We start from the raw sequence: 72,089 nt of genomic DNA, 5'->3' as shown, positions 1-72,089 counted from the left end.
ATATTTTTAGTAAAGATAATAATTGTTTGTGAACAACGTAACAGGTCGTTTTAACATTTTAAAAGTACTTATTTACGACTTAATGAAACATTTCTAAAATCTACGTTAATGCTAAGATGTATTCCGAGAAATAATCAAAAGTTATTTAAAACACGTATTTATAAATATCTAAATATGTATGAAATTACCTTTAAAGATTTCCGAAATGTTAACATAAAATTATTTAAGAAACGTGTAAGAATGTATCTTCCAGCTGATTAAATCATACCTATAGATTTACGATAAGTATAATTTAAATGTTTTGAAAACAATTATCAGCTAGTAAATTATAAAATAGTCAATTTATATCTCTATTATTACAAATTGTATTATTTAACTATTTATAATTCAAAGTAAATCACTATACATAATTATTGATATAGTCGTAATAATTCTAAGGTTTGAAAAATCATATTATGTGCTTAATAGAGTTTGTAGCATTGTTGTAAGTGTGAAAAACTATATAAAAATAATTTATAACAAAATATAGGTACTAAAAGAATAAAAATAAATATGTTTATTGGCTTTAATATTCAATTTAATTACGATGCTGTAGATTTTACGTCAACGCTATACTACGCATCTCTTAGAATATGATAGAAAGAATAGACTGTTAATGAATATATTAACCACAATATACCAAGAGTATAATTTTTTGAACTCTAACTAAAAATAAGATTTAGAACACTTTATTACGTATGAGTTTCCTCTGATAAAAGCAAACTGGTTTTACAAACCAATTAGATTTATACTATAGTACATTTTACAATACACACAATTATACTCAGCTCATATTATTTTAAAAAATAACTGAAATATTAATTTTAAATAATAAACTGTAGTAATAAATGGAAAAAATTGAAAAAATTATAAATGCTAACCTTTATGCAGAGTCAATTAGATATTCAGTCCAGCTCTTTAGTCCTTACCACTTAGTCAACACAATGGCTGTAACTTGAAGTAGTTATGACCGTAATTTGGAGGCCCGTTATAAACTGCAAGGGTTATCTTATAACTTATAGTGTTACACACTTAATTATGAAAATAAAAAGCTCATAAACATTGTAATTAAATGGTTATTTTTTTACTTTTTTCGTAATACGGTTATTATGTGGATATATTATTACGTAAAACACTAATTATATAAAATAAATTTCATTAAGTACTAAAGTACAAACATGTGAAAATAAGTGAAGTACATTGAGAAAACAGTATAATGTGTACTATATTTTAGAATACCTAAGCATTCTCATAAATATTTTTTAGTATTATTTTTTTATCCAAACAAAAACGTTATATAATTATACTTCTATAATATTATCAATTTATATTTAATAATTTATAAGTACAAATCATCTTTAACAACTATGAATCAAACTATATCCATACTATAAACATTGTAGTGTTGTTTAGATTATTAGATAATATAGATGGTAATTAATTTTAAAATATGAATAAATTGAAAATAATTACTAATAAACAAATAGTCATAATCGCAACCAATATTTCCTCTGAATATTACAGAATTATCGTTTTTAAAGTTTTAAACTACTTGGTGATTCACCAAGCATACTCGCCCTCACCCTATTTTTAATTTAATAATGAATTTATTAAAATGCTGACTGATAGAATTTTCAAATATACCAGGGCAATATTTTCAAAATCTGGAGGTTTTTCGTATTTACTTAGAGAGTAAAAAACTATTGTTTTTCAAATGAGAACCCCCTTTTTTACTGTAAGTTATTTAGCAGATACATTAAAAAAAATTCAAAAATCATATATTGAATGACTGAATTGTTGGGGGAAAAGGGTGAGTACGCTTGGTAAATAATTCTGTATAAGTGATACGTATATATCCGTTTTCACAAGAAAAACTTTTGAACTACCAGATAAAATTTTAATATTTGCATTGGAAGTTTTGTAAAGCAAACATATTTCTTGTCACTAAGTGCCGAGATTTTAAATGAATTATTTTAAGATCGATTCCTTATTGTTGTAAAGCATCTTATTATCATCAAAATATTGAACTATTTATATTTTATTAAAACCCACTTCCCTAAAAAAAGTACTTAGATAAACTACACTCCGTATAAAAAAAATTATTGATGATTTATTATGACGTTTGTCTGGTTAAACCTCAAGGAGACCATCAACATTTTCTCCATGATTTCTCAATACAATTTTTCCGTCAATAATTTGAAAATAATTTAAAATTATTGTTTCATTTGTCATTGATGGTGATGTGCCATCAGCTTTTGAAAAACGTATAACTATTATTATTTACGTAAAATATTTAACAATTATAATATAAAGTTTTTGCAATCTTGTGTAACACATCAATCCTACATACCTACTAAGAATTACATTTTTTATAATTAAAGTAAATAAAAATAACTACAGGCGTTAAAGCAAAAAAAATTAAAATATAATAGTTTAAACGTTTGCACGTATTAAATATAGTATGAAGATTTATTACAACTTAGTACAACATTCTCTTATTTGTTGAAATGTTTGATTATACGTTTTTTGATCTTATTAATCGTTTCAAAATTATTTGCATTTGGCATAAGCAGATTAGATCAATTGTTTGACCTCTTTGCACAAATGGATTCTACATGGCTATATATAGTTTATATATTATATTGTACAATACACACACTTGCACATTAATATATAAAGCGATGATATGATGTATAGGTAGGAGCTTTGAAGACAAATAGAAGGTCAGAACAATAGGGGCTGAGAGACAACCTTTTCCATCTACTTGACAGTCACGGAATTTCGAAGACGACTATCAATTACATAAGGAATTAAATTAAATACGAATAAATACTGAATTCAATCAATATTATTGATAATCCTTCTATATAAATTATATTAAGTATATTTTCAGTATGACGAACATGATTATATTTATTGTTGCAACTATAATTTGTAAAAATATTTTTAATGACTAAAAAAATAAGTATTATTTTATTCATAATACAATAATATTCGAATATAAACATATTTTAATAGTAAGACTACAGTGTACATTAATTAAAAGAATTAAAAATATTAAAGTTGAATATAATTGAAAACTTGGAAAAAACACAACAAACCTTACAATTTATAGAGGAACCTGTTAAATTTTCTTCCCAAACAATGTGATTTTTTCTTTGCGATAAATACGTTTTGAAATTACTTTAGTGTTATAATGAACTAATGAGTCTTTAAAGTACCATTTGTAACTAAACATATTTTTAAAAAAAATCACAGGATTCATAATATTATAGTAAGCAGTATAGTCGCACTATTCGTTATATTAAAAAATGTGGTAATTATCGATTTTAATTAGAGCTTGGTTATAACACTCTTACTGACATAATATCTTCAAATATTTTTTTGCAGATTTCGGTAGTTGTTCCTTAGTTTTTCCAACTGATTCCAAAAATTACCTCTTCTAGATTGTGTACAATATTAGTTCAACCTAGACTAGAATTTCAGTCAAAACAGAGGTCGCAGGAAACTAATTGTGTAGTATTTCTATTTAAAATAAAAAATTTTTTCAGAAAAACTTTTTTTCTCTAAGACTTTCTTGCGACTAATTATTATTGTTGGGAAAATATTGATGGTGCAACATATGCTCCGCCTGATACATCTGTATATACACTTACAATAAGTATTTTATTTAATAATAGATAAGTATAACAAACAACAATTAAAGTGATAAATCATGACATTTTACGTTTTTTTACTTAATTGCAGCATCACTAAACTATTGGATTATAGTATGGTTGAAATACTTGGAAGCAATTTCAAACACACTTCATTTTTTTTTTTTTTTATTGATCCTGAGCCCGGCAACTGTGGCCATTAGCTATTAGTAGGTATTGTAGGTTTGTATTGATGGTTTGTAGGTTTAGGTTTTTGGTAAGGTAGGGGGGAACACGTGTGTGTTTGTTTTGGCAGAATTTCGAATGGGGCACCCGTAGGTTTCTGCCATGCCCCGGGGGTGGGGGATGGCAGCACTTGTTCTCCGGTCACACACTTCATTTATTTACATTCATATCCATTTTTCCTTTGATAATAGTTATTTAAATTCTAGTTTTTGGGAATTTATAAGTATATACTTAATGATCTTATTTTCAAATATTGAAAATTGTCTACCATGATGAATTGAAAATCATCCTTTGTAATAATTATTATAGTTTAATAAGCACTAAATTAATATCTATAAGATCTGCTTTATAGGTTTATAAAACAATTTTGAAGGTTTATTTTTCTTAGTACATACATTTTATTAACTTAAAAGTCACTCGCTTAAATTATGATTTAGATACGCCACAATGTTTGACAAAATTATCTACAATTATTTACATAAAAAAGGTTCATGTGAAAAAATGAATTTCTTGAAATACAAATCATTGATGTAGTTTCCTCATTGAGTATACCGAAAAATTAAAAAAATCAGAATTTGAATAAATTCATTGTGAAAGAAAAAATGGGTGTGAATAAGCATCGTCTAGTATATTATTATTTTAGTATTTTAAACAGTTTAAAACTATATAATATTAATAAATATGTATTTTACCTGACTATCTTTCGTTTTACCGCTGCAGTTTAAAATGTGTATGAATAATAAATAATATGAGACGTTATACCTCTAATCAAGCCCCTTTGCAATCAAACGTGGCGGAAAAGTTGAACATCCTCAAAATAAACAAATTTAACTTATTTCTAAATTGGTATCCGTTTTTCGAGCAAACATATAATAACTGAACGCAGTACCCACATTATGCAGATTTAAAAATTAGTGCAAGACTTTCAGTAGATTAATCGGATTCCCTTGACTATAACTAATACTCTAGTACCTGCAGCTACCATAAGTTTAGTCAAAAAAACCATTCTACAAAATAAATTATGATTTATAATATTGGCATACTTACTATATCCCCCGAAGTGCCTTCACCGATTGGTTCTTCCCTCAAATCAATCAAGCCGCTACATTATAATATAATTAGGGGCGGGAAACATCTGTTATGCTTGTTGTATTTTTTTTGTTTAGATTGTACGAATTCTAAATCAAAAATTAAAAAATTAAAAAACTGTGCTATATAGTACTATATATTAATTAATGTAAACTATAATTTATAGTGTAAATAACTTAATAATAGTACCATAGTGTGGCGTGTGGCTGACCGCAGTCACGTAAAAGTGCTGAAGTCGAGCTGCACAAAGTGTCCATAGCTCCTGGATGGGTGACCACCCGGGATCTCAACGACAAAAGGCACACATTACAATATCCTATGTTACAAACCTACAAACTAAAAACCTACTAAAAATATATACAAAATAACCTCCTACCGTACCACTCCACACCCAATGGGGATGACCTGTTTGGGCGCAGTGTTAAAATTTACCTGGAAATTGTTAACGCGTTTGGAAACACTTTTGGGCCCAATACTGTAACTATCAAATGTCTTGTGTAATCAAATCTAATAAGTACTTCATTGTTTATATTGCAGTAGACCAGATTATCTTAATTAAATGAAAATACTGCATAAAATAAACCTAGCTATAGATATTTATCTACTAGGACGGATAATATATTCTATGTTCACCGTTTGATAGTTTATGATCGTAAAATAACTAATATATTTAAAAAAGAAACTGAAGAAAAACCAAAGTTTGAAAAAAAAGCTGGGAAACTTATGAAGTTGAAAAAAATATATTGAATTACATAAAAAAATTAAGACCACGTTTTGCGATAAAAAAATTAATTAATCGTATAAAATAAATAGAAAAGATCATAATAATATTAATAAATAATAAACTAAAAATTAACAAAAATTAAATTAGACCTTTTTAAATAAAAATTACATATTTAATTATTTTTGGAAGACTGTGGAGCCAACCTCCTATCGGTGTTTTCTGGGTAACCTTAATAGGCTCAGATTAAGTGCAATATGTTAATATATGCAAAGAAATAAATGCGCCCCAAACGTACTATTTCACGAAGGAAAATATTAAGCCCAAACTTTGTATGGACTTACGCCCTGAAGTGTTCTGTTTTGCGCTCAAACTTATTTCCCCCCACCCAATGACATAATATATTGCCGAGTTTCCCCTTAATAAAAAAATTTTAATAATAACTTAATGACAGTAAAAATATTAAAACTTGAGGATATTTTATGGAATTTAACATGAATTCCAATGACCACAGGTTTTATATTAAAATAATAAAATTAAATAACAAAAATTGAAAAAATAAAAACATAATATCACATTAGTGATCATCTTTGGTTTGGTCTTGTACCAATAATTTAAAAACAAAATAGTTTTTATGCTGGTGCATAAAAAAAAATATATTTATTTTAATTAGCTAACCAAAATGGATTGAACCTTTAAGTCTGTATCCAACAAACAGAATCTCTAATATTTCGTTCGTCATGGAAAATATTTAACAAATACCACGTAAAAGACACATGTCTAGCTGCGGGTAGCCTTATTTCATTGTATATACAATATACTAATGAGCGGTATTAAAAGATTTTTTTTTCAAAAGAGATTCTCGTAGAAATAATAAATTGTATTCACTAATAAATTACATTCTACTACATTTTATACATTGTTTACCGTCATCAGAGGGTTAAATATTAAAATATATAATTATCTATTTATATTTGAATATATCAGAAATTTACACAATATATAGGTAACTGCAGATAATCATGGATATTAAAATAACATCGACGCTAATAATTTGAAAATTCGAAACTAATTATGTTTGATGTTTTTGTTGCATTAAAATATTGAAATATCGATAGCGGGTGATAATGAGATAATGACATACCAACTTAAGTTTAGGTAAGTAAGTAGGCTTAAGTAATATTAATACTTTAGGAACCTAGTTCGGTATTTGAAAAGCATACAAATAATTTGTTTGGTAATCAACTTTGTAGAACATATTATAAGTTGTATATGTTGGGATTTGATGCCATTTGTACATGTTGTACACAAACACGATAATATGATATCATTTTTGCACATGGTAGTATGCATTTTTGGTTATTATTCAGCTCAAATTATCAGTGTAATTAATTCTACTGATTTACTCTCGGCTTGAGAGTATCTTAGAAAATAATAATAACACTATAGTAATATAGAATCACAATCGAGTAGGTATACTATACCTAGTAGTGGTACTACTAGGTACTACTCAGTATTCATATTTATAAATTTATTGGTCATATTAAATATGATCCCCCCGAAAAAAAAATTGATAATTGAAATTGGATTTATTATGGAATCTTAACTGTGTAGGTACCTTAATTTAATTTAACACTGAATTTACCGTGGTTCACAATTTATTTATTGATATCAGTACCCATGCATATTTTCGGACTACGGATATTGGAAACTTTATTTTGATTGAAACCAAATAATATATTCCCATATGAATACGTGTATCGAAAATGGCATGACTGCACGAGTTATCGTTCAAAACTTCAAAAGCCAACTACACGTTAGTGTACCGAAATTGCCTATACATCGCGCCGACCAACAGTCACAAAATATCAAGAATAACTTACTATACAACAGAGTACAGACTATCATCTTTTAATGGAAAACCTTACACTGTATTTGTGTATTTTAGACTCAGAACTAGTGGTGGATTTCCTTTTCGCTTTATTCATACCTACATTATACTTGTATTTTAATATCGTATATTATGTTATATTTACGACAAAAAAAAATCAATAATAATAAAGGTATTGAAATTATGATTTTTAAATTTAGACCTTTCAATAGACTAAACAATTTATTAATTAAAAGCAAATTTCATCACCAAATTTTAGGCAGGGATTACGCCTCACTCGTCAGTCAGTTGTCACAACCCCGAAACACATAATATTGGGTATATTATATTAATAAATCTAATGTGCGCTGCAGCGTAACATAATATAGTACATTACTGCCTATGTATTATAATAATGTATAGTAAGTTGTAGCTGGTTGTGTGACCGACCTATATTCACCGATGTTGATAACATATTATCGAAGAGTATTAATATCATCAGTGGCCACTCATTACTACGATCGAATGCTCGACAAACCAATTTAACTGAACCGTATACTGTAGTCGATGTCGATGTATATAATATATATTTATATATATATATGTGTGTGTGTGTGTGTGTGTGTGTGTGTGTGTGGTAAAGACACCGCATGTGTACCTACGTATAACGCATTAATTTTAGCATAATATAATAGTATACCACAGTCACCTTGCCGTATTATGAACGATTACTTTCGGTAGAGAACGTGGATCCTATTATGCGACACATACACCTCTATAAATGATTCTGGTATACGCGCAAGAGTCATATTATACTATTAAATATTTATCATGTTACAATTTAAACATTTTAATCTACTATTTACGTTGGTGGGTATATTATGTGTGGTGCATAATAAACGATCGTTGTGCTGCTGTAGTACTGCAGTAGTATAGAAAGTCTATAGAAGAATTAATTATTAATTAATATTTACTGCTACTGTACTTATTATAGTATATTGTATTACGATTATTTTTTCTTATGAGCTATCATATTCAATAATAAATTATGATGGATCAATCAAACTGAAAAGTTACCATAAATGAAAACAATGTGCTAAACTTTTGTACGAGTATTCACAATACAATGAAGGTTTGGGTTGGATGGAGAATTTCAGGTTTTTTTTTATAGTTTTAGCATTTCATCGGATTCGGAGTTAAAAAATTTTTTTTATTAAAATCTTAATGTCATTAACTTTTTTTAGTCATTAAAATTTTTCAAAACTTAATAGTTTGTATCAAACTGCCACAACTCAAGGAGTATAAATTGTACATTATAGCAGCGTTTCCCAAAGTGTGTTCAGCGGAACCTTAGGGTTCCGTGGGTCAATGTCAAGGGTTCCGCCAGATGTATGTGATTATTGAGAAAATTATGTTTATTTAATGTTTGTTATTTAAAAAAAAATGTTTTGATTGAAAATTTGTTTTTAAATTAAGTTTAATAATGAAAAGTCATTTCGTTAAAATATTATTTAGACTTGAGGATTTAGAGAATTGGTTTTCCTTTTTTTATTTAGAAAAATTGTATTTGAGTTGGATTAGACATTAAAGTTCCGCGAAACACAAACAATTTTTTAAGGGTATCGTGGTCTTAAAAGTTTGCAGGAAAACACTACATTATAGTATAATAAGTAAAAAAATTATTTCTATTTTTTATGAAAAGTTTAAGATTAGGTTTTCTATGATACTACGAAAAATTCTACATAATATCGTTTCAATTTGAAAAATACCAGTTTGGAATGCTATTTACCTCAATTTGTAGACACCGTGATCCGAGAGTAGGCCTAGTATTTATTATGCAACCCATCGCAGTGGTATATAATTGTAACTATCTATATTTCACTATTTAATAAAAATAAATAGTTATAAACTTATACATTTTAAAATACAATATACATGCAAACTACAGTAACTGATTCAGAAGTATTATAGAAGTGGACTATATGCACAAGTCAGTAAAAAAAAGTTAATACCAATTATTAAAAAAAAAAAAGATGCAATTATTGATTTACATTTTTAGATTTATAAAATTAATAGTAGGTACTCGTATATTACTTTTGAGACATGTTTTTCGTTACGGGACCAACTGACCGTGGTTATAATAAAATACCACCACGAAGAAACAAATAAACAGCAATTAGAATGCTGGTTACAACTATAATCCACTGTGACTTAGTGTACAATTCATTTTTTTTTTTTTTTATTTAAGCTTCGGCAACTGAGGCCATTAGCTGTAGGTTGTGTGGTACTGTAGGGTTTTGGGACTGTAGGGTGGTAACAGGGTGGTAGTTGGGAACACGTGTGTGTTTTTTGTTTTTGGCAAAATTTCTATTGGGCACCCGTAGGTTTCTGCCATGCCCGGTTGGGGGATGGCGGCACTTGTTCTCCGGTCACTGCGACTTGTCTGGAGAAAAATGCCGCCCGGTGGCCGAGGATCGAACCGCGATCGGCTGCGTCGCAGCGGACGCGTCAGACCACTCGGTCACCTGGTCCCCCGTTTTTTTTTTTTTTTTTAAATGATTGTTTATAGTCTATATTAAGTTCTTAAGAATACAGACTGTTCATAATTTTTTTTTTAATTTCTTTGCTTATTACTTCCCATTTCAAATACCAAGTATTGCAATATAAACAACCACAATAATATATTAAATCATTTGCTCCCATTTGATTTGTACACGATATTTTATTAACAGGTTACGTCGTTCACGAGTTTCGTGATATCAACTGATATAGTTTATCCAAATAAACTAAATTGATTTGCGTATAGTAAAATGTTTCACATGTTTCCCCTTACGCAGTACTACCTAGATACCTAATTGATTATTAATGTACATTCGACCAGTGGTAATTGAATTGTATTCCATGTAGTTATATTTTGGATGAAAAGCCGACTAAAACCCATATTTGTTTGATCATTAAAAGCAATATTATAATAAAATGTGCTTATAGTTTTAAAAAAGTTGGACATTTTCTTTTAAGGTGGAACAGGTCACTACATATATTTAATGCACCAGCTACATGCGACCATTCATGATTGACTGTCGACATTTATAAATAATGACTGCTATAGTGTTATAGTGTGTACTAAAATGTTGAAGTGTTTGTTATTAAATATTGTTTTCATTTAGGAACATTAATAACAGCATAGGTACATTTGCATCTGCATTTGCATTTATGGGTCCATCGTCCCATTTATCATAGCATACATATTTTATATTTTAGTCAACCATGATTTTATCTTTCTGTACAGGTAGCATAAAATATATTATTTTAATCCTGTTATGGTGTTTGTGAGGCCGAAGTAGTTACTCAGTTGACCACGATGCATAGTCATCTGTTCGATTCATGCAAAAAGTACAAAAATTTGCAGTCCCAGTGAAGTTCCAAGCAGCTCGTTCCGTGCAACTCGATTCTCTGAGCTGCCGTTAAATTACTCCACTCTGTTTCCAACTAGATCACACTCCACTGGGAGTGTATTCCACTTCTTCGTATCTCTTCTTGAATATAAGGGGGTATTGATAGATAAAAATAAAAACAAATTATTTACGCAGTTTTCTTTATAGATATTTTACGTTCACATTTGAACAAAACTAGATATTTAAACAAAAAAATATATATTTTAGTTATTTTGCAGTAATTTAAAACATACTTTAGTGGGTACTTAAAACTTTTAAAGTTTATTATTAAATTGTAACTCCGTGATATTTTCAAATGCAATTTTTTGTGGCAATAATTAATTCGACTATGTAATTTATTACGATTTTCTAATGCCTAATATCAAAATTAATTTTTTTAATAACAAAAATATCATAAAATATTCTTAGTAATATCTAATATTATAGGCTGACAGGTCGGATTCGATCAGATTTGGGTTTCGTATATAATGATTTTATGTCATTGAATTAAAATTTAACCATTCCGTTACAGTGACCACTCGTGCAGACAGCAGATTGGTACCCACTTTCTCGCTTTTTTTTATTGTATGCAAATATTTGTTTTAATCAAATAATTATTTATATTCAAGTTTCGAAAGACTTTATTGATGATATTTTATGTCTATATTTATCAACTAGACGATCAGACTTTTCTATACCCATGTTTAGTCAAATATTGTAAATTATCAATTTATAACTTCTAATTGATAACATCTAATTTAATACAATTTAAACTAATGATGTAAACTTCAACCATTATTTTCTTACTTAGGTTATTGGTGTGCCTCATTTTAGCTCATCGAATCATTCAGAAAGCATAAATGTTTAGATTATTTTATATAACTTCATATTATTCACTTATAGAGCAATCGAATAGCTTGAAACTAATTATTTCCTCGCAAATTATTTTTGAAATATCCTTTCCTTCATAATATTACTATAAAGTTTTATAAGTCCATGAGTTATTCCTATAGCACTATTAAACACGTACTATTTAAATTTTGTGAATCCAAATTTTACTACGTATAACGTCAAAGAAACGATAAAACAATTGTTCGCCGACTAGTGCATTTGGGAGGTGGTCAAGTAATAGACATATATTATTTATACAGCTATACGAGTGAACACAATGTGTGTGTGTGTGTGTGTGTGTGTGTGTGTGATAGACAAATATATATTAAGAGACGACGGCAGTGGTGTTGAGACCACTACATAATAGTATTATATTCGACGATTTCGGAGGTATAGTCGGACGGTGCAAGTCTAAGAGGATAGACCCGAGAAACGTGATGTACTCAATGATTAGAAACCGTAATTTATTCGTCGCTGCTACGTATAATATATTGGTAATGAAACAGTCGGATTTTGACAACGTAGTTGCACCCTTTTACACCACATACGCATCATGCTCTTTATGACTAACCCTAACCACTACAGCACTGTACTCTACTTCTCTCGTTTTCTCTCTCTCACTCTTGGCGTTTATGTCTCACTCACCCTCATACAACCATATTATTATAAGCGCTTGAATGTCTCCATCAGTTTAAGACTTCACACACGTATGTATAGGTACTGTATACGTGTGTGTATAATATACACAATATATGTGTGTACGATTTGAGGGCCAAATACTACGATAGATGAGATGAACCGTCAACGTCGAAACGAAGCACGATGACTAGCAATGAGCTGTCGTCTTGTCGTGAAAATCGTCTCGTTAACAAACTACTGTGTCTCACAAATAGCCTATGTCAAAAAGTCGACATAATATGAGACCTTTATATTTGTAACGTAATATATCACTATTAGGTATGTGTATACTCTTATTGTTATTATAAGTTATAGCACCATACGCTTATATTACACGCCAGTAATAAGGTACACGGGCAGACTGCAGTGTGAGTGTACTTATTTATAAAAAGCTGACTCCAGAAATCGTCGAGAAATGGTGGATAAATACGTGTTAGTTCCACAAAAATTCACTTACATTGTCAACATAGATATGTATTTGGGCTGGACAGCGATCGAAGTGGTGGGACTCTTTGGGATGCCATCTCTCCACTTTTTATAATTCACATTTTCCATCCCTCCGTTTATTTTCTACCACTTTTTAAGCTATACAGGAGAACTATATGAATTATGAAAGCCATTCTTCTACTTATTTTGAGCCACTTCGACCACTAGGTCCACTTCGTCCAACCAATATTTGCGAGACCGATTTTCGTAAAGATTCATTTATTTCTATAGAAACACAAATCAAAAGAACATCATATTAATGTACATCACGTCTTATAATAATATAATATATTAGATAACGATGTACAAATTATGAGTAATGCGAGCATTAAATGTTTTTGAGATTATTGTCTTGACTCTATCGCTTGCCTGTGAATCGCCTAACATGAGGACTTCCAGCTATACTTTTTATTTATTTATTTTTTTTATAATCGTTTGTAGGTAATAGTATTATATTAGTTAGTTATTTTGTACATTTGTATTGTTTTCTATATCGTATATTTTTGTTATGCTTTCGTTTCTTATTGATTGTATTTGAATACTGTTGAACACTATAGTCATAAATTAAATGAAAAACACCCGATCTAGGTGCGTACACCTATATACCTGTAAACTAAATTAATAATAAATAAGCGCTTTAAAACCGACTAGATGGACCATATTGCGCTCCAGTTTTCTAAGTGTATACGCTTCGAATGGACCTATTTTCCTTGTGGAATAAATTATCATTTATTATGAAGTGTGAGATGTTTTTTTTTTTTAAATATTTTAATAGCACACGCCTTCGGAATAATAATATAATCGTTGTACATTCTTGGTATAAGCCTCAAAAATGTACGAAAATTCTTGTACTACATTATCTAACCGTTATACATATTATATTGTAATATATAAGCTGATGTGTGTTGTTATATATATATATATATATATATATATTATTTATTATTATACATGCATACGGCAAAAACGACGTTTCCTCACGCACTACGATTGCTTTTATATTATCGACCATGAGCGTTTGGCACAACGCAGTCGCGCGCAGTGTGTATAACAACCGTCGGATAAACTTGCTTTACCCAACTTCAAGTTATATATATATATATATGTGTGTCATAGGTATATATACGGCGGGACAACAAAACGTGATTTTTCCATTTCGTGACAACCAGAAAACGCTCGGATGTTTTTTTTCGACGATTTCCGGGAATCCTCTTTTGTGAAGCACGCGATGATGAACGACGCGTAAACGTTTTTCGAAATTATTTCCGTGCCGGGTTGGTGGTAGGTATTTGCAGGTTTGTCAATCTCGCATCACCCTTATTTGTATAGAAATATATATAGGTTGACACGCCACAGCGGAAAACATAACTCTGTGGAAATCTCCGGAAAATTGTACGAGTCGCGTTTCGCAATTATACATAGACAATTTGTATTACACGTCGATACACAATAGAGTATGTCATTTACCTTATACAATATAATAGGTGCGTGTGAGTGTATTAATCTAGCGAAACGGGTAAGACTACGAACTTATGCGTGGGTTACCGCAGTGTGGAAGGAGCTGTATCCTTGATTTTTTTTTTTCGATCTTGTTTTTTACTTAAAATGTCTGGGATAGGTAGAAAAAACTTTAAATTCATACCCAATGACTTATAGAAATACTTCTAAAAGGTCGAAAAGCATCATACGATTTATAACACTTTTGACAACTTTTAAAGTTTTCGTTATTTTCGGTGTTATTTATTGAATGTGCGGAATTTGCTTACATATTTTATTTTACGACTAGAATCTCGTAATATTTTAGTTGCACATTATATTATTATTATTGCCTGCTACGCGTGTAAGCGCTTAAATATTATATTATGTGAATCAAGAAACCACGTTCCACGATGTACTTCTCTAGGACGGAAATAAAAAAAATATATACCTAATAATAAAAAAACGTGTACGTAGTATAATATATTAGGTTGATGCCTAATATCTCTGTGTATACCTGCTATTCAGTCCAAATCGTTTATTATTTATTTCATTCGTATCACCCAGTTGTAATCCATTTAAATTTTAAATACAAATCGTCCATAGATTATTGACCTAATCGTAACTACGTTCCATTATAATACTAGTGCACTGTTTGTGCCCTTGAATAATATATAGATACCAACCTAGATATAGAACGGTGTAGAGAATTTTTGTTCTCCCGAAACTATTGCGCGCAGTGAACGTTTTAATGGAAAAACTGTGTAAGTGTTATTATGTAGAAGCAAAAGGAGTTTTTTCGTCGAGTGAAATGCCAAAAGATTCGAGACGTGTTCGAAACTAAACTTATGCATGATTTAAAGTGTAAACACCGAGCCACATCGTAAAATGCCTCGGTAGGTGCTACGTGTATAATATAATATAATAATTCCACAAAGCGAGGAGGAGAAACGAAAACTAAACCTGATAGTTTTAGTTGTTCGCACATAGATACCTGTTACAACGATAATTTTGTCGCCGCATAATCCCTTGTGTTTAACATTAATTATTACCTCTATGTCTATATTTTAAACGATTACACGTCATTACAATATAATACAGCACAATTACGTTTCTTGTAGTTTGTACATGTACGTGAGGCAAATTAGTTTTGAAGTTTTTTCCGCACATACACATACGATTTTAGTTTACATGAATAAAATAATGCATATTGATGTTATTGAAATGTTCTGTATGATATTATTGTGTAGGTTGTCTAAATCTAAACCCACCAAACTAAACAATAACGATAATATTATGTTGAAATATTAAATTAGACCCAGGTTTTCAAAACTAATATTGAGGCGGTTTAAAACATTTATTTAAAGTAAGCGAAAGCAATTTTCGACGATTTGTTTTAAAATATTGTATTTTATTCATATCTGAGTCATTTTTATATTTTGAATCACATATTTTTCATTTCAGTGTAAATTTATGAGTGTAGCTTAAACGAAAATGTTTTGATATTATTTTATTTTTATAAAAAAATGTTCCACGTTATTATTTTGACTAAGTAAGTACCTACCTACATAATATTATTATTGTCATGTAATTAATCATACAACACACGCGTTTAATTTATTTTAAAACTTTTTAACGAACTTATTGTATACAAGTATACAAATTAGTTTTTTTACAATTTACAAGTACCTTGTAGTAACCAGTATTTACTAAAATTCAAAAATATGTTGAAGCTCATGTAACCTATACAACACACAACAGTTAAACCTGACAATTTTGAAATGTATGTATATTTTTAATATTATGTCTCACCAGTGGTTCAAAAACATATTCTAAAATAGTTTATTTAATCTTTATGATAATTATTGACCAAAACATAAATTAAAAATAATGTTTAAAAATGTATATATTTTTTTTGTTCTATCCGTATAGGTTTATTACAATATTATTAAGGTGGAACAACAAAATATATAGTTTAATAGTTTATTACAGTTAAAATGTTTACTTAATATATCTGATATACTCATTGCGCGTATAAAAGTTTATATTTTAGAGTCTATTTATAGTTATTTTATCATTTTTAATTCTTTCAGTCTATTTTCTGTTAAATTCGATGACAATATCTCTATTTATATTTAAGATTTTAAAATTGAATACAAGATTCGTCATAAGTTGTTATAATAGCAGTTGAAATACATTAAAGATACATAGCTACATTTTTTTTTATAAGCATTTAAGTCCAAATTTTGACTGAGAGGAACATTTAAGAGTCATTGCTTGAAAAGTTGGAAGATTTTTGAAAGTTTTTCCTCAGAAAATTGTTACTTTCCTCAGATAAGGGATTTTTCCAATCAGTTTTGAAGACTTTTTAAGGGTTTTGATCTTTATATTTTATAGTAAGTACTAAGACTATATAAATCAAATTTTGAGCAATTGCCTATTTTATGTGTCACACCGAAGTATTTTTCAAGTTTATATGAAAGGCATAGTTTACATAGTCAACATTAAAATATAGTTATATGTATTATGAGTGTTGATAGTTAAAAGTAATTAAAATACCCATTGTTTGATATAATGATTAAGGCTTTATTAATATACATGTAACCTGTCATGAGGGCAAGGAACAACCCATATAAAAATACTGTATTCATGTGTTCCTTACACCACCGTTATTACATTGTAATAAGTATTAACTCATTCACTGCACCGCAATTGTGACTCGGCAATAGTGTTTAAAATCCAATTCGTTTTGAACTCGAACGCACAAGTGATGTAATGTGAACAAATGTCTGGATAGCTTAACTCGGGAAACTACGATTCTCCATACGACGACTGTATATAAAATGGCACACGTATTTGTGTTTACACCACGATTTAAGATAGATAGATACTATCTTAAATCGTGGTTTACACCTATATATCTACCTAGTATCTTTCTTTATTTATATATTTCAACGGGCCGCGACATGCATGAACATACAATTAAATTAATTGACGAAATATAATACGATAACGGAAGATAATAGTAAATAAAAAGTAACAAAGTTAATAGGTTAAAATATGATATAGTCATCTACACGTCTATATGTTACATATAACATATGCTTGTAGCACGTTTGATTTACGGCGACGATAAACCGTTAAGCGAACTCAATAAATTTAGATAAAATTTCGTACATGGCGTGTGCGTGTGTGTGTGTGTGTGTGTGTGTGTGTGTGTGTGTGTGTGTGTGTGTGTCTAAATAATGGTTTGATTTGATTCGGTCATGACAAGTGTGCTTGAAGTAACGAAGTGGTTATCGTATATCATAATTAAACGTAAGTACCTATATTACACTCTAAACAACATGATATATTAAATGTAGTGCTGAGCACTAACTAGTTGGTTTTAATGCATATAATAACTACTTTGTAACTTGACGAGTTGAACATTTAATGTGTAAAATAATCTGATCTATAATGCAATATAATACAGGTACTTGACTATTTTTTTGTAGTTTTTTTTTAATTCCTAAAATCCAAATGTTCCGTATAACTTCCGAGTGCCGACTATAATATTAGTGTCTATACAGCCGTGATTATAACTTATTATTAAATAATTATGAATTTTGAGTACCACCTTTAATTTTTTTTAAAACATTTTTCTTGTCACATTATTTCTTTATAATATATTCTTATATTAGTTGCATATTTTATTGCAATACACGTTTACCACAGCGCCTGTGGTCTATAGCTTATTGCTTGGTAAGTACGAATAAAGAATCATACTGTTTGTATTTTTATTATTATTTCGTAAATTCTGTATTCTAATAACTGATATTCGTATTCCAATTTATTTCCAATAAATTAAGGTTGTTACTTATTTCCTAATACCAGTAACACCTAATAATTGTAGTACTTACTTGAAACTTTCGATCAAATTATCAGTTGCTCAATTTAATTTTTGTTTAGTCACTAATAATTGAAATCAGATAGGTACCCAACAATAAAATATGTACTTATGTAATTAATACTTTACTTGTTGTAATCAAACGGGTTTTAAAAATGCGTGTGTATTAAGCTATAAAAAAAACTAACTTCTAACTTAAGTTACTATTTTCATCAAACTAACTTCCAACTAAGTTAGAAATTTGGAAAGTTTCAAAAACCAATTTATATTATAACTTAGTTTTTTCAATACCTAAAGTAACCTAACTTAAACTCGTTGACTAAATGACCAACCTGGGCAAAATGTTGATTAAATACTCGTATTATGTATCACACGAGTGTCCAAAAAACGTGTATAGCTCATAAACACAGTACTATTTAAAATCGTAGGTAGTCTTTAAACGTGTTGTCCAATATTTCATAAAATAATTCGCATTAATTACTCAATGTCGCCCGTTAGTAACAAAAATGACGTGTCGCAATAGTATAAGCGCGGATGGAGTGAAACTTCTTTAGAGAGGGTATAAAAAAGTGTTATCGCCCATCACGGTCAAATATTAAGTTTGTATTGAAAAAATAAAAAAAAAAAATTTTCAATTTATTTATTACTATTATACAAAGATAAGACAAATGATTTATTATTATTTATTAGGTACCACAGAAACCTTAGTTTGGTATCTGCGCCAAGCCCGTAATGCGTTTTGGTCGCAACGGCTGAGCCCATGAATTCAACTCACACTACCACGCCTAAAGAAATTTCATTTAAAAAAACAAAAAAATGTAATTTATCAAATAATTTGAAATCATTGACTACCTATATCTTCCGATGGTGGTTCCTCTGCTCCACGATTTATGACATACCTACTACTTAACACGTCTTACACACCATTTTCTGAAAAACGTATTGGTACCTAGGTGCCTATATTATAAATGTACCTATGTACTATATGTACATTTTACTTATATTGTGTATGTTTATTATATACTAATACACTATGTATATAGGTAGGTACACAGTTTATAGATTCTATAGTATTGTGCAAACAATCTCCACCTTTAAGTTGTGTGTTGTATTTTGCGCATATTTCCCACTTGATATATTATAACTTACAAGACGTAAATATTGTACGTACATACCATATATTATATAACTGAATACATATATAGGTATAAATGTAATATAATATATATACGTGTGTGTGTGTCGTAATGTATGTAATATGTATATGTATGCAAATTTGGACACTTGACGCACAAACTTACTAAATCTATAGCAGTGATGAGGGAAAAACGTTTTGTTGATTTTGCCATAAATTAATTCTGCATTAACACTATGATAATACTGCTGCGGTCGAAGATTGTGAACATTTCCTGAAATAATTGCATGCGCTAATAAATCATTTTAGAATTGTAGATAAGTAATAATATTGTTGTTATTATAACTGCGATGCACCTGTGTACATTTGGAAATTTGTTTGCAAAATTTATTAGGATATCAGATATTAGAACATAGAATACTTGAGCAAAAGTGACGGCGCTACAATGTGATCGGTGGTGGAGGGGGAGTTGGGTGGTGAAGGGGGTCTAGAACTCTAGAAGAGCAACCTCTCCTTCCAAATTTTGGGAGGGTGGGTAATGGGTATTAATATTTAGCATACATATGTGGTACGTCTAGGGGGAAATAGGTAGGTCCCTAATAATTTGTAAAACCGTTACTGATACATTTTAAAAAGACCTATACAGAGGCCTGTGCCTATCTCTATTAACAGGCGGCGGACATGTTTTCAATAATAAACTACCATTATAATACTTTATAATACATACAGAGATATGAACTATTTTAATTCCCTACAAGTACCTAATGAAAGGTTAATCTATTGAACTGTTTGAATGTCAAGCCAAACGGAACCATTGATGTTCGATTCTGTTCAAAATTTGTTCTAGGTTATAGGGTACCTATCTAGGATATAAAAACATTGATTAACTCAGTTAAGTTAAGTTTATTCTCCTGTAGGCTATGATATTTGATATAAAAAAAAATTTGCCATTTGGATCATTTACGACTAGGTATAAGTTTTATTTAACACTGAAACATTGATCAATATTTAAAAACTAATTAGGGTATATTCCCGTAACTACATTCTCGGGAATTTGCACGTCACTAGACTGTCCGGCTAACAAATTCCGATTGCCCCATCGTTCTTTACACGTTGTAGTGCATAAGTTTCCAAAAAACATAAATATTTGTAACAGGCACAGTAAACTAGAATGATGCGCTAATGTGTAAACATCGCAAAATAGCAAACTTCATTAGAACCGATGTTCGACTGCCAAATTCTGACTTCACCATCGTTTTTCGTATTGTTAACTACATATACATATAAATAAAAAAGTGTCCGGTACAGTAACGAAATTCCGAAATTTTTAAGTTGCTATAAAATCAAAGGAAACTTTTATTACATTTTCAAGCTATTAAGATTTAAAATATTCCATTTGAAATAATTTGCAAAATTAACATGAATTGCTGAATTTTGATTTTAAGTGCTTATAAATAGGTATTAGATACCTATTTTTGATATTATTTATTTGACAATTTTATGGTATATAGAAAATAATAATAATTTAAGCACTTACAAAATAATTTGTAAATTTTCAATATTAATTGCTTTAGTAAGCAAGACTTAAGTTCTTACATAGTTACATTGTATTAAATATTTAAGCTTTTAACTATTCAATATATTTTCAATATAAATTGAAAAAAACTAATAAAAAAATTTATGTATATAAGTATTATAAAAGAACCAAATTATTTTGAAAATTGTATAATATTTAGACAATCAATATATAAATAATAAATATTTAATGGAAATTCAAATTTAGTATTACTAACTCTCAAATAACAACAAAAAAACAATTGATTTTTGTCAAAAACTATTTTTGCATAGAAATTAGGAACAGTTATTCTTGATTTTGTATTATTTTAATTTTGAACAACCAAAGTACCAACTAGGTCCAATTTATCATAAGGTTACTAGGAGCCACCATCAAAATTGAATATCCAAGCATTTTGTCTACAATAAAGTGTCCTCACAAACATTATTTTAAAAATAACACATTATTATATAACTAATAAATTGAATGGATTCGTTTTGATACATTTAAAATTTAAAACCACTAAAGCCTAAAGATGATTAAAAAAGGTTTAAATACCTTTATAAGACAGTACAACACAAATCAGGTTACATGTTTTCTTAATAAAAGCCTGCTCTAATTGAATTGTTATATGATAAATGATAATTATAAAAATTAACTTCAAAAAACTTGAAAAGAATATAAGTTTGGCATAATTTATGCAGTTTTAAAATTTGTACTCTGATTTGTACTATGAGATAGGAAAATTATTGGTTTTTTAATGCTTTAAAGTTTAAAGTATCACAATTATAAAATGTTATATCACAGGTTTCATGTTGCATCTTAGGTAATAGATAGCTAATTAGATTAGGAATGGCTAATATTAATGAGTTGGTCATATTCATATAACTTAGTCCGTATGAAAATCCAGTATAAAAATATTAAATTATCCGTTAACATTATAAACATAAGATTTGGTTCATATTTTTATTCTTGGGTTCCAATAAACAGATGATTATATAAACCAATGATCATATTCTGCTTAGAAACTCATTAAAGTTATTATAATATACCGTTGTTAAAATAATATAAAGACATAAACATTGTATAATTTTCAAATTATTTTAATATCAATAATGATAATATTGTTACATAGGTATTTTTCAATAGGTTGTTACCACAAGAAAATTGATAATTTTATGAGTAGGGAGGGAAAAGTAATAACTAGTGAGATTAAAGGTAATTATATTATAAGTTATTATTATTAGTATTAATACTTAAACAAAAAATAAATGATTTTGTTCAGCGGTTTCAATAAATGTTATAGTAATGCTATACATGTTCAACCATTTAGAATTTCAAAACCACAGCAGATTCACCAGCAAGACTCAATTGGTTGCTGCCAACTTTTGATCTAGAACAAAAAAAAAAATAACACGAAATGAAAAAAGATAGTTTTTTTATTTCAAAATCCGAACAATATAATATAATCTGATGTAATGGGCTATTTTATTAATGCTATTGAGTATCAATGAAACCAATTTAAATATTTAAAGTTATTTTATTTATCATGGTATTAATGTTTTTATTAGTAACAGATAATAAATAGAAATCAAAAATTAGATTTCAATGCATTTACAACTTATTTTAAGATTCTCCAAAACAATGTATTCCTAGACAGAAATATGCTTAAAGTGTGTACTTTTAACAGAAAATTGCTCCCAGGCACCAGTTGATTAAATTGGCACATAATATGTCAGCTAACAATATAATTAATTCAACACAGGTTAACTCATTTACTTTTATAAAATAATTATTACATAATAATTTAATTTTACTATAAAAGATTAAAAAATTGAATTATTTTAATTGCAGGGAATTTTTTTGAAGTTCAGAAACAAGTGCATTTTTTATTTCCCAAGGGACATTCAAATCAGAGACCTAATAAAAACATTATTATCTTTTAGTTTATTTCAACAATTTTAATAATAATTAATAAAAACACTTTTTTGTGTTGGTCAAACAATACAAAAATTATATGTTGATATTTCTAAATTTTCTAACTAATAAGCTAAGCACAAGATTTCATTATTATGAAATATATAATGATTAATCAGTCTATTATTGATGTAAATCAGCAACATTTTCACGGAATTAATTTCTCTAATTATTAGAATCAACTCTTATCAAAAATATAGTTTTAAATATTTCAATATAGCTTGTGTGAATTATCTTTTTAGATAATATTAGTATATAAGTACAAAGTTCATTGCAGAAGTATATAATATAATTATACAATGTAATTTGTAGTATAGAACATCAGTTCTACAAAAACAGATATCTTATATTTATTAAAACAGACCTTTCAGAATGAACCTAGATTTATCATAAAAACCACAAGTACATTTTTTTATAATAATTAAGATTGATAATTAATATATTCATAATCTTCTGAAGTGTAATCATATCCTACTTGTATGCCTAAATATTATTAAAACATATTTTCAAAATTATTTTTGATTTACAGGAAATCAACTTACATATATGATCAAATATGTAAAATAAATTAACTTAATTATAATTTAAAAATAAAATATAAGTATTATTAATTAAAATACTATACAAGAATACAAATAATTTATCTGTGACAACAAAGCATTTTAACAAGTAATATAGCAGTTAAAATCAGGCAAATCCAATTTTTTCAAATGTATAAACATGTTATGAAATTTAAAACAATTGTATTTGAAATATAAGTATACAAATATTGAGATAATCTAACAGTCGAATAAAATTTATAAAATAATAACTAATAATTGTCAATTCGGGCAATTTCGAGAAACAATCTGTTCATCTTATTAATTTTAGTTTTATTGGAAATAAGTCATTAAGATAAATATCTATTTCAACTAACTTTATTATATGAATATCTCAATTATTATATCTATAAATATAAAACAATGATAAAAACTTACTTAGGAGGAGGAAGCATGGAGCAAGCAGTCTCAGTACAAAGTGACAGAGTTAATTCTGTGGGAATTCCATCAAATGCATTTAGGTTTAGAACAGTGACATTTTTACTTAAATTCCAAGCAAACAAAAGGCTCTCTGAACCACTCATTACCCTAAAATCAAACATGTAATTTAAAAATAAATAAAGTATTGTGATGTATGTAATTTGTTTACCTATCAAAAGCGAATACTGTCTCATTATTCAAGAGTTTGGCGTTAAAGGAACCAAATTCAACTGTGGGCATTGACCGTAATTCTTTTAAATTACTTTGAATAAATGTAATATTTGGTATTTTGTTGTTTTCAAATAGTTTAGCGTCAGCATTAATGAGTGGTACACCCGGTAATAATGAACCAAGAATACTAAAGGCATCAATAGTTTCATTTTTCCAGCAATTTGATTTATCAGTACATACCCACTAAATCAATAATAAAATGCATTAATATTTAATTTTGAATATAAATTATTTTTAACTTACTTCCCAAGAAGACCATGAATTAGTTGCTTTAGGAATAATTGCATTAAATAATTGTTCTCCAGTGAAATCAGATGGCAACTTCACAGAACTATGAACCATATGTATTCCCTTAATATCATTAGAATCAAGGTCACTCACAATCAATACTCTGAAAATTGTATATAAAAAAACATTTAATTAACAATTAATTTATTAATGTAGTTTTCTTTGATACTAAATACCCAAATATTAAGATTTGGACTCACAATTCGTTCATAATTATAATTTTAAAACATATAAGTTTTTTATTTTACAAGATAAAAATAAAACATTTATTTTAAATGTATCCAAATTAAGGCATTAAAATACAATAATTTCTAACTTAATCATCTGAATTGTAACTACATTTTACTTTTTATTGGCTTTTTAACAATATAATTAAAAAGCTATGATACTATTTAACAACCATACAATATAAATAATTTTAAAAATATATATTATATATATAAACAAATAATTTAATAGAACTTATAATAAGTTAAAATTTGAATAGTGCATATGTTTTATGCAAACATTTGAATCATTTTATTTTTTAAGTAAATAGGCACATTTTAATAATATTGGGCAATATAACTTAACTCACCCAGAATTATTTCTTATTAAATTGCCCCAGTGTTATAATAACTCATTGGTTTCTGGAAGGTTAGATGTCGCTTTATGACTTAAAGAATCATACTTGTTGGTCACATTTGGCGCCATTGTAATAGTATCATTTTTTAAGTCTTTATCTTCAAACAAATATTGAACTTTATCCAAATACAATCCATCAACTCCTATATTCAACCAATGCTCAAACACTTTCTAGAAAAATTAACCATACAAAATTAAGAAATGTTTTTAAAAATACAAAAGTAAATTAAATACCTCAAAATAATATACAACATCTTTATTGCGAAAATTGAAGTCTGGATTTTCTAAAGAGAACTGGTGAAGATAAAACTCTTTTCGAATATCATTCCAACTCCAGGCAGATCCTCCAGTTACACTCAACTAATGCGGTTAACAAGAACAATTAATAGAATATTCAATAACAAACTAAAATACTAAAAATTACTAACCCAATTGTTAATGGGATAATGTTTTTCACCATCACTAATACCAGAATTCCAAATGTAAAAATCTTTGTATAAAGTTTCTTTTAGGACTGATCGCTCAAATATTAAGTTTAACCTTGAAGAATGATTAGGAACTAATTTTAACATCACTTTCATACCTAAAATAATGTTAGAGTAATTCATTTTTTATATCTATAATTTAGTAGATGAGATATAATTAATAATATACCTTTATTTTTTAAATTTTCAACAAGACTTTTCATTGAATTCTCATTTCCTAAAGAAATATTTACATTCATAAAATCTATGACTTCATCTCCATCAGCTTGAAACACAGATGTCAATACAACATTTTGTACACCCAATTGTTGCATATATTTAATTTTCTCATCAAGACCTTTACAAAAATTATATTATAATTACTAATATTACTAATTATTAAGTATAATATATTTAACATAAATTATAGTACAATGTGCAATATATGAAAACATACATTGTTTAAGCATACATTAAGCAAAGTTAAAATTTTTAATAATAGAACACTTAGTCTTATGAACTTGATAATAAATTTAAGGCTGGTGTTAAGGGGGGGGGATCAATAAAATAATCGTCTCTCTGATATGGACAACACCATTAAAGTCAAAATAATATTCAGCCGGATTGAACCTTCGGGAGATTGTGGAATTCCTAATGGGCCGCATCATAATTAGTTGATAGTTTCAAAACAAAAAAATAATTTAAGTTTTTAACATAAATACTTCATAAATTTTAAAGGAAATATAGGTACATTATTTCATGAACAAATAAAAAATAAAAATACGAAGTTACCTAAATCTGTTAACTTAACAGCAAGTATTAATGTCCTAAAAAATGTATTTCCTATGTACATATGCTTACCTATGGAAGTAAATAGAACCTTATGGTTAAAATTAATAGCTCAATACATAGATAGATAGGTTTATATAAATATCTGTTAATTTAATTAGAGTACAACTTCTACAAATATTTGTACTGTAATCTTTATTTATCAAAAAATGTATTGTATGAAACACTTAATATATAGACTCATTATATTAATTCAAATTATGAAAATAATGTACTGTATTTATTTTATGTTAGGTACATATAATCATTGACAATAGACAACTCACCATTTTGGCTGACAAGAGAAGCTGCGTTAATAATGTAGACTGGACTCTTCTGATACCATTCATACTTAGAAGTCGGAAAACACTTAGGAGTCAAGAATATTATGAACAGTGCACCAAACATCATGGCAAACCAAGAAAGCCAAAACGTTACAAACAGCAACCACCTGAGTCGCACCCAGAACGGACTGTTAGCATACTTCATGAGTTCTTCCTTACCCATGCCTGCGTATGCTGTTTCTGTATGATCCGATAATTCCATCTTGTTTAGCTCATCATATTTGTCACTTGTACTGTCCACCTTCTTTTTTCCCTCCTCCATAAGTTTTTCCACAGCTCCATCATCTTTTTCCACCGACATTGCTGCCTTCTGAAAAATTTTTAAAACAAATTATGAGATTTAAAAATGTAACTTTAAGAATCATTTGACGCGAATTTCATTGAAACAAAGGTACATCTAATTGTGACAACTAGTGACCTGTGCTTACTCGATTATTTGATTATTCAGACAGGGCCAAAGAATAAGTGATCACTTACCACGAGAAAAGAATCAGAAAAGATAGACCGTCTAGCAAGCAGCAACTTCAGCTGAGATCAGCAACTGAGTACTGAGCAACGTAATTACTAAAACTAAATAGTATATTACAAAATAATAGGTGTGTAATATTAATAAAATATTGATCGCAATTTGCAGAGAATTGTTCTTATCACAGCGAGAAGTCACGAACGAGGAGATAAGAGATGATAACGCTGGCGAGTAGTGAGCGGTAAACAACGGACGGACACGACTCTGCCCTCAGAGGCTCAGACAGTCTATTGAAATAAAGACTACGACAATATTAACACCTATAACCTATATTAACACATTAACTCAGGCCACAGCCGATCCCCCCGTACAAGGTTGTATTTGTTAAAAAATAATAATCAAACAATTATTTTATTTTATTGTACATGTATACATACTTAATAACTATTTGAACAATTTCGTGCTCAACTCGTTTTCGATTTCGGATAAATCATAAATCAAATGTTAAGAATATTTTACGGTCCTATTTTTTTTTTTTTATATATTTACTCACTTTTCGTGGATGGACGGAATATTGAAAGGTAATTTTTCAATTTTTCGATAGGTACCTACCTAGTTTTTCTAAGCTTACGAAATACTTTTTTAGCCGTTTAACAGCATAGAATAGGCATCCAAAACATGATAAGGAATTAAGATTTAAGAAATATAAGCAGTCTAATACTCTGTCCAGAGAGAGAACTCGCCGATTCTGCGCACCTCCTCTGCGTCACCACACTATATCGAAACCAGTTAGGGTGTCTAATGTCCATGGCAGGGATGCGCAGGAGAACCGATTTTGGATGTTCCCTCGCTGGTAATAGTGTTATAATCTCTTTACCGAGCTCTGCGGCTCTGTCAAAATAATTTTTTATGTAATTATTTATCGTTGCTCTTCAATTTATTAATTAGCTATGATTATACTGTTACCATAAGCCATAACTAGGTTTTGAGACTTAATATATGACTGCATGTACATAATATTTATATAGGTACTATTGAAATTTGAAATATAAAACTAGCATTTTTTTTAAAACATATAATATATAATCTTAATCTATTTAATTTCAATTTTTAACCACCAATGTCTTTAAGTTAATGATTTTAGTAACCTAATATCGCCTATCTGCACATACGTTAATTTCACAAGGTTCCTAGACAAAAAAAAATGTTATTTTCAAAATGCATTCATAGGTACTTTAAATAAAACATGAAAACCAAAAATATGTTCAAAATAACAATTGAATTGGCAAAATTTGATTTTAGCTTAAAAATTACAAAGTTTGCAAAAGTATGCAATATAGAAAAATATGTTGTACTCAAACATTATATTTTGTCATTACTTAGGCTAAACTCACATTTGACAAATTTATATAAACCATCAAGCTCGGCAATAGATGGGGGGGGGGGGGTTAATATTTAGACACTGTGGGTCGAAGTGGAAATTCACGGCACACCACTTCAGAACTCACTACTCAGTAAATAGCTGGTACTTCTCAATTTTTCATCTCTTTTTTAAAATTTTTTTAAAATTTAATCTGAAATAACCTAGATATACTGGTCTTTATCGCCCCGCTACAAGCAGTAGGTAAACATTTTATCACTGTGTCATATATGAGTATCGGATATCTACGATTCATACGTTTTCTCGTAAAAGATTACCTATTAATTATACAATTTAAAAATTTAAAAATTTCATCTATTTTTTATACTGCTATTGACCATGGAAATACTCCAATATTTTAAAGCATATAGGGAATTTGTTGATTTTTTATTATTACAATCTAAATAATGACACCTATAAAATAATTACTATAAAGCATAGAACGTTTTTTTAGGACTAAATTGGCATCGGTCAAATACATGTGTTTCCAAGAATGTACGACTTCTAGACAAAAAGATAATATAATTTTTTTTTTTAAATGCTTTCGAATTGTAGGTATACGTATACTGCTTATTATACCTTATCCCTGCCTACTAATTACTATAAATAAGTAACAATAATATCAATTATAATATCAATACCTGCATGTTATCACGACTAACAAGAATAAAATATGTCAATACATAATAGTTATTAGTTCCTTAATTACATAAAAAATATTGATATTATATTATTGATGTATGTAATACAATTCAAAAATATTTTTTAAAAACAATTATATCTCTTAATCTAGAAGCCGCATAGATATTCTTGGAAATACATTTATTCGATCGAGGACAATTCGGTCTGAAAAAAATGTGTTGTTATAATTATTCATAAGTTTCGCCATTTAAATAATAATAATAAAAAAATGGTTAAGTGGGTAACGCTCTGTTGTATATATTAAGGTGTCAATAATGATGTGTTAAATTTGAATTTAATTTTTTTTTTTAATATTGTACTTTCAACTACTTTTTACTACCTACTTAGGTGTAATTTTTGCTTGGTCTGATACACAATTATAAATTGATCTTATATTTTTATCTATTTCCTGGAACTCACACAGCCACCAACAAAACGTCAACAAATTAGAAAACAATGGCCGATGGGCATCAAAACGGCATCGTGGAGTGGGGGACAAAATACGAGTACATCAGACAATCTATTAATCTATCAACGGAGAATCACAGAATTTATAATAATAAGTAATAAGTAATATACTAATTCACATTCACAACTCAAAACTACAGAATCACAGAATTTATTTTCTTATGTTTTAGTAAATTCAAAATTGTCAGTGTTTCAAAGTTGTGACAAAGTAATGAGAAGTTGAGTACCAGTTGCGGATGTGACCTAAATAAATATTAAATACACAAATATTTCTATTCATCTTTTTCTCAGGACTCATGTCAAGATATAAATTTGAGTATTGCAGAAAGTTTATAGGTCAGGTTACAAATATTACTGTCTCGTGAAAAACAGTCTTAATCTTCATTCTTCGATACCTAATGAAAATATACCTAATTAATGAAGTATAAATTTTAAAAAAAATAAACTATAAGTAATAATACTATATTATTCAAATAATATTTAAAGTTTTGTGGCCAACATTTTTTCTTTCTATTAGAAGCACCATCGACAACACAATATATTCTTGTGTATTTTTATGTATGTTATACCACAGTAGCTTAAAAAAACCTATGCCTATGTCTGTAGGTATAATAAATATTAAATAATAATATTATAAAGAAGTCAATATACATAATATATACATATATACAATATGCATATATATATATAACTGCAATTCCAAAAGCGTCTCGCTATAGAATGTGTAATGTGGTCATGTGGATGTATCCAATTTAAAATAGTTTAGGTAATAATACTTAGGTATGAGTGTTAAGTTGTTTATAATATAATAAAACATAAATATAATACCTACTTAATCGGTATTAATATTAATAATTAATATTTATTATTTACATATTACATATCATATAAAATATAGTGTCATACACAGTACACACATCATACTAACATTCTTATGTACCGTAAAATTTAAAAATTATTATTATTATTTGACTTAGGTATACCTACATTTTATAAACCGAGAGTTTCCAGTTTCCTTTCCCCCATAACCCACTCAAGGTGGGAACTCAATGGAGTTAGGTCTGAGAATAGAGCCAATCCCATGTATTAAATAATATACATACATTATACATGTGTTTAATAATAATTATTATTATTAATTATTAGGATATCATACTTAACGCGGACTGCGATGACTTCAGTCGTTGGTTGTCGGTATCCGGTAAAAATTGGTGCTGTATAGGACGTGAGGATGAAACAAAGACAGCAAAATATGAAAAATTGAATGGACAATAGATTTTTTAGAACGAAATACTTACACGAATATTACACTCTGTCACTTGTAATGGTCGGTGGTCGTCGTCACAGACCTGGTTACCCGTATAACGTCACCAAGGCGAGTTGCTGCGTTTGCCACTGGTAACTGGTTCGTAGTTTCGTACAACCTACACGGTCAGGCTACAGTCATCTGATCGGTCCCACATCTCGTGATCAGGTGAGGTGGGAGAGTCCACCTAGTCACGTCGTCTGTGTCCTGAAGTGGCAGTTGATAGGAAATTAGGGACTACAAGCGTCTGCAGTAGTACACTGACTGTGCTCGTTGGTTTTTTACGATATGTTTATTTTTATAACAGAATTGTATGGGCATTTTTAAATATTATTATTTTACATTCTCATAATTCACTTGAAAATTAAATTATCGCAAAAAAACCAAAGAGAGAACACAGATAATGTCCATACATTTAAGTTTGGTAATATAAGTCAATTCATTATAATATTTAAGCTCAAAGTACAAAATTGGAACTGTTGGAAGTACATTTTGGCAAGGTCGGGCAAATTAACTATTTTCTTTTTAACTATAGTTAAGTGAAATGCCTAGTAAAAAATAAAACATGTAAATTAAGTTTCAAAGTTACTTTTCTTTGTTTTTTACTTGAAAAAGTTTCAATTTAACTAGAAACTATACCTTTTTTTAAAGCTATCGAATAAGTAATAATATAGTAATTTTTATTTATGTCTATTAGGTACAGTTTGAAATTAATATTTGTATTTAAATTACTTATTTAACAAGTACTCATTTACTAATAAATTAATTAGTATGAATAAAAAAAATGATAATAAAATAACGTCACAAAACATTGATTGAACCAACGTTTTTTCCGAAATTCCTTTCTACATCACTCTCGTGGAATATGTTGGGGAACACTGCATATTATGTCTATATAGCTAATAGGTTGATTTAAGGAAAAACAGAATTTGTTCTTTTATTGCTTGAATTTTCCCGATTGTATATAATGTTATAGTAGGTTTAGTATGTACCTATAACCTATTTGAATTTTACGACTTACCAACCTGGTTCTTCTTAATTTCGTCTTCCACAAAATAAAGTCGTAAATTTAGGTTCATCTGTTTTTGCGGGTCAGGCATTTATGACTTTTCAAAAAATGGTTGGATCACTGTACCTAGACGTTTAATAAAATATAGGTATATGTATTTTGAACGTAATATTAAGCAATAATGTTCTAACATTATAATATATGAATAATTAATATAATACTATGAACACATGATACAACAAATATATTGCAACAATAATAATAACTAATAAGTATAATCACATAAGACATAACACAAACCAGTACCTATAGACTATAGTACAATTATAATATAACAACGCAAAAATATAAAAAAGCAAAACTATTTATAGTTTTATGATGTAAAAATTAAAAAAATATTAAATATGAAAATAATTGAATACGTCAAAAAGTATGATATGTAAAAAATTTATTGATTATTTGTTATTTTCATGAATATAGAAAAATGCAAAAATATTAAACAAGATTTATATTTTAAAAAAAGATAAAAGGTCCGAAAATTTTAAAAATATATATGGAAAGCAAAAAAATGAGAGATTCATTATTTTTTTTTAACAAACACAAGGTGATAAAATAAATATTAAAATCACAATTTATAGGTATTTGCATTTTCAAAATTGATGTTTGATTTTTTGTGTAAATACCCACAAATAGTTTTGCTTTTCTTAAATATTTTTTAACTTTTTCGGACCTATTTTATTTTTTCAAATTATAAATTAATTTTTTGTAAACCTTTGTCTGAGTTTATACTTGGGATACGTTGTTTATGTGAATTGTGGACGTTTGCTATATTATATAACATTCGTAGATATTCGCATGAAAAACGCAAAACAATTTTATGAATTAATAGGTACCTAAACTAATTATTTGAAAGAAGTTTAAAATACAAAAACTGAGATAATAATAGGTTCGAAAAAGATAAAAAATATATAGTTATAAGTATACAAAAAAAAATAGATTAACATTATGAAAAGTTAGATGAAACATGAATAATAATATGTAGAAAAATGATAATTTATGTAAGTAGTTTAGGTTCCAATTACGCGCAATCTTCGCCAAGTAGACTGTGATAATATACGAGTGTTTAATCATGATAACTGCAACGGATACAGTCTTATCGCTGAACTTCAATTGTATATAATGATGTATCTAGATACTATTATTTTTATATTTTTTTTGCTACTGCAAGTCTGCAACAAAATTATATAGGGAAGTGCCGTCGAGTACCTATAGCTCCAAGCTCGTATTTTTCCGTAATCAATTTGAAGGTATAATAGTGCAATGTCCGAGTGTTTCATTTTAAAAATGACACTATGACAGGTATATGCTTAAATTCGAAAGTAGATGACTATAATATTGATATTTAATCCTTTGCACGTCGTTTCTCATGGTTTACCAGCAGCTCATCCTTGGAACAGGTGACGGGTATGTATCGCGTGGCCACTATATGGACGACATGCGTCTGTCGCAGCATTAGTATCTTGATTCTTGACTGCAGAAGCAGAGTACTGGCTGACCACCTCTCCTCCTGGGATCTGGCTGATCGATCGCGACTCCTGAGATAAGCCACCCAAATCTGCCGTCTCCTGGTTTTCCTGCATCTCCTGCAGTGGTAACAATAATTTTTGTTTTACTCGTGTAGTACATTTTTTATTCCAGGTTGGTTTGGCCTCCAGTGACGACGTTTGTGTGTCTTCCAGTGCGATCCACCGGGACAATGGATACTAAGGCTCGGGCGTAACACGATTGCGGACTTTTTACTTTTTAATATTTGAGAAAAAAACAACACTATTGAGCACCTTAAATATTTTTTCTTTGAGCAAACACAAATAACGATGACAATAATAATATTTAGTAATATAATTCGTATAGTAAAAAAAAATATATGTAGTATAAAACAACAAAATACTTGTTAAGCCTCGTAAAGAGCAAGAAGAGAATATTGCTTTTATAATAAACACTTGGGAAAAATATAAAAATAATGAAATATCTTTAAATCATTTTTTGCTGACATATTAGGACCACGTTTTTGTGCTAAAAAGTTATAAGAACTTGATTTTTTTTTGACGCGTAATAATAAGTTACTGTGATGTATATCCATTATCCATATATTTTTATTTACTATACGAATTATATTATTAATTAGTGTTGTTTTTTTCTCAAACATTAAAAGGTAAAAAGTCCGCAATCGTGTTGCACCGCTAGGGCTCGATCGTGGTGGTGAGCTTATCCTCGACCGCTTATTCGTTCGTTTCGAAGGTATAAATGACTTATTTTGCACCTACGCTGTATAGCCTATCCGCATCCCGGGGACGTGGACATGCTCACAGGAATGCATATCCGTAATCCGTTTATATTTTGTTTTTGTCTTTGCATTTTTTTTTTAGATCGAGTTTGATTAGATGTATTCATCTTAATGTTCGAAAAATCACAAACATTATTATTAAAATTATAAAATTGCTTTATATAATATAATATAAATAGCTGTTATATCAACTCAAGTCAATATATTGACGTACGGTAGGTTAGGATAGGTTCGTGATATAAGAGTAATTATCTTAAAACCAATCTAAATATATTGAAAATATGTCATTGCGTTTATAGACAAAAATAAATATGTAAGCAAATAATCTTAATGTTATTATTTTTTTCGTAAAATCTTGAATTTAAAAAGCTTATACTTAGGTACCTAAAAAAATATTATGTTAATTTTCAATATTTCTTATCTATTGTGTATACAACTCATAAGAACCTTATATTGAATTTTTAAATTTTTTTCTTTCTTTTTTAAATTGATTTTTCATAATTTCATATTTTTTTTACTGTATCTAAATGAAAACTTTTAAAATTCAAATGTTTGCTATTAACGTACAACAGGGAACATTTGTGTTTAGCAAAACTAACCAAGGGCAGTTCTATAGCACTCGAATTTCATAAAAAAAAGTAAAATATATTTACAAGTAAAGTATACCTAAAACCACAAATTTTCAAAAAATGATTATCTGTATGCCTGTATTTGTTTTTATGAAAACGATTTTGTTGACACATCGGTACGATTATTATACGTAATTTTAAAGTATATACACTGAACTATAATAAACAGGCATTATAGTATTATTATGAAAAATGAAACTCGTGTAAATAAATATAAGATTTTTTTAAAAATATTTTTAACCATACAATAATATGAAAGTGTGGGGAGTATACTTTTACTGATTGTTTTTCATGTAATATCAGACAGAAACTACAAGCTCCCTAACATTTTAGCCACTCTGCCCCTACGCTAGAACCGTCAGTGGAACTAATGTATAAACCAGTGATGGGATAAAATTGTATTTTTCAATATTTTTTTTTGTCTTGTATTGCATTGTATTATTTATGTTCAAGTATAAATAATTAATATATTTTTGTATACAACTAATTATATTTGCTATGTTAAATAAATAATATATTATTATTTTTATATGAGTATTATTATGCTAATATTAGTTAATTGTTTTGACTTTTCACCGGTTTTTGGGTGTTCGTAAAAACATGTTGTTGGTTCCTTCGTAAAAGGACGTAATATGAAAAAAAAATTTTAGACGTTTGTCTATAATGTTTGTCTAGGATCCATTTCTCGTAGATTTATAAAATATGATATTCAAATATAAAGAATAATTAACTCAGATAATGCAGATAGTCGATAGGTTCGAAAAACGTTGTACTCGTCGTCTGGGAAATATTTTGATTTTTGATTGTACAAAACGAATGAGTCCATCGAAGAAGTCCTGACCACCCTTTTGGGTGATATGATCGAAACTGTGTGTCGTGAAATGAAATTGGAGCAAATGGGCGGTGGTGATTGTAGCAGTCAAACGGTTACCCGGACAGGATGCAATATTGAATGTTGATGCTACACAACCGGCACCGGTTGAAGATGAACGAGAGATTAAGACGGAAGACAATCCGGTCGAGAAGGATGAAATAGAGGAGAGATAGGGTGAACTTTCCAGGGAGTGTGACCAGGAAGCGCCGCCATCAATAGCCTCCAGATCTCGGCGAATAATCGCCACCGCGTGGAAGGGTGTGGGACAGGTGGCCAATCTATTACTGTGCTGTTGCTTCCAAGAGGAATGAAAACCGGCAGTTCTCCCCTGCCCCTTCTCGGTCGAGTAGCACCAGACAAGAGAGCGGCAAAATAGGGGATTTGCACGTGAAAACTCATTACGTTTCAGGTTACGGCAGTGCGCGACTTCCGGCCGGCCACCGGACGCAGACTTGTCCGACGTGACTCCAGGGCGAAAATAACGGAATAGTATCACACACAGCAAATGAATGTCCATACTGACCATACTCCATAATATGTACTTTAATAGTCCTAGTAGGATGGTCAGGACTATCCTCAGGACTACCAGAGGATACTCATAGAATGTCCAGATATCCTTTTCTGTTTATCCTTTAGATGTCTTGCAATAAGGATGAATTGAGGATACATTTAACTTACAAAATTAAGAAACTTTTAGTATAAGTACCTTTATATTTTACATATTATAAAGTACATAGATTAAAATTCACAAAATTATTTTATTAAATAAATCAAATAATATATTAGTACATTCATAACTCAATATAGACAAAATAATCTGTGTAACTAAGAGTATATTATCAATTGTTTTTATTTTTCAATGTGTAAGTATATAGTTAATAAAAATGCTGCTGTGTGTGCGGTATCAGTAACGCAGCGCTATCCGCAGATTCTCTCCGGTTTTTGCCCAGTGGTGATCCCACAGGCCTCCGACAGGTCACTGTCGATTCCGTAGCCCCTATGGTTGTCTTCGCTCGCCCAGTGCTTCAGTCTCCATCGTCGCAACGACGCAACAACAGTCGTCTCTTCAGCTGCACCTGCCAATCGTCGACGCGTACAACATCGCGCACTAGCTGCCCGCCGCCAATCGTCCGGTTGCTCGGAGGGCCGTCGCGGTCGGGCCCTAGCCAGTCGTCACGATGATCGGCGGTCTCTGCGGGTAAACTCACCGGCAATTGCTTCTCGTCCGCCCGCAGGAACGTATGGATGTGACCACTTTTGCGTGTACGCATACACCCCGCCATCATGTGCCAGTCACCATACAGCTTTTTGTGTCTTGCTCTTGGATGATGATGTTTTTTTTCTGTTTTTATTATTACCTGCCAACAAGGCACTTTTTTGGAGTAATATTCTTTTCAATTTTTTTTTGTTAAATTTTTTTTCACATCTGCAGTATCTGTATTCTGTATACTATATAAAATAGAACTCCCTTTTTTGTATGTACGCGCGCATAACTCAAAAAGTACCTAACGGATTTTAGTACAGTTTTCATTAATCAATAGGTCTAGATTAGATTGGATTAGATGCAGGTAAGGTTTTACATTTTTAATGTATAATTTATTCGTATAACTTGATAAACAAAATTTCTATGACGCAATCAAATTTGTCGTACATAATATGTATATATTTAAATAGCATACAATTATAGCCCCGGTTTAAGATTCCTCTTGCGCAGTGACACCTTAATAGGATTCTAATGTCGAGAGTTCGAACCACCGTATCAGTTACCCGTTTTTTGCATTGTTTTTTCACTTTTTACTTAGCTATTTGTTTTCACTTATGAATAGGTCTAAACTCCGGGATTATTACATCGGTTATGTTAGGTTAGGTAAAATATCACTGATTTTGGATTAATTCTATCGAACAATATAGATCTGAATACTAATATTGAATACTTGCGAGAAACGTCTTACGACAGCTTCCGTCTATTATACAGGTCGTTAAAAATGAGGGACGTTTAAACTCTGATCAAAAACGGTTTATGACGCAGAAATGACCTCCATTAATAATTACGAATGCAAAACATTTTACCTTGATGCCCCTGGAAGTACAGGAAAAACATTTTTAATTAATTCATTGCTCGCCAAAATAAAACAGAGAGAAATATCGCTCTTGCTGTGGCTTTATCTGGCATTGCAGCTAAGTTTTTAGAAGGTGGTCAAACTACGCATGTCACTTTCAAAATCCGCCTAAAAATGTCCCATGATGACACATCAAGTGTCTGTAATATATCCAAAAAAGAAAAACCGCTAAATTGATGCGGGATTGAGTGTTCATTGTTTGGGACGAAGCATCCATGTCCCACAAAAGCTCGGTTGAAGTATTGGATAGAACCTTGAGGAACTTACGTAATAAAAATACATTAATAGGTGGCTGTACCTACAGTCTTATTTTCTGGAGATTTTCGTCAATTGAAGTAAGTGGAACTAGAGCTGATGAACTAAACGTATCATTAAAGAGATCTTACATTTGACCAGATATAAGTATATAGCTAAATTGAAACTGAAAATTAATATGAGAATTTGAGAAATTTATCATCTGACCAAGATAATAAGCCTTTTTCTGATGCATTACTCCGTGTTGGTAATGGTCAGTCACTGACTAGAAATGGTAAAACTGATCTGTCGGAGCTTTGTTTTTTGATGTCTAATTTGCTGAAAATAATTGAAAATGTTTATCCAGATTTACCAAACATTTCGACTAAAACGTCAATTTGGTTTCTGCAAGAAAGGGCAAAATTGTCACCAATTCACGATCAAGTTACTGTTAAAATGCAATGCACCAACAAAAGTTTACTATTCTGTTGACACTGTTTTATATAGGTAAAGAGGAGGCAATATATATATCATCCAACTGAATTTTTAAATTCTTTATCTCCTTCAGGGAATCCATCACACAAATTGATTTTAAAAATATGTTTTCCTATAATTTTACTCCGAAACTTAAGTCCATCAAAATCATTCATGCAACAGTACAAGATTACAAATATAAAATCTTTAAAAAACTGTCTGCTTGAGTGTATAATCCTTACTGGCTGTGGAAATACTGAAAACGGTCTTAGTTCCTAAAATACCTATGACACCAGCCAATTTGCCATTCCAGTTTAGACGGCTCCAATTTCCTGTGAAATTAAGCTTTGTTACGACTAACCGTCCAGTGTTTTTCCTATAGTCGATTACACGTAGCTGTCACGTGTAACATGCTAACAAAATCTATTAATTAATCAATATCTACCAGAAGGTGAGAAACTTAAGGTGGTGTATCCAGAAATATTTAATGCTTAAGGCAAATTGAAATAATTGATGAAAATCTAAAAATCATACATCATAAAAAAACCAATAATATATTCCACAGTTAGGTATAAATTATACTAAAAAAATTAATCCAATTACATATCTGATATAAATATATAATTCATATCCAATTTAATACATATTCCTAAACATAATATATAAACGTACTGAAATCTAGCAAAAGCAAAGCATTGCCGGGTCAGCTAGTATTACAATATTTATTGTTCTATAAGTCATTGACCACTTTGTGTCCCATAAATAATGTTATTGTTTAATACAACAGTGTTATTTTTCATAAAATAAAAATTCTGTTCTCATAAGCAAAGTATTGTTTCTTTTTTTCTCATTAAAGGGTATTTTTATTTTTATTTATTTCAACAGAATAATGGACTTCACTGAACATCTCATGCTCAAAAGCTCGTGTGAGGACCTATGGACATTATAAAATTCATATGCTTTCAAGTACCTACAAATAATACTCGTATTTTTAAATTACAACAAAATAACTAAAATTTTTATTTTTCATTTAAATATCGAATTTCATACATGTTCGAACTTAAAATGTCTGAAAAAAAATACTGTGCCCACGTATTTTTTGGTTACACAGTGAATTGCTTATCAGAGACCTTGTTATACAAATTTAAAATTGCATACATATTGAATCACAAAATAATTTGCAAATTTTGGCGATTTTCACGAATTTTGTCAAAATGGTTCTTTATGTAACTTATAAAAAATCTTACCATTTTATAATCTTTTATAATTTTGAACCACTATTAGGTATAAAAATTTTTAAGGCACTTATTATAACTAGGTAGGTACTTAATTTCACGTTAGGTACCAGTTACTAAAGCAGATTTGTAACTGTTCAGATGTAGGCATTATAAATTAACCACTAGGGCACTAGGCAAAAGGCATACATAAATTGAATTTAAGTTTTGCCTATGCGGACATGCGGTAGATCGCATGCGGCATGGTAGCTAGTGCTGCAGAAAACTAATTTGTGTCGCTCGTATGTTATTCTGTGATACGACGTGGTGTTTGATGACGTCACTTATATTGATTACAATGTGATAAGGAAAAGTTCGAAAGTACAATATTGAATATTGAATAACAACTTCACTTCAACACTACAACAGTTCAGAAATACAAACTACAAGTGTGTAACATCATGATGCATTTGTAGGCTCCATCTTAAGTCTAAATTCTGATGTACTTACACTGTTGCAATTGCGAGCAATAACGGGTAGTATTGACTTATTGAGTGATTGTAAATTTTATTTTTTGAAACTACAGACCACCTGCTGCGGCGGCGGTCCAAAGTATTTAAGATTTTCACTCACTCGTTCTCGTGTCCTCGACCTCCTGGACAGCGATGTCTTTGATTTAGGCCAAATCTGTTGATGGCCCGCAGATGGAAAAGTAATTACACCCGCACTACCAATGCAAACCAGACTTGTTGAACTAATTTTTTTTTAATGCAACCCCTGCAATAATTTGTTTTTTTACAGTAAATTATTAGCCGACTATGAACAGCAATTTGGTGTGACCAGTGCTGAGATCACATCGAAAATCAGCCGACTCGGCCATATAGCGGGCAGTGAGTAATGATTAACGCATTTACACCCAAAGGTGGAGTCTTAACAATTTTTTTTTTTTGAAATGAACAGGCGATAGAAATGACTACATCAAAGAAATCGAACGAAACCTCGACGAGGTTCATGATTTGGTTAGTATGAATGAAAAAAAAAATAGTAATAATATTATTGTATTTTTACTTGGATATTTAATATTTTTCAAGTTGGAACAAATGGACCTATCAGTCAAAGAATCGGATGTGTCTGTACGCGCTAAACTGCACAACCGAGTAGCTAGTTACAGGGCCGAACTGCATAGATTAGCCAAGGAGTTTGCCCGAGCAAAATGTACAGTCAACATTGATTTAGGTATATTACATAGTTAATAGGTAGGCACTTTCCCATATTTATTGAAACTTCATACTAATTTTTTATTTAAATTAGATACTACAGAAGATGATAATCATTTTGCTGAAAGTGAAGATGTGACTTCAGAACAAAAACAGAGGTTACTTTATACCTCTGAACGTTTAAACCAATCAGGAATACAATTGGATAACACTTATCGTATTTCTGTTGAAACTGAAGAAATTGGTTCACAAATACTGACGGATTTAAATCGCCAACGAGAAACTATGCATAATTCTTTTAATAGGGTAACTTAGTTCATCACTTTACGTTTGACTTATATTTTTCATACCTGATTTGTATTGTTGCAGCTCAGAGATGCCAATGCAGACCTGGGTAGAAGCACCCGAATGATAAATGCCATAATTGTACGTTCCAGACAACACAAAATCATACTCTTTGGTGTTATGGCAGCATTTTGTTTTCTCTTGGTCTTTGCGTTTTACCATTCATTCCTTTAAATATCCATTCCTATTTCACAGGTTAACTTGTTTTAGTTTTGTTATTGCCTTTTTGAATTTACAATATAATTGTTATTATTTATATTTGAAATAATTTAAACAGTCATTTCTGAACAACTATCTTTATAAACATAAAATATTCAAATACTGTCATAACAAATAAAAGTGTATATAATTAATTCAGAATTCTAAAGATTTTTATAAAATCATTCAACTAAAAGGATGCCACACCCATATGTGTTACCTCTGTCTTACAAATTTTACAGTATAGTAATTTTTACTTTCACAATAATCCATTTTACTATGATATCTATATTAGAGTGTATAGATTAATACCGTAAAATGTATAAGTAAATTACTATCTAGGCCTTTTCATACTCTTAAATATTTACAAAACAATTAGTTTTCAAATGCTCATATTTGCTTTGTAATTAAAATATCAACAAAGCATTTGAAATGTCTTGTATAATAATCTTACCTTTACATTTTATAATAGGCCATTCACTCTAATTTTAAAAATAACAGAAAATGAATTCTCATAAATGTACAATTTGCTATGTTGTATATTTATAAGATGAAGACTACACATTCGGGTGTGGCATCCTCCTAAGTCTGTCCATTATTTATGTGCTTTTAAACAAATTATATAATATTTTTGTCCGCCTGTTAAAATTAATTATACTGAATTATTTAATATCAACTCTTTTATTGAGTTATTTTACTTTTATGCTACAAGTAAAACCACATTATCTAGTTGAATTTATTCAGAGGATTGGATTATTGACAAAATAAATAATATTATCATTTAGTATGCATTGATTTGGTATTAATAATCTGCTTCTTGTGGTTTTTGGGCTTTTAGACCAGTCCTCCAGGCAAATTTACCAACATCTTCCCCTGTTGTTTGCAACTTCTATCCACTTAGTTCCACTGCTTTAACATTTGTATTGACAAGGTCTTCTCGTTGTAAGCACAGTCTTCCTAACAGTTTCTTTGCCAAACAAATCTTTCTTAAGAAGTGGCGCAATATTTGTTTTCTCTCAGTCCCATGCACACCTCAGATAAGACAAATGCATGTAAAATTGTTTTTTATGACTAGTAAAATCATCTATTACAAAAATAATAGAGGATTATATTTTTGAGGTTTTACATTTGATTATTATTTAACTTTATATTTGACTTTAAAAATAAAAATAAAAGTTTATAAGTTTAATTGGATATTAAATTGTTTTGAAACAATATTTAGACAAATGTATGTATTAAAAATTGTATACTCGAAAAAAGTAAAAAATTAAGGTACATCAGGTGTAGGTACAAAGCTATTGAATACAATTTATTGAAGAATAACAAATATTGAATAGTTTTTTTTTTTATTTGAAAATATTTTAAATCAATTTATTTCTTGTAATTAATTCAAATTGTATTATTATACATTTTTCAACTGCCCGAAAGAAAAACTAATAATAATTCTACTGGCAAAGATCATACTGAGCAGGATTGGTACAATACTATAAAAATATTAAATCTGAAAAGTTTTCTACTTGAAATAGTATCAAATATATAATTATTTTTTAAAACACCATTTAAATATATTGAATGAACCATAATTTACATACATTGTTATTAGATTATGTAAAATGCATTTAATAAAGTAATTAAATTAACATTTTTCATAAATTTAAAATTTGCTATTTAACAATTTCTGAAAATAAAATTTATAATGTTGTCTTTAAATGAACCACCTATTTGAGATTTGACTTAAGTCAATAAAAGGTGATTCGGAGAAAACAAGAAAAAACTGTTTTTACGCCACCAGTGATACATGGTTATTTCTCTTTCGTACTGATTATTTATAGTGGTAAAATTAAATATTTTTTTTTGCAAATTTTCACACATGATCCGTTTATCATTTGATAACACATTCCACTTAATATCTCAATATGTGAAATTTTGTGACGTCTGCCATTTCTCAAATAAGTGGTTCAAATAATGTTTATATTATATTAAGAAAATGGAATAATTTCATAAAAAAAAATGTAACCATTAAGGTTGAAATTCACTCTCGAATATGTGGAAAAACATCTCAATTAGTTCTTTGGCTTCAGTGTCCGTTTTACTGATCATTGTTATGAACTGAGGAAAATCATTGGCTAAAATCTATAAAAAAAAAAAAAAATTGAGATGATTAAAATTAAAACTGTACCATACGTATTGTATTTTATTCAGTGTGATCTTTAGGATGATTAGTAACAGTTGTTGGATGCAATGTAATACTCCTAAAATGATACTTGTATGCTTTATAGTGGACCTTACCGCTGAACATTTGCTTGTAGCATGTGGACCCTGTATTTGTAGTCCTATTATGGTTTCAACTTTTTTATTTCCAAATAATTTGGCTCTTTCTTGGAACACTTTTGCATCTTTGCCATCACTATAATTGCATTTTATTAGCAATAAATCTGTCTCCTGAAAAACAACTGTCACTTTTGATAAAATATTTCTTGGGAATTTGTTATGACCTATACCTAAGCGATTTATAGGCTATAGATATTTGAATAGATGATAAGTTAAGTTAGGATAAAATAAATTCTAACAGCGGTACTCAATCAAAACTTACTAATGTACCTATTGTTTTGATAATAAGTCATTAGATATAATATTTTTATAATTTATTTTAACATTAATATTATTTCCAAAGATTTAGGAAATAAGAAATTTTTAAAATATCCCTCTAGAAATTATTTTGAACAAATTTATATAATTATAAACTATATTACGTGTGATTGTAAAGCTTGAACAAATTGTGAAGCTTCAGTTCCACATCCAAATGCAACAAAGCAATTTTCTCCGGACTGTTGATCACATTTGGTAAGAGGCACAACTGATTTTTTGGATTCATTTGTGATTCCATACCTGAGAAACAGTACAGCCACATAAGTCTTAGGTGTGATCAAATGTTTTTACAAGCTGTAAACCACACTGACCCACAAAAAAATTTTTTTTTTAAATACAAATAAAGTTTATGAACTCTTTAAGTTCGATATTTGTCAAGCTAGATATTAATCTAAGATGAGTTTGAATTATAATTCTGAAGTACCTAATTAAATCTGTCGGATATAAGTTCATAATAAATAATTTTTTGCAATTTGTTATTCTGATATCTACTTACTTGTGTAATTCTTCAGATAACTCGAAGACTATGGGCTCTTCATTTACCTCCCAGTTGTCACCTTCATTCCATGTATAATCATACACAGTTCTCCAATTGTTATTCCATATATTAAGATCAGCTTTGGCAAATTGATCTAGTTAAAGGGCCAAAACACTTTATGATAGTTATAGTGGTTTACAGCAGACATGAATGACCAATGACAATGTCATATTGTAGGTATCTATTTTTTTCCTGTTCTATTTTATGTTATGTATATTAGCCAAGAAATACCTACCAGCCAATTGGTTGTAATAAAACTGGTAACAACTGAATTGCAATTCTCGACTGGACTCAATCACCGGCTGAGTAGAACAAAACAGCGAAATCTTTAAGGATGCACAGTCACGGACTCTAAACTGACCACAGGCAACTACCACTATTGAATTGATTGTATCCCTCACGAAAACACTGTATAATAATTATAATTGAGTAAAAAGCTTATGAGACATTGAGACATGTATCATACCACCTTACACAGTTATACGACTACACAAGGTTGATTTTTTCAACATTACAAGAGTAGGAACAAAACATGATTTCTATAATTGGTCATATTATTTTTGTACTTTTTATTTGAAATGAGCAATGAATTTATTCATCTTACAATGATGTGTGATTTTTTTCATGTTTTTTTTTCTAATATACATAATAGTAGTAAAAATTAAATAATCGTCTATGTTAAAAAAAAAATGTAAAATATATATTTTTTTTGCCAAATTAAGAAAATTTATGTTATGAATTTAGACTTACAAGTGATAGTAGATCAGAGGCGCCATTTGAGGGAGTGGCAAAGTGAGAATTTACCCCTGTTTAACTTAAAAGCAGCCCGATCGGCCGATGCCTTGTTGTATAAATTATTATACTAAATTAGAGAAAAAACATGCATCTTTTATAATATTGGTAATTACTAACTAATAGAAGAAAATTTTGGAATAATTTATATTTAGACGCAGTGAGGTCTTGCATGAAAGTTTCCGTGTATGTATGTTGTATGGATGTGGGTGTTTTATGAAGGAAAGGGAACATAATATGAAGTATGTGCTTGGGAGAGGTTTTTTAATAGGTTACTCATTTAGGCTGGTCAAAACTTTTGCCCCACTCTAATAAAAACTGAAATGACACTAGTGCAGACGTGCAGTAGATACATACCTACTCGCATCCCAGTCATTTACTTGGCACTATTAAGTATCAATATTTCTCAGGCTGATAAATTACCCATTGGTACCTATCTACAAGATTTTTATTTTTACCTTTGTTTGGTTGGTCCTAGCACAATTGTGCATCTCTGACAATCATCCACAGTTACCGAACCAGTATGGTCCAGTAGGTAGATATTGGAGTCCTGACAATTGCGTACAACAAATTGCTGGCCACCAATTGACCCTGGAGACTTAAATGCCGTGCAGCCGTTCAAATTTTCCATTACATAATCAGCAGGGTCCAAGTGTTTTCGTTCAACCCTGCAAACCCAATGAACCAATCGATCATAAATTGTACTAACCAATTGTAGGTTTAGCCCCTCAAATATTTTAAACGCTTTAACAAATAAAAAATAATGAATATCAAAACTTTGTGGTTGGTATTATTAGCTTTCCCAAGTTAAAAGCTCTAGTTGCACGCACCTATGATTATTTTTTACTTTTTAAAAGTAAATTTAAATTGAAGGTGCAAAGTCATCATTATGTGATTATTGAGTATGGATATGTGAAGTTACTTATTATATAATCCATGATCACAAGAGCCTAAATGAAAAGTAGGGTCCACAGTACCTCAAATTTTCTTTGAAAATGCTCCTAAGTTGTCTATTGAGTAATTGACTTATTGAGTAAAACCAACTACTTAGAAATAAATTTTAAGAATACCTACTTAAACATACATATCCTGAATCAAAGCACATATATTATACAGTAGAACATAAGTATAATTACCATGAGTACACTAGTTTTTTTGGCTCTTTGACAGCTCCAGTGGTTTTACAACAGAAACATCCCATTTTTTAGACAAATTTTGAATTATCATTGTTTCCTTGGTTGTACAATTATGTATACAAATATTGTTTCCATGGCAACTTTTGTTTACACACAATTAAATCATTCATTTCTATTGTGTACCAACACAAGTTTTATTTAATGTCATTACTCAAATAATGTATGTGTAATCTTTAATAAAGTATTTAACAATGCTATCATCAAAAAAAAATTGATTCTAACGATTAAAAATACCCATAAACGCTATATAATAACTGATATACAAAAACAAACATTTATTGTAATAATAATGATGAGAAAGATTAGTACTACATGGTCACAGTTACACTAACTCCTTTTGACAAAAATGTTATTCAAAATGTGTGAAGCATACGATGATGTCCACTAGTCCACTACAGTTCTGAAGTTACTCATGTGATTATGAACAATTCATTGTTTTTGAAATCCAGGTCAGCATAGTTTAGTTCAATAAGGTATAACTATTTTTATAAAATAACCTAACATTGTCGTCAATCTATATTTGTTTGTTTCATTTCAATATGTAAATAAACTATACAAATTATTCTGGATAAATGTAATGTATTAACCAATAGTTTACCACGAAAATATCTATATAATATGTTTACTAAGTATAACAAATACAAACAATTATGAGAATAATAAAAAATTTAATTCACTGAAATAAAACTTATTAAGTATCCAAATAATAAAAATATAGGTATTATAAAAATAATTACTTAACATATTTAATAATTGTAAATATAATTTAATACATTAATTATACAATAATTATACATCAAATAAATAAGATTACAACATATCTTAACTTAAAAAAGTAAAATAAATTGTATTCACATTACAGTAATAAAGTAATTATATACTATACCCTCTGTCCAATAATAAAAAAAATAAGAAAATATTAAAAAAATAATCTCTTCTCAAGATTCATCTGGTCCACTATAATTTGGAGACGTTGGCGAATAGCTGGGCGATGATGGTGAATAATGTGGACTTCCAACACCAGGTGAATATGTTGGCGAAGTAGGAGAATACCTAAAATAAAAAATTTAGGGATAACAGGCTTATTTGAGTGAGAAAACTATTTGGCTTACCTTGGACTAGCCATCGAGAAATTGGTTGGTGAATAAACAGGCGAACTGGGACTGTATGACTGATTGTATTGAGTACCTCCAGCATTGGGTGTATGTTGTAGAGAAGATGGAGAATAAGAAGCATTTGAAGGCGAGTACATTGGACTGGTAGGGGAGTATGTAGGACTGACAGCAAGGGATGGTGAAGTGGGCGAATATTTGTAATTACTTGCCCCAGATGCAGCACTAGGTGTATAAGATGGAGAAGATGCTGCATATTGTGGAGAGCTTGGACTGTATGAAGGTGATGTCGGACTGTACGATGGTGATGTAGGGCTGTACCTGTAAGACAATTATTATATTTTAGTTTGTCTTTGGAAAAAAAAAAAATATATATATATATGCCTAAAATATGTTTTATTAAATCAATACTTCAATTTATAAATACTAAAATAGGTACAAATGAATTGTTAGTGAACCATTTCCGAGAGACAAATAACTATACTATATAAATAACTAACAACACACACAGAAGTTTTTAGATTAATAATACATTTTTTTAAAAATTACAAATACTAAATTATGGGTTATAAGTTAAGATATTTTTAAAACAAAATAATACAGGTAATTAATTAAACTTTAAAGGAACTTACGATGGTGAAGTTGGACTGTATGATGGAGATGTTGGACTGTAAGATGGAGACGTAGGGCTATATGAAGGACTGGTAGGGCTGTATCTGTAAAATAAAAAATGAAAATTATAGCTCAACTCATGTTTATATAAAATAGAACCAATTTAAAAATCTGTAAATATGTCTTTTATTTTAAATTATAAATTATGCTTACGATGGGGACGTTGGGCTATATGATGGAGACGTTGGGCTATATGATGGAGACGTTGGACTGTAAGACGGAGACGTAGGGCTGTATGAAGGAGATGTCGGGCTGTAGCTAAACATAGAAAATTAAACAAGTTAATTTGTTAATATTTATTTCTTTAGATTAACCTAAATGTAATTTAAAAATACATACGAGGGACTTGTTGGAGAATATGAAGTGTGAGAGTACGAAGGGCTAGTCGGCGAGTATGATGGGCTTGTTGGGGAATAATTGTAATTAGGAGACATTGAAGAGTATTTTGGAGTGTTTTGTTGTGTAGCAGAGTATTGAGGACTTGTTGGCGAATAATTAGTTGGAGTCATAGAAGGTGATAAAGATCCAAACTGTGGACTGGAAGGATAATTATAGTTTGGTGACATGGAACTAGGGCTAGGCACATATGGACTAGTGGCCATGCCTGGAGATCCAGGACTACCCGGAGTTCCTCCAGATGACATCCAGAATGGAGAAGTTCCACTAGCTTCACTTGATCCTGCTGGTGAAAAACCAGGTCCTCCAGGAGTCATGCCAGTTTCCAAACCTTAGAGAAATAATTGATTATAGGAATATTTTTTTTAAAAGAACTTCATAATTGTATGTTTCATACTTGAAGACCAACTATTTTGATAAATTGGAGTGGATGTTTGATCCCACGGAGTCATAGCTGGTGACATAGAAGGTGTGCCAGCAGCCATGAACATGCCACCGCCACCCATACCCATATAACCATTATCCATTGGTATTTCTATACCATCTTTAGCTTTTTCAGCATCCAAAAGCAAGTCGAAACAACCTATACAAAAATAATTAATCGATTATCAATATTATTTTACATTTTTATTTAAACACTATATTCACATATAATTACAGTAGTAAATAGTAGTACATATTACAGTAAAAGCATTACGAAAAAAAATTGTAGAATTCACAGCACCAATTTTTTTATTTTTAAGCAGAATCCATTTAATTATAATAATTTTGCTGCACTCTTAAATTTTAAATTTAATTAACCGTAAGTAAATAATTATCACACACAATGTATAATATAATTTTAAGCAGAGAAAAAATGTGAAAATTATTAACTAAGGTCACTGAAAGAGATTTTTATTTTGATGATGTATACTCTTAAGCAGGGGTCGGGCCGGCAAGTAATTTCTATTGGAGTCCTAAAGATTAAAATAATAAATCAATGTGGTCCAGTGAAAAAATCTTTTTCAAATCTTTATATTTTAAAAATAGCAGTATAAAAATAATAATGCCATTTTAAATTTCCACTTTGAATAATAGCTACAGCTGAATTGCAAATTAAACAGACTGGAATGGCTCAAACCCTTTCAGGCAATTCAAAACAATATAGTTCTGTCCACTTGTTCATAAACTTCCTATTTTCGTTGTCAATTGTGTGTGTCTTTCTCAACATATTAAATGAATAACAAGAAGGAATAATATAAATGTTGACAGGGTCCAGAGTTTTGCCTTCTGCGGTCCGGTTCCGGACCACGGTCCGCCGGTTGCCGACCCCTGCTCTAGAGTCTATATTGTTTTATCAGTAAATCTTTATCAATAAAACCTAAGTCAACTATCATAAATTATAAATAAAAAAATTAATAATTAAGCTAAGTCAATATATTCAGGGCCGGCTCAATGTGGTAGCAAAATAGGCGGCCGCCTATGGCGGCACTAGTGTGGGGGCGTCAAATTTCGAATGAACCAAAGTGATTTATTTATTATAATATAATATAGTATGCTGAATTGTATGTTCATTGTTCAAAATATACATAAATAAATTTGTAATAAGTAATAACTAATAATAATATACTAATACTATTGATACTTCGTTTACCGAGAACGTAACCAAATGTAGCTGTAGTACTTCGCATTATTTTAACTATGCCTATGTCGGTTGCATCTGGTGAACAGAGCTTTTCCAAATTAAAAATAATTGAAAACTATTTGAGGTCTTCTATGAATCAAGAAAAGTTGAGTGATCTTGTTACAATTCCTATTGAAAAAGAAGTAATGGAGAACCTGGAGTTTAAAAATGTACCGACTGATTTTGCCCAAGAAAACGCTCGCAAAATTAATTTCATTTAATATATTTTTTAATGTTTAATTAAATACATATTGTTGATCTATGATAATAATACTGAATGAGAAACGATGGTCAAAAATATTACTTGTTCTACTTCATACCCAACATTCATATTAATTGTATTATTATTATTTTATATTTTGTAAAGAAAACTGAGGTCAGTCAAAGCATTTTTTTTTTAAAAATAAAACGAGGGTTTATAGTTAAAAATAAATGTCCATATTATATTCAACCCGCTTCTCTCAAAAAAATTAACTATTGCATATAGGGCAGCGTAAGTTAGATTTGCCTAGAGCGGCAAAAGACCTACGGCCGGCCCTGAATATATTATATGGTTAGGTTAGGTTATAACCTAGGTAGATATCTAACAGTTAATATACAAGATTAAGTACACGAAAACACCTTATGTAGAAGAAAAGTGGATAAAAAAATTGTTTAACCATATAACAGAGTTGAGTGACTAACACCTACATTTTTGTCTATTTTTCTAATCTATCATTTTTTGTCGCATAAAAAGTCAAACATGGAGGGTTGTTTTGGTGATTACAAACAAGTATTATTTATATTAACTATTAGTGGGGATGTCAGTCATAAATGTACAGTAAATAAAAATATAATATTCACCTGTTCCCATTCTAGGCAATTGTCCCATAATAATGTTTTCAGATACACCTCTCATTGGGTCAACTTCAGCATGTGAAGCAGCATCTAATAAAACATCGACTGTTTCTTCAAATGAGCATCTGAAAATATTAAATTATCATATTCTTAATAAACCCAAATTTTAAATTACATTTGATAAATAATAATGTACCATGAATATTTACCTCATTAATGCTCCTGTGTCTTGTCTATTAATACCATGTCTAGTAATGGCCATTAAATGGCCTTTGGCTGTCATAACATCACACAACAATGCTAAATGACGATAATTTACGTACAGACCATAGAACTGCAACACGGTATTCATTTCTTTTTCAACTGACTTACGTACAGCTTCAATGCCCAAAACCTAAAATTCAAGATATAATTAATATTATGTTATTTAATTTATCTAATTTTATGCATGAAATTTACCGAAAATATTTCACAAATATCATTGGAGAATGTTCTCACAGGATCAACATCTCTTTCACTTAAGACTTTCATCAAACTTGTACCATCAGTTTCTAACAGCCAATCAGCAATTGCCTTAAACTCTCCAGTATCCGTAATAATTATTCTCTTTTTGGAATCTGTTTGTGGCAAATGCATATAAACTTTTCCAATAGAATCAATACCCTAAAAATTAATTGAATTACAAGAAATACATGGTAACAAAGTTAATATGTTACTATTTATATTTGAATTATTTACTATTAACACGTTCGCTGCGGCTTGATTTTTGTATACCCATTCCCCGGTGCTGGTCAAATTTACGGGTTTTTTTTTTATGACGCCTATTGGCGTCATCAGCGTCATTGAATAATTTTTTAGCCAGACGCTGTTTGACGCCATTGGGCGTCATCGTATAAATATATAAATAAAAATAATTATCATTCAAATACTTTAATATTTTATTACAATATTGGTTATAAATGGTTTCGTACAAATGCGCTTTGGTCGAGATGGACCAGATTCATTTAATTCATTACTCATATTGTAAAAAAATAAGAATAAAATACGTCAATTAAATTGTCAAATAACGGATAGTAAAAATTACGTATTTTACTGTCGATCACACGCGAACAACTGATAAAATAATGCTAAAATAACATGAAATAATAATATAAAAGTATTCCCCGTTCAAGTCTTATCGTAGTCGTTAAAATAGAAAAATTGAGATACGGATTGCACACACATATACAGTAATATGTACTGAACAACGCTGGCGAAAAAAAAAAGGTTAAACCGCAACGCTGACAAAATTAAAAATAGTTGAAAATAAATGTATAAATGACGCCTTAAGGCGTCATCCGCACATGGGAAACGATAGAAATGACGCCTCAAGGCGTCATCCCGCAGCGAACGTGTTAAGAGAATACTCACTTGTAAAGTCATATCAGATAACATGTTTGCTTCAATACATCTCAGGAACATATCATCTTCCATTTTATCAACAGTATCTTCATCATCACCACCATTCATTTTTCCATCTTCACCATTCATAATCCGTATACGTAGAATTAACTTGTCGGCATTGTCATCATTAAATATACAATTGAGATCATCACCAAATCCTGCATTGATCTTTTCAGATATAGCTTCCATAGTCAATTTTTTATCTAAAATAATTTAAGTATGTATTATTTATTATTTTTAATCAAATACTCATTTAGTTGCATTAAATACCAGTCATTCTTTTTCTATCCAATTCAATTCGTAATAACCATGGAGAAATTCGTGTAGGATCAAAATCAGGCATTTCATAATAGACATTTACAAACTCTTGATCTTCTCTAATAACTGTATTTTGAGGATCCGGATCATAATAAATAGCCGTGTTTGCTGTGACTTTGCGCAATGTTGTATGCTCAAGCCGACATAAAACGTTTTTGGCCTTTTCTGCGTCTCTAGCAGCGGCTCCAGTCAAAAATACAGTTAGTGATGGTGCTTTGGGCTTTTTACTTATATTAATAATTTCCTAAAAGTTCAATAACAACATTAAATTACTGATAATAATCATAATGAAAAGATTACCTTTAATCTAGGAACTCCTAGAGTTACATTTTTTGAGGATACACCAGCAAAATGAAAAGTATTCAATGTCATTTGAGTAGCAGGTTCTCCTAAACTTTGAGCAGCTAATGCTCCAACCATCTCACCGGGTTGTGCCTAAAAAAGCAATAATTAGTAATGGGTGTTAATATGCTTAAGAATTATTAATAGGGTCAGAATGTTGATGCTCTAAAAACGATGAATTTATGACATAAAAAACACAAAAAAATTTGGTAAAACTAAAAAGAGCTTTAAAGTCACATAAGTGCAAAATTAAATGAGTTACAGAGAATTTAATGTTTTTGAAACAAATTTTAGTTAATCCAAAAAAAGATGAAAAAATTATCACCATCCAGACCCTAATTATTATTTTATTGAAATGTAAAAAAATACTAACCTGAGCTTGTTTAAATCTGTTTTCAATTTCACCAACTAACCATTCAAATGCTTCGGAAGAAAGACGGAAATTTTCAGATACTAATTTAGTGCACAGGGTAGAACGCACCAAACATTGAAACAATAAAGTAGCATTTTTATTAGCTTTCCTGCTTAACTCATCTTCTCCAGCTACTATGACACATTTGTCCAATAGCTTTTTAACTCCTGTAATCACAAAAAAAAAAATCATAAATGCATTTTAACAGAGAAATAAGAAATATGATTAATTGTTAAAAATACAATAGTAGATAATAGATATGGTATGACACAGACTATCAACAGTCAAAACATTTCACAGACCAAATGACAACTAATTAGAAAATAAATTAATGTAAATATAATATTATTTTAGTGATATGACAAATTTTTAATTCAAGCGGCTCAGTAATATTGTGGTAGGTAACCCCTCCACTCCTGAAAGCGGCAGACAGGGGGAATAATAATATAACAGTTATAATATTGTATGGGTTTGAAGAAGTGGTCGACAACCCGTAGTTCGCATTTGGTCCAAGAGTAAAATTTATAATTTGTATAAAAATCACAAACTAAAATAGACTGAATATGCGGATTAAAATTTTGTTTGTTCGTAATTTGTAAATCTTGTTAAATTAATAAACCCAATAGTTATGAACTAAATAAACTAAATTTTATAGGATTATACATTTTTATTTAAAATAAAAAATGTGTATCCAAATTGTGGCCAGTGTAAAATTTATTTTTTATTTTTTAAGCCCCTGAAAAGCGTCTCTAAAAAAAATTCTATGGCCATTGTATAAAGAACTCAAATTATGACAAGGAGGGCAGAGGGGCGTAAATTGAAAACCCCTGATTTAAATTATCATTTAAAGGTCCTAAACTGGAGCAGAAAAATTTTAGAGCAGCCTTTAAATAAACTTGGCAAATCAATTGTAAACAATTAACCAGTGTTTTGTTAAAATATATTTTGTATACAATATAATATGTTACTACTAATACTAAATATATTGAAGGTATACCATTCACAACTTTTACAGGATTCAAGTCTGTTGGTCCTCGTTTATTGATGTGAAAAATTTTCTGAACATTCCAAATCATACGTTTCAGATTACAAGGTAATACTACCTTGCTTTCACCGGAAGGGAATATTTCTCTAAGAGTATCTCTGTCATTAGTTAATTGTTCCCACTCTTTTTCTAATTCAGCTACAGTATCATTACTACCCATCATATCTTTTAAAACATCTTCAGTGAATATCTTTCTCATATGTCTTTCATTTGAAACATCAAATTTAAATTCATTTTCAAATTTCTTGTGCGATGGTTCTATAGTGGCAATACTTTGGAATTCCACAGCTTCTCCGCAAAGACCGTCTTCTCCATAACGCAACTGAATCAACTGACCAACTGAGTTACGTACAGTTCCATCATAGTGAACCATAACAGATTCCATAGCTTTGATCAAACGTCTTTGGATATAACCTAGAAAAAAAATTATTAATGCAACTTTAAATAAAGACTTTAAAAACATTTACCTGTTTCAGCAGTCTTAACAGCAGTATCAATAAGACCTTCACGACCTCCCATAGCATGGAAGTAGAACTCTGAAGGTGTTAATCCAGCCAGATAAGAATTTTCTACAAAACCTCTTGATTCTGGACCATAATCATCTTTAATAAAATGTGGCAATGTACGTTTTCGAAAACCAAATGGTATACGTTTACCTTCCACATTCTGTTGACCTACACAAGCGATAACCTAGATGTAAACAAAAATAAATTATAATAATAAATAAGAAAGAAATAATAGAACATAGCATTATTAAATAATATACCTGAGAAATGTTAATGTTAGAACCTTTGGCACCAGACACTACCATAGCTTTAAGACTATTGTATTCAGTCAAAGATTTTTTAGCAGAGCCTCCAGTTTTGTCACGAGCATCATTTAAAATTCTGTTTACTTGATTTTCAAAAGTCTGACGAAGAGTGTTACCCGGTGTTGGCTCAAGATCCATATTATGCGCTTTTTGTATCACCTCTATTACATCTTCTTTGGCTTTTTTAATTGCTCTTTGAATCTCCAAATAAGTTTGAGGATCAGCAATAGTATCACCAATACCAATTGAATGGCCTGAATATAAAAATTACGAATTCATTTTGGACACTTTATTTGGGTATGAAATAACTTCTAAATTACCTTCATATAAAAGCCAGTTATTAACTACAGTCTGAATATTACCATAGAACCGTCCACATACTTCATGTCCCAATTCTAACATACATATATGAAGTAATGATCCAGCTGATGTACCTAAAGTCTTCTTACATAATATCCCCATCACCAACTCACCATGCTCAACCATTACCTGGAAATAAGCAAATATAGATAAATATAAAATTAAATTATGATAAGAATTTTATTATTTTATTTAATCAAAAACAAAATGATATGAAGTAACTACTTAATTAATAATTTATGCTTATACTTAGGTCTAATATTAATATAATTTTAGGTTCAGAATAATTATGGTGCTTATAATAATAAAAACCTAAATGATTAATTTTTTTCCAAATGTTATATTGATGACGACAGAAAGTAATAATGGGTCATTAAACGTGCAGTGGTTTAATATATAACACTATATTATGTTAAATAGTTCATAATACCTACATAATTTTTTTATTTAGTCAATAATAGTACTATGTATTAAGTGAGAATTTAAAATAATCAGTTAGAAATGTACAAAGAAGTTTACTACAGATTAAAATAAAACTTTAAATCAAAATATAATAAATGTATTAAGAATGCAATACTTGATTTAATTTAAAAAACCAATCAAGAATTTACGACTCTTGATTATATTAATTTGCCAGTGTTTTGGAGATAATAGTAAAATTATTATTAACACTATTATTAACGAGCACTGGTTCAATAGAATAAAACTAAAAAACAACTAAATTTAGTTTTCAGTAAATACTTTTATTAATTAAGAACCTAAATGTTGTTAGAAATTCAGAATAATTATGGTTTTTATTACAGTTTATAATATATGATTGTTTAATCATAACTCAAATATAATAACAAAATGTATTCATTGAGAATTTAAAAAAGTTGCTAAGAAATGTACTAAGAATGTAATACTTGATTTTTATTAAAAAATAAATCAAAATTATACGACTCCTGATTATTTTAATTTTCCAGTGTTTTGGAGATAACAGTAAAATTATTATTAACACTATTATTAACGAGCACTGGTTCAATAGAATAAAACTAAAAAACATAACTAAATATAGTTTTCAGTAAATACTTTTATTAATTAAGAACCTAAATGTTGTTAGAAATTCAGAATAATTATGGTTTTTATTACAGTTTATAATATATGATTGTTTAATCATAACTCAAATATAATAACAAAATGTATTCATTGAGAATTTAAAAAAGTTGCTAAGAAATGTACCAAGAATGTAATACTTGATTTTTATTAAAAAATTAATCAAAATTATACGACTCCTGATTATTTTAATTTTCCAGTGTTTTGGAGATAATAGTAAAATTATTATTAACACTATTATTAACGAGCACTGGTTCAAATAGAATAAAACTATATATTAAACATAAATACTAGTACCTGGAAACACTTTTAATACTTAGGAACCAAAATATTGTTGAAAATTCAAAATAATCATGATTATTAAGAAAATTAAAAAAAAAAACCTTAATTAATTTACTGGTTTTTTCCCTATGTTTTTACTTTTTTGATATGATAGTAGAAATTAATAACAGGCTATCATTAATAAGCTGTGGTTTGAGAGGATGTCAGCTCATAATTTGTTTTTTCTCTCTGACCCACAGTCAACATAATAAATTTACATTTAACAGAACCAGCTCTGTGCTATTGCTTTTAATATTAGAGTGAATTCATCAACTATCAAATGTTAAATTGAGAACATTACCCATGTTACCAAAATTACATTTGCAATTTTATGATATTTTAATTTTTATGTAATTTATAAGTGTATAAATAAATTCAATTTAAAAACACTTATAAATTGTACAAAAAATGTTTAACATCCTAGGTAGGGAAACAGTAAATATATTAAGCTTTAAGTTTGATACTAGTTGAATTCAATTTAATAGTAAAATAATAATAGTAAAAGTAATAACACAAGATTGGTTCTGTTAAACATAAATTTTGGTATGTTGCAAGTGGGTCAGAGAGAAAACCAATGGCGCACTGACATAATCTTAAAAAACAACTGTATAGCATATAGTAGAAAACATATATTATATAATACAGCTTATAATATGATTTATTAATCATTACTCAAATATAGTAACAAAATGAATCAAATAAGAATAAAAAAAAAGTACTTAGAAATGTACAAAGAAGTTTACTATAGATTAAAATAAAACTTTACATCAAAATATAATAAATGTACTAAGAATGCAATACTTGATTTAATTTAAAAAACCAATCAATAATATATGACTCTCGATTATATTAGTTTACCAGTGTTTTGGAGATAATAGTAAAATTATTATTAACACTATTATTAACGAGCACTGGTTCAATAGAATAAAACTTACAATATAACTACGTTTAGTATGCAGTTGATACTTTTAATAACTATGTACATTTTGTTAAAAGTTTAGAATAGTTATGGTATTAAAAATAAATAAAAACCAATATAAACTTTTATTTTTTTTGCCAATGTTTTGGAGATGATAGTGAAAGTAATAACCGTCTATCATTAACGAGCATTGGTTTGAAATAACTGTTTGTTATGTTTCCAGTTTAAAATAGATGATTTTTTGATCATTAATCAAAATACTAACAAAGTGTATTTATTGAGAATTTAATAAAGTTACGTAGAAGTATACAAATCAGTTTACTATAACTTAAAATATAATAAATGTACTAAGAATGCAATACTTGATTTAATTTAAAAAATGAATCAAGAATTTACGACTCTTGATTATATTAATTTGCCAGTGTTTTGGAGATAATAGTAAAATTATTATTAATACTATTATTAACGAGCACTGGTTCAATAGAATAAAACTATAAAATGTAACTAAATTTAGTATGCAGTTAATACTTTTGATATTTATGTAAATCATGTTATAGGTTTAGAATAATTATTATATTTAAAAAAATCAAAACCTATACGTATTAACTTTTAATTTTGTCCCAATGTTTTTGAGATGACGGTAGAAAGTAATAATGGGCTATCATAAAGAAGCAGTGGTTTAACATCATAAAACATTATTTTATGATCATTACTCAAAAATAGTAACATAAAGTAATACAAATAGTAGTAATTATATTAATTGAGAATGTAAAATAGTTACTAAGAAATGTGCAAAGTAGTTTACTACAGCTAAAAATATAAAAATGTATCAAGAATGTAATACTTGATTAAATTTTAAAAAAATATCTAGAATATACGACTCTTGATTATATTAATTTGCCAGTGTTTTGGAGATAATAGTAAAATTATTATTAACACTATTATTAACGAGCACTGGTTCAATAAAATATAACTAAATTTAGTTTACAGTTAATACTTTTAATACTTAGGTATTTAAATACTGTTAAAGGTTCATAATAATAATGGAGTTTTTTAGGTGTTTAGTTTAAAGTTTTCCCCCCAATTTTCAGGAGATGATAGTAGAAAGTAATAACACCCTATCATTAACGAACATTGATTTAACAAACAAATAACTGAATGTCATATTTTAAATTTTGAAATACATGATTTTTAGTTAAATACTTAAAAAAAATCCCTAAAGGCCTAAAATAATAATCAAAGCTTAACAAGACCTAACAATAGAGAACTAATAATAGTTATCTACCTAATTCATATAGATACTAGCTAAAACATTTGAAATTGTTTAAAAAAATAGCTATGTCATAGTATTTAATTTACCATTGATATACAGATTATAATTTTGTTTGATAAACTGTCTGATATTTGGCATTAGTTAAATATAAGCACAAACCTTAGTATCACCGGGTGATATCCATTTGTAAGGTCCATTATCCTCTTCATCTGGATGAGTGGAATGAGTTCGAATCATATTCACATTTCCAGGGATAATTAAAGAAAAGAGTTGTTTCCCGGTCCACATTGGTTTTGGTTTTAAAATACAAGGAGTTGGCATTTTTCCATCCCAGATGGGAAGATGCATTAATAAATTCATCATTTGTTCCTAAAAAAGAAAATAAAGTTATAAAATTCATGTTATGTATATACATAACTATAATAAATGTTAGACAATAGACAGGTTTTCCAGAGTTTTTAACATGTCAGTATACAATATTCGAGCAATCATAAATTTGAAACATCTCAAACTAATTTTTAATCTACCAACTGAATAATTTTTGTTATTGAACTATAGTTATCCATCATTAAAGTATCAAACAATGTACCTATGATTAATAATAACCATGCTTAGTTTAACTTATGTATCACAACAGTTTAATAGAGTAGTTATTAATATTGTTACAAGAAATTGAATGTCATGAAATTAATGAAATAAAATATAATTTATTTAAGTAGACTATTAAATTGTATTCTACTGCAAGGTAAACATTGAATCATTAATATGTTTTTTTGTGATCAATGTTCTAATGTAACAGATGTAGCGCAATAAAAAATTCTAAAAATGTTAAAATATTCTATTTATTTGTTAGTTAATGTGCTTTGCAACTGTAATGCGAAATAAGCTACTCAAAATCATTAAAAAATCATTGTAGTTATTATTTTATTACCATAATAACAAAGAGGTTGGAAACAAAAATTGTATCGAGCCTAAAAACATATTTATGTTAAATACTAAAGAATTCCTATTTTTAATAAAATGTATAGTAATAATGGTAATTAGGAATTAAGACTTTTGAATTTATTTCTTTACTCAACATGTATACATGATACATAAACAATGTAAACAATTGTAATTTATTACAATAGTTATGGTATTTAAAAAGAAGTATATATTTTGGGTACACCTGGTTTTTAATCAAAATATTGATCTAAAAGCATAGCCTAGAAGCTTATAAATACAAAATTATGGTCAAACTTCAGGAAGTATGTTTAATTTTTCAAGTCTTATTAACAAGTGCGTGAGAGCATGCTAGAGTTGCATCAGGCAAGAAACACACACTAATGTTCATTTACTATTTACACATAGACACAGCCTAAATGTACATGTCATGAATTGCCTAAATACCCTCTAGCCCCCTTAATAGGAGATAATTAAATTATTATTAACAAGCACTGGTTCAATAAAACAAATCCATTTATAATAACTAAACTTAGTTAATAATTTTGATATTTAGGTAAATATAAGGTTCAAAATTACTAAGGTATTTTAAAAATATATTACCCTTTATAATTTCTCTTCCAATGATAGCAGACAGTAATAAAATGCTTTTATTAACAAGAATTGAGTTTTACAAATTATTGAATACAATATGATAGTTTATTAATTATAATAACATGGTCAGATCAATTACCTTCTCAATAAATACATCTCTTTTCGTCATTTTCCTGATGGCTGTCAAAGTGTCTTGTACAATTCCCATGACAGGTTTATTAGCTTGGGGAGTAATAATTTGCCGAGGAGTAATATGAATATTTTCTACTTCAGCTCTTGTTTCCATAGATTGAGGAACATGAAGGTTCATTTCATCACCATCGAAATCAGCATTATATGGAGATGTACAACTAATGATCATGAATAAGATATTATTCTGTATTTATTATATTATGATAACTTTACCAATTTACCTTAAATTCATTCTAAATGTCGACCAAGGTAAAACTCTGACTCTGTGACCCATCATACTCATTTTGTGTAAAGTAGGCTGTCTGTTAAAAACTACCAAGTCACCATCTTTTATGTGTCTTTCAACTTTATAACCACATTGCAAATGTAAATCTGAAGGTTTCGGATGAAAACGTAAATCAATTCTTTCACCATTATCACGTATAATGTACTTGGCTCCAGGGTACTGTGAATTACCACGACGAACCAATTCCAGCATTCTATTAAATACAAAATTGATTTTACATGAAAAGTGCCAAATAGTACAAAAGTTCATATATTTAATGGTTAACTAAAATTGAATGAACCAATTAAGGGCTACTAAATCATATTTCAGGGACCTTTAGTTCACAATTAATTGATTTAACTTTATGGCATAAGTATACAGGGCGATTTTTCACCAATCATTATACAATGGATATTTTTTTGAAAACTTACATACCTAGTTCAAAAATAATTTTTTGGTAACTTAAATGCTTATAATATGGATAATAGTCCTTAAAAAATAATTTTAAAATAAAAAATGCATATAATACTCGAACTAGTATTTAGTATAAGTACTTGGACCATCATTACAAATTATTAAAATTGTCAAATGTCTATAGTATCTTTAGTTCTCATATCTTCCAAATCCATTATCCTTAGTATACAAATAAATAACTCAAAAACAACAAGTTAAAATTGGTGTAAACCGGTGTAAAATGTAGAGTATGAGTTCTCATTTGTAAAAACAGAAGTTTGTATTCCCCCCAGAATACTTCTTCAGTCTTAAAAAATCCATCAAGAATTTGAAAATATGGTTCAACCTAACTAAATCAACATTTAAAAACTCCAAAAATAAGATTTTGAATAACTGTATTAAAAGTGGGGTGTGCATGCTTGGTGAATCATGGTGTCAATATACCATGGAAAGTAATAAGTATTATTATTTTTAAACTTACTGATCAATGTTAAATGGAGTAACAATCTCTGGAAAGGTCATGTTTTGAGCAATTGTACGAGGCACACCAACTTCATCAATTCGTAAATTTGGATCAGGGGTAATAACAGTACGAGCAGAGAAATCTACACGCTTTCCCATTAAGTTTCCTCGGATTCTGCCTTCTTTACCTTTTAAACGAGCTTTAATTGCTTTTAATGGCTTTCCAGATTTTTGCATTGCTCTAAAAATTTAAAATAAGTTTCATTACTAATTATATACTATAAAATTGTGAATAAAAAATTGTAAAAAAAAAACATTTAATAAAATTACAAACTTGCACAATCTTACTGCCGGTAGGAGAGTTAAATAAAATGTGTTTGGGCCATATGTAGAATAATTATAATCAATAGATTTTAGAATTCAGAAATATGAAATAATGTTCAATAACTTTAACTTAACAGTCAACACTATAAGTCTAATATATTTTTTAAAAAAAAAAAACAATTTAAAATTATGATAAATGTAAACATATAAACTTTCAACAAAATTCTTGGGAAAATAGTATCTTAACCCCACAAAAATCGTTAAGATTTTACCCAACATTAAAATGTATGAACAGTTTTTCACAACTACATCAAAATATTCAACCCCTTCAATTTTCAAACATTATTTGCACTTTTAGGTAACATTATGCTGACACATATATTTATCATATGCTATTATACATATCATAGGTAATGATTAAAAATAGGATAAAAAATACACAAAAATACAATAAAAAAAAATGCAAAAATAACTTAAAAACTGAACTTAAAATATGTACTTAGATGAGTGAAAAAAATTTAATTTTAAAACAAATATTATTATTTATTCTATTTTATATTACACAAAAAAGGTAAAAATTTGTTTTAAGAAACAAATTAAACAAATTAATTCAAATTTGAGTTGATTTGTGAGTTTAATTAATTATATTACTTTTTCGATTCATACTCACTTTGCCAAATCTCAATTTGCAGTTTGCTGATAAATATACAAGTTTTAAGATATTTTTTATTACCCAGTAAAGTTTCAATTTTCCCCATTCGCCGACAGGTGACAATAATTTTATCAAAGACGCGAATAACAGCGATAATATTATGGTATGTTGTTGATATAAGTTCTAAGGTACTATTTTTATAAGAATACTATAGGTACTAATTGAGATTACCTTGTATAGGTGTTTTATACACTTAAAATAAACAAAAATTAGTTTACCTGTACAAGTTAATCGTAATATTTGTAAAAATGAGCATAAAAATGCAATAAAATGCATTTAACACAAAAAATGCAAAATAAAAATTACACATTCTAAATTGTTGTATCACAAAACAACTTTAGTTTTTGGTTAGACCCGTATAGCACTAGAAGAAAAAAAAATGCAAAAGTCACCAAAATCCTAGCTCTATTCATACTTTACTGCATATTAAGTCATATTGTAATACAGTAGTAGGTAAAAATTGCTATAAAAAGCATTTAAATAATATAGAATATTATTCTATTTTAATAAATATATTAATTAATTCTATATATGACAAAAATATAAATTTACCTTGGTAGGCCAGGACTATCATTATCAACCAAAGTTGCTACATGGTATTGTAACATTCTAATATTTTCAGCTATAATATGTGTAGCAGCGCCAGATTGTTCGTTACGAATTAATTCATTATTACACTTTATGATGTCAGACAGTTTATGAGTCAAATCATCCTATAGAACAAAAACACAATTAAAAATTGTATGGGCAAGTACATAGTTGAACTTACTTGATTTCTCATTGATCCAAACATAACAATTGCTGGACGTACAGGTAAAGGAGGAACGGGTAGAACTGTTAGTACCATCCAATCGGGACGTGCAAATTTGGGGTCCATACCCATAATTACAACTTCTTCATCAGTAATGTGTTTTAAAATTTCATAGACTCTTTCAGCCGTAAGTGGTATTTTTTTCTCTTGAGAATCTTCATTGACATGCTTCCATTCAGCTGTTAAGTCCAAACCAACACGTCTTATAGTTGGTTGATAACGACCACAACCACCATGCCCTTGTTTTTTTGGCTATTAAAATAGAGAAAATTATAAATAATTCTTATGATCTTATAAAAACCAGTGTATTGCAATTAATCTTACAGGCATATTTGAATCATTAACATTATCCTTATTGATGTCCAGTTCATCCCCTCCTTCACAAATATTTTTGCCTTTACATAAATCATAAACAAAAGCTAAACGTTTTCTCTGTTGTCCTTTTGATTTCATAACAATTTCTTTTACTTTGGGATGAGTCTTTAAAAAAAAAATATATATAATAATAGTATAAACACATACAGTGTAGTAACAATACAGTATTAAATTTTAAGTGTTTCAATAAATACTGTACTTACAGGGCTAACTAATAATTTTGAACAGTAAAAGCAGACACAACGTAAGATTTTTATGGCTTTGGTTAGAAATCCTATGTGAAACACTGGTTTAGCCAGTTCAATATGGCCGAAATGTCCACAACATTCGGTCATGTTACCTGTTAAACACATACAAATTAATAAAAATAAAACATACAAATTAAGACAACATTTTCACCAACCTGCACAAGTTTGACATCTTGAGAAACGATCAATAACCCCTTGCCGGGGGTCCATAAGCCCACCAAGCTTGGGGCGTCCTCCTTCCATCGTCTCTGCAAAACGAATGCCCCCTTCGGTAACAGACATACGCCGCTGCAATAGTACATAGTTAATAAATGTTTCAGACTTAAAATGATCAGTATAATAATATTGGTATAAGAATTCGTGTCTACTAACGCATTCGTCTGCAGATAATATACCAAACTGCACACGTTTGACAGTTCGGATTGGCGCCTTCGAGTCGCTGGCTGCCATGATTATTGAAGAGTTTGTTCAGAGTTCGTATCAGTCCATGAATTATTACAATATTACCGATATCACATAGAGCACGGCACGAGAGCTTAACTTTATAATATAATGTAGGTAACGTAGAAAATATTTAATATTGATTTACAATATTATAATCGCGGCGGAATACTGACACGCCGACAGGTGAATCCGTGCACGGACGACGGTCGACGGACCCCCATGCAAAATAGCAAAGGCCGTTGAACGATACTAATATCAATTGACAATTATCTTCACGATTACTCGGACGAAAATCGTTTTCCGACTTTCCGTTCAAGTGTTCACAAAATAAACGCGTCGAATACTTGAAAGCGGAAGATAGTAGCACAAGCGCAATCGAGAAGCCACAATGCCACCACACGACAGACGTCTACCATAGGAATGGCAATTGGCAAATGATAGAGGCCGTTTACTGTATAGAACAATATATTGTAATAATTAGCGCGGTATTTTTCAGGTTAACCAAAATGTTTACTTAAGGTATACAATATTACCACGAAGTTTAAACTGTTTACAACCAATAGGTGATCTAAGGTGATAACATAATGATAGCTAGTGATAGCAGCAATCACAGATAATAGATAAACAAAATTAAGATTAACCATACTTTTTTATTTTATTTTACCTTTTGTTCTGTGCTTATGCTTAAAATGCCTTATTGCCTTATTCACATAATCACGAACTAAGATATCTTAGTTCATGGCGTTCATGCACATAATAAATAAATAATTAAGGTTTGGTTAGGCTTTAGATAATAATATTATAAGAATTAAGAATGTATAGGCCATAGTAAATTAAATATTTAATTTTCGTCGTTTACTTAGGTTTTGCGGGATGAACCTCATTTTGGACATTTTAAAATTTTTTTTTAATTTGTTGGAAGGCGGGATCGAATCCCAAGAACTTTGAATACCGTGTTTGTTTTTTGTCTAACTGATATTTTTATGTCGTTCACCGCCTTACGGGTAGTATATTGTTCTGTGTCGGTAGGTCTTTGATTTTCGGGGGGACAATTGCTTTGGTCGCTCATCTGCTGACTTACTGGCCATCTCGTTACCGGCAATGCCAATATGTGATGGTACCCACAAAAAATTCCGTATCTTTTTGTGTCAAGTATAATTCGGTTTGGATGTTTTGGGTTATTTCATTTGTCGAGAAAGGATTTTAGAGTGCCAGGAGAGCGCTAACAGAGTAGTTTATTATTAGTATGCTGCTATTTGTCGTTGTCGGATTTATTGATTTGATTGCTTCTAAGATGGCGTAGTTTTCTATCGAGAAAATGCTGTTTTCCGGAGGAAGTTTGTGTAGGTTTTCGGCTTAATCTTCGATGATTGCAAAACCTGTTTCATGTGGGGATTTGAATGGATCGGTATACATTTTGCAAGAAGATAGAGAATTTATTTTGGATGATTTATTTGAAATGGGACTTGATAATTATCGAATTTGTTTCATGTTTATTGTACATTGCTTATTCAGTATTGAGTTGGATTTTCTAAATCTAAGGTGGACATTTTTGGAATGTTATTTTATTTTTGACAGATGTGTGGATTTTGAATTCGTTGCTCAAGAGGGTGAAGGTATCATGCATGGATAGTATTTGTTTCCTGATCATATTAGTTGGATTTGTATTTTGGTTGTTAAACGTGTGGTTGTATCCTATATAGTTAAGAGGGATTTTCCTTTTAATGCCATAGTTGAATTTAGAGTACATCTTTTCCTCTCGGGAGTTTAAAATTTAGCTTAAAATGTTATCGATGGGGGTGGTTCTAAATGTTACTATTTATATACGAATTCCCTCATTTTAGATTGGATATTATATTTTGAGTAGATTTTCTTTAGCAGTGCTATAAATACTTGAGTCAGTTCATAATAATCAGTTTTTCGTTTTCTATACATACCTATTGGCTATTACTATAGTTTCCACGGTATTGAAAATGACGATTTTATATATTATGCTCTGCTATTCATATATCTTAAGTCGTGTGAGCATGACACCCAGCTTTCAGAAATAATTTATCAGAATTTTAATATTTTTGTTTTGTAGTACTTTTTAAAATATAAAAAATAAAAAAAAAAAAAAAAAAATAATTTATCAGAATTTTAATATTTTTGTTTTGTAGTACTTTTCAAAATATAACTATGAAAAACAAAAAAAAAAAAAGGGAAAGCTAACAACCACTCTGCTGTAAGTGAGTAATTTAGGGGTTCACTGTATGTGTTAAATTTGAACCAGAAGAGCAAATACGGTACCTATGTCAGCTGATTATCATATAAATATATTTTAATTCATTATTATATTAATTGATTTTACTATAAGTAATACGGTACAAACTATAAATAGGCATTAGGCAATAGCATGCAATTAATTTAAATATTTGGAAAATTTCACTTTTTATATAAAATATAATAATATACTAGTATATAGCCATTTAGGTACCTATGTAAAAGTTTTAATTCCATATGAAAAATATTTTTGAATTGCAACAAAATAAATAAAAACGTTAGGCATATAAAATTTATACTATAAAGTAAAATAATAACAATTAACAAATAATACTTATATTTTATCATTGGTTGTTATAATACCTACATACATGTTCATATTTTATGGTATAAACTCGAGCAATTTTTTTTATCTTAATTCCATTTTAATTAACTATTGTGGTGATTGACATGTTGTATTTTATACTTTCGATTTATCCCTAGTTAACATTTATATAATGGATGTCTTAGTGACTTATACTATGTAATCTTTTTATAATGCCTATGTCATAGATTAATTCTCATATTATACATTTTAATTTGACTACAAGAAGACCCGATACATTTTAAGAACAAAATTAATTTTGTTATTTAACAATGGGTACCTGGTACCTACATTGTGTGATATCTATGCATCTTTAACAAATATTTATATTAATACAATTAGGTTATTTACTAATATTTTTAGCACTAGTAAGTAAAAAAAAAAATGTATTAGCCGTATTGTCTTTATTTTTATTTTACATACAAATTCTTTAATAGTCGAATAATCAAATATTACTACGCTTTTTATTTTAGATTACCCAATTTGCATATAAAATAAATAAAAATGTCTTATTTGAATCTCGTTTTATTACATAAAATATAGGTATTCATTCGGTCATTGCTTTTTTCTAATTTTCTGTAGTCTACAGCGGATGTGAACCACCGCGTTAGCGGTTTCCGAAATCGGATCTATGTAGCATCATAAATCTTAGAGGAAGCAATAAAACGAAGCAAAATCCTCCCCCCATTGTATATTTACAGTGGTGTCGCCAACAACATTGTAATATATGAATGTAAGGAGCTAAGGTCTTAGACTACCACACTTAGTTTTTTAATGTAATAAAATGTGAACAATGACGTGGGTTTTTAATTTTTTAATTCTATTACCTCATTAACATAAAACCTTTTTTAAAACTTCTTTAATTATATTTCAATGATATAAATTGTGCTTCATTTACCATTGAATAGGTATTAATTTTTTTTAAATCACCATTTTTACATATATACCTTTATGTATATATATATTTTTTTTTTTATTGAGTTCATGAATATTAAATTCTGCGCCTCAGAATAGCCTCCGGGCCCTCACATTAACGCTTAACTTTCACGAAAAAAAGCTTTTTTCCCTAATGGTCTCATGCTGTTTGCTTAAATAAACCAACCATGAAAATGATATAGAATGTATAAATAAACTACATTCAGGGACTTCTTTTCCTTTATATAATATTAAAATGTATAAAAATTTCAAAAATGTATGGTACCTAAAGCGTTGAGTCATATAACAGTAAATATGTTTTTAATAGGTAAACCAACATATTTAGCTAATTATGTATTAAGGTGTAAGTTCAAATATTTACCTCTAAGAAACATTTATTATTTTATAAATATCATTCGGTAGGTACCTTGGTATAAACGTAGGTATAATAATAATAAGAACATTGGAATTCGTTCTGCTGAATAGTAATATCGTACCTCGTCATCGAGTAAGTTACTGTACTGGATGTATAAAATTCGAATTCAATGATAAATCAATGGTACGAAAAATTATTCTGAGAACAGAGAGTGCCGGAGATGGTCTATTAGTTATCAGTCTAATATATTTTAATATTATAGTTGTTCCTTCACGGCGGTGTTTCCTATGATAACTTATAAATTACTGTATAGATTCTTAAACTCCGTTAGAAATGTAAACTGCAACTAATAATAATCTATATTTCTATAATTTTCTGTTTTATTTCAGTTTGAACTTGAAATATAAAATACAAACATATTTACAATGACTATTTTTATCATTTTCCGCTTCTTAGTTTTGGACACATATAGATATTACGACGTATTTTTGACGTTAACAAAAATCATCGGAGACAGATTCAACAAATGACAACCTAAATCCGATACCGTTAAAATTATATTCGTCTTAATAATATGTTTAAATCAAATATACGTCTAGTATTGGGACAGCATAATATTATCATTGTAATTGTATTCATAAGTATTTTTTTTTATATACCTATATTTATTGAGAACTGTTTATGCCATTTTCTACTAATTATAATAGTAAATAAATAATATTTAATCAATATAATAGCCATTTAAATAAACAAAAAAAATACATTCGATTTTCATAATCCAAACGAAATTACCGTGTGAACATCTCTTATTTAAATGCAAAGGTTAATAAATTAGCTATGATTTGCACATCTTTGGATGCTTATTGAATACCTATGCACTATTGTAGATCGTTACTAAGTTTTGAGTCAGCAGTCAGCACCGACGTACCGAAGAATGGTGTGAATGGGTTCGTGATATAAATAGTTAGGAGTTTTATTATCTGTACATTTTGAATATTATACCATTAAAAATATATAACATTATTGATGACTGTAGTTTAAAGTACAGAAATAATGAATAATGTCAAAAGTACCAGTGCCAGTGAATTATATTTATGTTATTTTTCATTTAAATAATATTCAATGTCTTAAATATTTTAACTTAAAATATCAATAAAAATATTGCTCATAATGTGAATTTTTGATTTTTTTCAGGTTTTACACTTTCAAAATGTTTAACCTATCACACACATTTTTATTAACACAAAAGAAAAAACATAAAAAAAATGATGCTTTACAAAAATTTTTTAGAATTAAAATTAGTATTTTACCAAACAATATAATTAATTTGTAAAGCACAAAAATTTTTTTTTCTTTTGCCCTCTTCCCCACAGTAAATATTAATTACAATAATTTGCTATCAAAAAACATCTTCGAAGTTGAGGATTGAACCAATTTTTGTTTTTTAAAAAATGCCCTCAGACACTTTACTGATTAAAAAGAATAATTTATGGATATTTATTTTACTAAATTAATTAATATGATACTGTGAGTATAATTTTTTTTTGAGTTTTTCCACTGTCCAAATTTGAAAGCTCAAAATTCAAATTTCTATATAATAATATTTTTTTATTGTATTCTTCTATCTCGCACATACATACAACATTTAAGTACCTATATGTATATGTATTACATTCTTTAACAAATATAATATCGAATCTAAGCTTAAAATGAATATTAAATTATGGTAAGACAACCTTTTTCTGAAAAAAGTTTAAAAGTTACCATCCGAAAATGCTATTGTTAGCACTGTTATTTCTTCAAGTATTGAACTGTCTCTAAAAGGCCCCTTTATTCTTTTTTCTTGGATTCGCTTTTTAGATAGTGAGACAGTTTGTGGGGGAAGAATGACAAAAATATTACCGTTAATATATGAAATATATATTTTATACACCAAACATGGTATTTCTTTGCGCAGTATGAACTTTTTATATATCGAATGATTTATTCATAGTTTTAAATAGTGAATTTTTAATATACCCTAGCGTTTTATCTATATTTACGTGGAGAATTGAAATTTGAACACAACATAATTAGCTTGAGTGATTAATGTTTATTGATAATAATATTAATATTAAATACGATATAATAATAATATATATATATTATATATGTATATTATAATAATATGTAATATATAACATAATATTAGAAAATTATTTTAGTTGAAATAATTTTGTATACCTAATAATAAAAATA

General features: G+C 29.0%; 3 protein-coding genes, 2 long non-coding RNA genes and 1 pseudogene across 9 annotated transcripts; 3 read left to right on the top strand and 3 right to left on the bottom strand.

Annotated features, from left to right (window-relative positions):
- Positions 1 to 17,923: 17,923 nt before the first annotated feature.
- On the top strand, positions 17,924 to 26,996 carry LOC111028770. The gene is made up of 2 exons (XR_002603934.1): positions 17,924 to 18,309; positions 26,831 to 26,996. It is a non-coding gene; the product is annotated as an uncharacterized LOC111028770 (long non-coding RNA).
- Positions 22,352 to 31,380, bottom strand: LOC111028768 (annotated as a pseudogene).
- LOC111028769 lies at positions 27,194 to 27,534 on the top strand. The gene is made up of 2 exons (XR_002603933.1): positions 27,194 to 27,310; positions 27,368 to 27,534. It is a non-coding gene; the product is annotated as an uncharacterized LOC111028769 (long non-coding RNA).
- Positions 31,381 to 40,517: 9,137 nt separating the features above from the next.
- LOC111028772 (vesicle transport through interaction with t-SNAREs homolog 1A) lies at positions 40,518 to 42,705 on the top strand. Of its 3 annotated transcripts, none has more exons than XM_022307525.1 (7): positions 40,522 to 40,660; positions 40,745 to 40,870; positions 40,960 to 41,048; positions 41,119 to 41,177; positions 41,250 to 41,394; positions 41,470 to 41,681; positions 41,745 to 42,705. In XM_022307525.1, exons 2-7 carry the CDS (start codon positions 40,863 to 40,865, stop codon positions 41,892 to 41,894), a joined length of 663 nt encoding a protein of 220 aa, XP_022163217.1. In that variant the 5' UTR covers positions 40,522 to 40,660; positions 40,745 to 40,862; the 3' UTR covers positions 41,895 to 42,705. The 3 variants fall into 3 exon arrangements, with proteins under 3 accessions (XP_022163219.1, XP_022163217.1, XP_022163218.1); XM_022307526.1 differs by having other exon boundaries at positions 40,523 to 40,607; XM_022307527.1 differs by having other exon boundaries at positions 40,518 to 40,870; positions 41,479 to 41,681.
- A 1,047-nt stretch (positions 42,706 to 43,752) lies between these two features.
- Positions 43,753 to 47,193, bottom strand: LOC111028779 (protein XRP2-like). 2 transcript variants are annotated; one of them, XM_022307534.1, is made up of 7 exons: positions 47,034 to 47,193; positions 46,356 to 46,565; positions 45,341 to 45,513; positions 45,064 to 45,199; positions 44,672 to 44,807; positions 44,208 to 44,360; positions 43,753 to 44,051 (listed from the first exon to the last, which is right to left on the bottom strand). In XM_022307534.1, the coding sequence occupies exons 1-7, from the start codon at positions 47,096 to 47,098 to the stop codon at positions 43,938 to 43,940; spliced, it is 987 nt and encodes a 328-aa protein (XP_022163226.1). In that variant the 5' UTR covers positions 47,099 to 47,193; the 3' UTR covers positions 43,753 to 43,937. The 2 variants fall into 2 exon arrangements, with proteins under 2 accessions (XP_022163226.1, XP_022163227.1); XM_022307535.1 differs by having other exon boundaries at positions 46,972 to 47,055.
- An 828-nt stretch (positions 47,194 to 48,021) lies between these two features.
- Positions 48,022 to 66,373, bottom strand: LOC111028765 (DNA-directed RNA polymerase II subunit RPB1-like). 2 transcript variants are annotated; one of them, XM_022307520.1, is made up of 27 exons: positions 65,863 to 66,373; positions 65,646 to 65,778; positions 65,446 to 65,582; positions 65,192 to 65,347; positions 64,826 to 65,119; positions 64,609 to 64,769; positions 63,040 to 63,261; positions 62,062 to 62,319; positions 61,788 to 61,998; positions 60,272 to 60,481; positions 56,465 to 56,633; positions 56,100 to 56,398; positions 55,801 to 56,023; positions 55,286 to 55,747; positions 54,250 to 54,455; positions 53,835 to 53,969; positions 53,487 to 53,778; positions 53,184 to 53,419; positions 52,233 to 52,436; positions 51,983 to 52,167; positions 51,780 to 51,898; positions 49,671 to 49,856; positions 49,217 to 49,604; positions 49,052 to 49,135; positions 48,838 to 48,921; positions 48,206 to 48,526; positions 48,022 to 48,146 (listed from the first exon to the last, which is right to left on the bottom strand). In XM_022307520.1, the coding sequence occupies exons 1-27, from the start codon at positions 65,938 to 65,940 to the stop codon at positions 48,032 to 48,034; spliced, it is 5,568 nt and encodes a 1,855-aa protein (XP_022163212.1). In that variant the 5' UTR covers positions 65,941 to 66,373; the 3' UTR covers positions 48,022 to 48,031. The 2 variants fall into 2 exon arrangements, with proteins under 2 accessions (XP_022163212.1, XP_022163211.1); XM_022307519.1 differs by having other exon boundaries at positions 49,031 to 49,135; positions 65,863 to 66,372.
- Positions 66,374 to 72,089: the final 5,716 nt, after the last annotated feature.

Source organism: Myzus persicae, unplaced genomic scaffold (genome assembly GCF_001856785.1).
Source record: "Myzus persicae strain clone G006 unplaced genomic scaffold, MPER_G0061.0, whole genome shotgun sequence".
Classification (NCBI taxonomy): Eukaryota; Metazoa; Arthropoda; class Insecta; order Hemiptera; family Aphididae; genus Myzus; species Myzus persicae.
Note: the sequence above shows the minus strand (reverse complement) of the source record. Positions and strands in the feature narration are given on the sequence as shown.

What these genes read in the sequence shown, in the direction of transcription:
- LOC111028772 (XM_022307525.1), top strand. An exon ending in TCGACGAGGTTCATGATTTG is followed by an intron (nt 41,178 to 41,249) that starts GTTAGTATGAAT and finishes ATATTTTTCAAG; the next exon opens with TTGGAACAAATGGACCTATC. An exon ending in TACAGTCAACATTGATTTAG is followed by an intron (nt 41,395 to 41,469) that starts GTATATTACATA and finishes TATTTAAATTAG; the next exon opens with ATACTACAGAAGATGATAAT.
- LOC111028779 (XM_022307534.1), bottom strand. Translation starts at nt 47,098, where the DNA reads ATGGGATGTTTCTGTTGTAAAACCACTGGAGCTGTCAAAGAGCCAAAA. An exon ending in TTCAAGCTTTACAATCACAC is followed by an intron (nt 44,361 to 44,671) that starts GTAATATAGTTT and finishes GTTGTTTTTCAG; the next exon opens with GAGACAGATTTATTGCTAAT. An exon ending in CTACAAGCAAATGTTCAGCG is followed by an intron (nt 44,052 to 44,207) that starts GTAAGGTCCACT and finishes TTTTTTTTATAG; the next exon opens with ATTTTAGCCAATGATTTTCC.
- LOC111028765 (XM_022307519.1), bottom strand. Translation starts at nt 65,940, where the DNA reads ATGGCAGCCAGCGACTCGAAGGCGCCAATCCGAACTGTCAAACGTGTG. An exon ending in TAACTGGCTTTTATATGAAG is followed by an intron (nt 56,399 to 56,464) that starts GTAATTTAGAAG and finishes TTTTATATTCAG; the next exon opens with GCCATTCAATTGGTATTGGT. An exon ending in TATTCTCCAACAAGTCCCTC is followed by an intron (nt 49,136 to 49,216) that starts GTATGTATTTTT and finishes TTCTATGTTTAG; the next exon opens with CTACAGCCCGACATCTCCTT.